Genomic DNA, 72,089 nt, shown 5'->3' with positions numbered 1-72,089 from the left:
AAGTATGATAGTACCGTTTACCATGCTGGTATAACGAAAGCACTAACACCAATTCCTTACACACTATCTCTTTACCAATGACAGAGGGACAATGCAAGTATGGGCACGAATATTGTCTTAACACCATGAATAGTGATGCGCAATAAGCAACAATCTTGACGAGACCTTACATTTGTGATAAATAACAATGTGCAGCAAGTTGTGAGTTTCGCATGAAGTGATACCTATACTGAGTTGTTACTGATAGATGTAACCGCATATATTATTTCTAAGTATTGCACTTGTATTGGTACTTTGTTAGCTGACTACACCCTTATATTGTACCAGGCTAAGTTTGACTTTCCTAACATCCATAACTGGGGAATATTTGAATTCAGCGACTTCACAAATGTATATGTTCAGATGATTCACATACTGAGTCCCCCACTGCCAACTCAACAGAACAGATAGCTGGAATATCGTGTGTGATAGCGATTTGAACTGAAGGCCATATTATTGGGATAAAACAGCTATCACCTTTACATTGGATTTGAACTTAACAGAGTTAAGATTTTATTATTAGTGTTTCTGTGTGTTTTAACTATGTTTTATTAAAAGTTATGTTTTAATCACACCTGGATTGTACGCCTTTAAGTCTAGGCATAGAGTGCTAGGTGCATTCTTTTAGTGGATAGCCTTTTATCCACTATCTTTTTGTCAATATTCTATTACAACCTGTTTGTGGTTCCCAAAAAAGAGGGAACTTTCAGACCTTTTCTAGATCTTAAATTCCTCAACAAGTTTCTCAGAGTGCCGTCATTCAAAATGGAGACTATCCGTTCCATTCTTCCTCTAGTGCAAGAGGGTCAGTTCATGATGACCATAGATCTGAAGGATGTGTACCTCTATGTTCCCATTCACAGGGATCATCACAAATTTCTGAGTTTCGCCTATCTGGACAAACACTTTCAGTTTGTGGCACTTCCATTTGGCCTTGCCACAGCTCCCAGGATTTTTTCAAAGGTCCTGGGAGCTCTGCTAGCAGTAATTCGGTCTCAGGGAATTGCAGTGGCACCTTATCTGGACGATATTCTGGTTCGGGCTCCATCTTTTCAACTAGCAAAATCTCACACGGAGACCTTGTTATCTTTTCTTCTTGCCCACGGATGGAAGGTGAATTTAGAAAAGGGTTCCCTTGTTCCAGCTACAAGGGTGGTCTTCTTAGGAACTATTATAGATTCCCTATCAATGAAAATATTTCTAATGGATGTCAGAAGAGCCAATATATTGTCCTCTTGCCTTTCTCTTCAGTCGGCTGTACGACCATCAGTGGCCCAATGTATGGAGTTAATTGGTCTGATTGTGGCTTCCATGGACATAGTTCCCTTTGCTCAATTCCATTTGAAAGCTCTGAAGTTATGTATGCTCAGCCAATGGAACAGGGATTATGCAGACCTATCTCAGAGGATAGTTCTAGATCAAGCAGCAAAAGACTCTCTTCCATGGTGGCTGTCTCAAGAACATCTGTCTCAGGGAACATGTTTTTGGAGACCCTCATGGGTGATTGTGACCACGGATGCCAGCCTGATAGGCTGGGGAGCGGTTTGGGACTCTTTGAAGGTGCAGGGACTCTGGTCTCAGGAGGCATCTGCTCTCCCCATAAACATTCTGGAATTGAGAGCAATCTTCAATGCCTTGATGGCTTGGCCTCAGCTGGCCTTAGCCTGGTTTATCAGGTTCCAGTCAGACAACATAACCTCAGTGGCTTACATCAACCACCAGGGGGGAACTCAGAGTTCCTTAGCCATGAAGGAGGTGGCTCTGATCATTCAGTGGGCGGAAGCTCATAATTGCTGTCTATTTGCCATTCATATTCCAGTAGTTGACAATTGGGAAGCAGATTTCCTAAGCAGACAGACTTTCCATCCTTGGGAGTGGGAACTCCATCCGGAGGTGTTCTCCAGGTTAACCACCAAATGGCGGCTACCGGAATTAAATCTGATGGCGTCTCGCCAGAACGCCAAGCTTCCAAAGTACGGTTTGAGGTTGAGGGATCCTCAGGCTTTCCTGATGGATGCTCTAGCAGTTCCTTGGGACTTCAAGTTGGCCATCCTTTTTCCTCCGTTTGCTCTCCTTCCATGAGTCTTTGCTCGGATCAAGCAGGAGAGAGCTTCGGTGATTCTAATAGCTCCTGCATGTCCTTGCAGGATCTGGTATGCAGACCTAGTGGAAATGTCTTCTCTAACTCTGTGGAGACTCCCTCTGAGGAAGGCCCTTTTACTTCAGGGTCCTTTTCTTCATCCAAACCTCATTTCTCTGAAACTGACTGCTTGGAGATTCAACGCTTAATTTTGTCTAAGCGTGGATTTTCCGAGTCGGTCATTGAGACCATGATTCAGGCTCGTAAGCCTGTTACTAGAAAAATTTACCATAAGATATGGCGTAAATATCTTCACATTGGTGTGAATCCAAAGGATACTCTTGGAGTAGGGTCAGGATTTCACAAATGTTGTCCTTTCTCCAGGAAGGCCTGGAGAAGGGTTTGTCTGTCAGTACTCTGAAAGGTCAGATCTTTGCCCTATCTATTTTGCTACACAAGCGTCTGGCGGATGTGCCAGATCTGCAATCCTTTTGTCAGGCCTTGGTCAGAATCAGGCCTGTGTTAAAATCTGTAGCTCCACCTTGGAGCCTTAACCTTGTTCTCAAAGTTTTGCAACAGGCTCCGTTTGAGCCAATGCATTCCATAGATATAAAGTTGTTATCTTGGAAGGTTTTGTTTCTTACTGCTATCTCTTCTGCTCGAAGAGTTTCAGAACTCTCAGCTTTGCAGTACGATTCGCCTTATCTCATATTTCATACAGATAAGGCAATTCTTCGTACCAAGTTTGGTTTTCTTCCTAAGGTTGTTTCGAATAGAAATATTTATCAGGAAATTGTTGTTCCTTCTCTCTGTCCTAATCCTTCTTCTCAAAAGGATTGTTTGTTGCACAACTTAGATGTTGTATGGGCTCTTAAATTCTATTTGCAGGGGACTTTCGTCAGTCTTCTGCATTGTTTTTTTTTGCTTTTCTGGGAAACGCTAAGGTCAGAAAGCTACTACCATTTCTCTTTATCTCTGGTTGAGAAGTGTTATTTGTTTGGCATATGAGACTGCTGGACAGCAGCCTCCTGCGAGAATCACTGGTCATTCTACCAGGGCTGTTGCTTCTTCTTGGTCTTTCAAAAATGAGGCTTCTGTGGAACAGATTTGTAAGGTTGCAACTTGGTCCTCTTTGCATACTTTTTCCAAATTTTATAAATTTTATACTTTTGCCTCGGCTGAGGCTTCTTTTGGGAGAAAGGTTCTTCAAGCGGTGGTGCCTTCTGTTTAGGCGACCTGTCTTGTCCCTCCCTAATCATCTGTGTCCTCTGGCTTGGGTATTGATTCCCAACAGTAATTGATGATCCCATGGACTCACCATATCTTAGGAAAGAAAACAAAATTTATGCTTACCTGAGAAAAAAAAAAATTTCGGGATATGGTGAGTCCACTGCCCCGCCCTTTGTTTTAAGATAGTTTTATTTACTAAACCTCAGGCACCTCTACACCTTGTGTTACTCCTTTTCTCATTTTCCTTTGGTTGAATGACTGCGGATTGTGGAAAGGGGAGTGATAGTGAACAGCTTTGCTGTGGTGCTCTTTGCCTCCTCCTGCTGGCCAGGAGTGATATTCCCAGCAGTAATTGATGATCCCGTGGACTCACCTTATCCGGAAAGAAAAAAATTGTCAGGTAAGCATAAATTTAGTTTTTTTTCCACTTTTTAAATCTATCCTACTGTCTATTACTTCAGTTTTTTTAATATCCCTTTTCATACTTCTTTATTTGTGTGTGTGTGTATATGTATTTATAATATATATTTATATATAAAATCAGACACAGAGGTATACACAAATACTCAAATCAGAGCATGTTCTAGCCTCTCAAAACACTGAAGTTTACGTGTTTATCGGTCACCATAGTAACCTGCCATGTAGTCCAATTTTCTTTTATTTTACAGGTATTCCAAATTGAATTGGGATTTAAAAAAAATGAAATTCAGCACATGGCAACGAAAGTTCCGAAAATGATAACTACAAACAAGAAGAAACTAACCGAAACATTTGATTATGTGCACAATAAAATGGAAATTCCTCACCATCTTATTGTCAAATGCCCTCAGGTATTGTTTATTTTGTATTGGAAAATATGTTTTTCTATCTACGGTGAGCGGAAGCTACCTGTAATCACAATGCATGTACACCCATAGGCTTGTTTTAATATTTTTTATTTTATTTAATCATTTTCACAAAAACAATAGTCAGCATCAAAGAAAAATAAGTTATCTAGCAATAGAATATTAATAATGATATCTTAAAGTGAATGTAAATTTTGATGCTAAAGTGCCGGTTTTTAAAAATTTGTTTAAAAACAGGGGCACTTTAATTCATCAAAATTTACATTTCACTCATTGTGAAGAAATACTTAGCTTTTAATTTTGACATCAGCTCCAGCTTCCTCCGGTCGTCGCAAGCCATTTCTGATGTCAGAAATGATGGATAGGTCATCCTCCAATCACGGCTTTCCCCGGGGGAATCAGTGTCCGATTCAACGTCGTGATTGGAGGAAGCCGGATTCTTCATTTTAGACCCAGGAAGAGGCTTTGCGACGGGCGGAGGAAGTTGGAGCTGCTGTCAAGATTAAAAGGTAAGTTTTTTTTCACAACTGGAGTGAAATGTAAATTTTGATTACTTAAAGTGCCCCTGTTTTTAATCAAATTTTTAAAAACCGTGCACTTTAGCATCAAAATTTACATTCACTTTAATAATGTTACCAACAATGAATGTGTTGTCTTGAGAGATACAAAAAAGTAAAGAAACAATTTACCCTATACTGGGGGAACATAACATATACATTATTTAAGCACTCAGGGACAAGAAGGTAAAAAAAAGAAATTGTGTGCTTAAAACTCTGATAACATTTTAACAACAAACAAAAGAGAAAGAAACTGTTTGCCCCTATTGTGGGAAAAGAAAGACAAAGAACCAGCCGATTATGAGTGTTACACAGGTCCCAAAAAGAAGGAAAAAGAAGGGAAAAAAAGGAGGGAGGATGGAAAGGTAGAGAAGAATGGAATGTTATTGGGGAGCCCCCCCCCCAGCAATCCCCATATGTTTAAATAGAGCCTTGATGTATGTATTCATCCCAGTAGAAGCCTACCATTGAAATATGCTTATTCTATTCAATTCCATAAAGGAATATTCTTTCAAAATGAAGAGCTTCGAGGTTCTAGCCAGCCAATGTCTAGCGACATGTTTTAGTTTTATGTTACATTTGCTTATTCTTTTGAGCTGTACCATTAAACCCATTTATTTCTTTCTCTTTACATAATCTGTTGGTGAATTCTCCTTAATAGATGTGATATGATTATGGTAAGCCAACATACGCTTACATTGTACTTTGTGTACTTTGCATTGTTTAGAAATACTTTAAACACCTTTATTGATATGCAAATATGACACAAACTACAAACGCATAGCTCAAATTTAATACATACATAATAAAAAATGCTAAGTAAATCATTTCAAATAAATAAATTCAGGACATTCTCTGTCTTCTCAATCTTTTGTGAAGAAAAATCAGCAATTTTAACATTTCTTAAAATGTTTTATGAAATTCCATACTGGTGTAATTTTAACCTTTTAAATGGTCCAAATAATGAAATAGGACTACAGTAGACAGTTGAAAACTCCTCTCTGGAAGTGGACAGATATACACTGCATAGCTAGTATATAGTAACTACTGCATCAATTTTACTTAAGTTGTTCTGCATATACAGGCTGTGAGATTACCATTTGTTTTATATTTTTCAAACAGGTCTTCAATACAAAGCTGATGAGGCTCAAGGAAAGGCATCTGTTTCTTACGTTTTTGGGAAGAGCAGCATATGATCCAACCCTGCCAAATTATGTCTCCTTAGAAAAGTTATCATCCATGCCTGATGATGTTTTTTGTGGTGAGGTTGCCAAAGCAACTGTGCTTGAGTTTGACCAGTTCCTAAAAACTCTTTAATTATGTTTTGCAGTAAAAATAAACTCTTTTTAACTTTCCATTTGTGCCTTATTCATAATCACTGTGTCAACTGAATACAATAATGTATACATTTTCTGAAGATTTAAGTGTATGAAATATGTTATGTATAATATGTATAGTATTATAATATAGATGTAACCATGATACTTTGTGAATGGGCTGTCCAGTTAAGATCATTAGAAGACAGCAATTCAAAGCTTGTGCAAAAGCCCTTATGGTTTATTAAAAATAAATCCGAGTACACAGGACAAAAGTACTCCCCACAAGGTGCACGGGGTCCTCTTGCATGTTTTTTATGAGAATAGACACTTCTAGAAAGCTAATAACTAACCCGTATTGGCCTTAAAAAATGGCCTTTATCAATGTCTTAAGTTATTATTGCAAACTGACAAGCCAAGTTGCTGGGTGTTCTGCTTTAAAAACTCATTGTGGAGGTTATTCTGCCTATCACGACGTACCACGTCGTAACACTCCTCCACCTATATTTCGGATCTATGATTCGTTGGTGAGAGGGCATGTGCTCTCTTATTTCTTATTGGGTTGTATATTTCTCCAGAGGTCAGACAGACTCACTTGACAACCATGCAGAAATGTGTGTGCCCCCTACATCCAATCACAACCTGTGACGACATAATGCTCCGCCTCATCTACTATTCGATAGGTTAGGTAGAGGGTGTATATATTAGAGGTACTCTCCATTGTGTATTCACGATCCGTAGACTGTTCATATTGCACACTGTTCTAATTCATATTACAGTGTGTAGGGTATAAGATCAGTATTTGCGCAGAATTGATTTCACAATATACGTGTTATATATCCATTACTATTTTAGATACGTGATTAAAATTATTCCTACATGATATGTACCCTTAAACAAAACAAGACAGGCTAGGATATGGACATTAGGGCTGCATAGTATAAATCCTATTACCTAAGGGAATGTCCAGTTTCACACTAGTCGTTCCTCGCATTGGGGTCTTATGCCAAGTCCTACTATGAAGAATGACTGTAAAATAAACATATCATTCTCTCCTGTCACCTCCCTATGCCGTGTCATTACTAATCGTATCTAGTGGATGGTATGTAATAGCATACAAACTTACTACAACCAAACACTTTACAGAAACATCCAGTAATTGTTGGATTCGTTCATGCCCTTAGACATTACACAGTCCAACCTAAAGATCCACTTTGTTTCTTGTTTAAGAAGCAACTTTTCACAATCACCTCCCCTAATACTAGGTTTTAATTTCTCCAGACCCCAGCATTTTAAGGCTTGTGTGTCACCTTTATAAAGTTGCAGAAAGTGTCTTGCAACACTGGTGATTTTTTTTTTCTTTCTCTACATCTTTTCTAGCTGTCCTGATGTTGCGCAGGTGTTCAGTAATTCTAGTACCTAGTGACCTTGTCGTCATACCAACATAGAAAATGTTTTAGTTACAGGAGATACAATAGATCACATTAGTATCTAATAATTAGTATATAATAATTAGCATATATAATTGTTGATAAACCATTTTTATTGAATCTATCATTTACTGTCTGTTTTTTTACCATATGCTGGCAAACTTTACATGTGCCACATTGAACTGAACCTTTTATAGAGAGGTTTTTATTTTCGCATTTCTATCAAATTGACTCCTTGTTAGGTAGTCACTTATATTTTTAGGTCTCCTAAAGGTTAACATAGGGTTTTCAGGAACCAAGGTTTTTACCTGTTTGCCTTTAATGTATGCCAATACTTCCCAAAGATATTTTTTAATTTGAGCACTTTCGGGAGAATATGTTGAGATGAATCTGATAGGGGTAAATTTTACTTTCTTTTTGGGTCTTAACAAGTCTTCATTGGGGTGAAACCACATCTATTAGTTATTCTTCATTTGGGAGAGCATTTTTGTCTTTATATAGCTGGTGTGCATTCACTTTTGTTTGTCTGATAAAGGAGTGAGCAGAGAACCCCGAAACCGTCACCTGAATAATACGGCACTTGTTAAATCTATAGAGTGCGGACTTCTTTGTATTTTTTATTCTGCACCATGGTACATGGTAGATTTTAAAATGAGCCAACAAATGAGAAAAATAATTTCACACATTGCTTGATTAAAGAGAAAGTCAGTGATGTGACCTTGCAGGGATTTTAAAAGTTTTTCTGTCTGCTTTGGAGTTTGCTGTGGATGTCTATCTGTAGGGATTTTAAAAGCTTTTCTGCATGCTTGGATGTCTGTAGTGATAAATATTATATGTGTGTAAATAACATTTTCTCATCACTTTACAGTCTCCTACATTTTTTAAAGTATATTTGTCAAGCCCTGCCTTGTATCTAAGCATAGGCACTCACTTTAGTCAATGAGCTAACATGTTTAAAGAAAATTTGCAGCTCATGCGTATCACTAGTAATTGTGTCTGCTTCAAATGCTGCCACTTATATTATTATGCTTAGGGAATTTTATTTTCCCCCCTCCCCCGGAAAAAATTCTGCAGATGCCCATGTGCACAGCTAACAGTATTGCGATCCACCATGATTGCTGACTAAGACACCCCCCCCCATGCTAAATTGGATAAGGATTGGTGCAGTGGTAAAGACGGTAGACATTGCGAATGTCTACCCAAAATGAGGACCTTGTAACAAAACAAAGAGAAAAAACAGCTACAAAAGGAATTGAGCCCTCTAGCAGAAAACTTAAAACAGATCACAACCAAGAGGTTAGAAATGAGTTAATTCGATACCCCTGCTTATCAGGACTGAAGGAAGGAAAAAAGAGAATGTCTTGACTTCAATAAGTCAGACAACATTGGTAACAGTTCTCAAGATTATTACATCATGCGAAAATAAGGTATAACAGTATCACATAAAGTAACTAAAATTCTAAACATATCCTGGTATTGAAATAGTCTCTGGAAAAATGGTTTCAATGAGAGACCAGATAGAAATAAAACTAAGAAGGATCCAAAAGTAAGAACCCAGGATGAAATTGTAAAACTAAGTAAATTGGGTATGGACCAAGATTGGAAAAGATTGAGATCTAAAGCCTCAGGTGTTAGAGCCCAAGCATCTTACAGAAAGACCAACATTTTTTTAATTAACTGAGATATAATCTTATTTGCAAAATGCCAACAGCAAGCGGAATATCCAAAAGGAAAAACAGATCAAGAATCGAAAAATACAAACAGTTGTAGGTTTACAACAGTGTAAACAAAACATTAAAGGGACAGTAAAGTCCAAATTAAACGTTCATGATAGGGCATGTAATTTTAAACAACTTTTTAATTTACTTTTACCATCAAATTTGCTTTGTTCTCTTGTTATTCTTAGTTGAAAGCTAAACCTAAGTAGGGTCATATGCTAACTTCTAGGCCCTTGAAAGCCGCCTCTGCATTTGACAGTTTATCAGAGCTAGAGGGAGTTAGTTCATGTATTTCATATAGATAACACTGAGCTCATGCATGTGAAGTTATTTAAGAGTCAGCACTAATTGCCTGAAATGCAAGTCTGTCAAAAGATCTGAGATAAGGAGGCAGTCAGCGGAAGCTTAGATACAAGGTAATTACAGAGGTAAAAAGTATATTTCTATAACCGTGTTGGTTATGCAAAACTGGGGTATGGTAAATAAAGGAATTATCTATCTTTCTCCAACATAGGTGTGTCCGGTCCACGGCGTCATCCTTACTTGTGGGATATTCTCTTCCCCAACAGGAAATGGCAAAGAGCCCAGCAAAGCTGGTCACATGATCCCTCCTAGGCTCCGCCTACCCCAGTCATTCTCTTTGCCGTTGTACAGGCAACATCTCCACGGAGATGGCTTAGAGTTTTTTAGTGTTTAACTGTAGTTTTTATTATTCAATCAAGAGTTTGTTATTTTAAAATAGTGCTGGTATGTACTATTTACTCAGAAACAGAAAAGAGATGAAGATTTCTGTTTGTATGAGGAAAATGATTTTAGCACCGTAACTAAAATCCATGGCTGTTCCACACAGGACTGTTGAGAGCAATTAACTTCAGTTGGGGGAACAGTGTGCAGTCTCTTACTGCTTGAGGTATGACACATTCTAACAAGACGATGTAATGCTGGAAGCTGTCATTTTCCCTATGGGATCCGGTAAGCCATGTTTATTAAGATAGTAAATAAGGGCTTCACAAGGGCTTATTAAGACTGTAGACTTTTTCTGGGCTAAATCGATTCATTATTAACACATATTTAGCCTTGAGGAATCATTTATTCTGGGTATTTTGATATGATTATATCGGCAGGCACTGTTTTAGACACCTTATTCTTTAGGGGCTTTCCCTAATCATAGTCAGAGCCTCATTTTCGCGCCGGTATGGCGCACTTGTTTTTGAGGACAGCATGGCATGCAGCTGCATGTGTGTGGAGCTCTGATACATAGAAAAGTCTTTCTGAAGGCATCATTTGGTATCGTATTCCCCTTTGGGCTTGGTTGGGTCTCAGCAAAGCAGATTCCAGGGACTGTAAAGGGGTTAAATATAAAAACGGCTCCGGTTCCGTTATTTTAAGGGTTAAAGCTTCCAAATTTGGTGTGCAATACTTTTAAGGCTTTAAGACACTGTGGTGAAATTTTGGTGAATTTTGAACAATTCCTTCATACTTTTTCGCAATTGCAGTAATAAAGTGTGTTTAGTTTAAAATTTAAAGTGACAGTAACGGTTTTATTTTAAAACGTTTTTTGTGCTTTGTTATCAAGTTTATGCCTGTTTAACATGTCTGAACTACCAGATAGATTGTGTTCTGACTGTGGGGAAACCAAGGTTCCTTCTCATTTAACTATATGTATTTTATGTCATAAAAAAATTTAGTAAAAATGATGCCCAAGATGATTCCTCAAGTGAGGGGAGTAAGCATGGTACTGCATCATCCCCTCCTTCGTCTACACCAGTCTTGCCCATACAGGAGGCCCCTAGTACATCTAGTGCGCCAATACTCCTTACTATGCAACATTTAACGGCTGTAATGGATAATTCTATCAAAAACATTTTAGCCAATATGCCCACTTATCAGCGAAAGCGCGACTGCTCTGTTTTAGAAAATTCTGTAGAGCATGAGAACGCTGATGATATGGTTTCTGAAGGGCCCCTACACCAGTCTGAGGGGGCCAGGGAGGTTTTGTCTGAGGGAGAAATTTCAGATTCAGGAAACATTTCTCAACAAGCTGAACCTGATGTGATTACTTTTAAATTTAAGTTGGAACATCTCCGCGCTCTGCTTAAGGAGGTGTTATCCAATTTGGATGATTGTGATTATCTGGTCATTCCAGAACCACTATGTAAAATGGAAAAGTTCTTAGAGGCCCCGGGGCCCCCCGAAGCTTTTCCTATATCCAAGCGGGTGGCGTACATTGTTAGTAAAGAATGGGACAGGCCCGGTATACCTTTAGTACCTCCCCCCATATTTATAAAATTGTTTTCCTATAGTCGACCCCAGAAAGGACTGATGGCAGACAGTCCCCAAGGTCGAGGGGGCGGTTTCTACTCTACACAAGCGCGCCACTATACCCATAGAAGATAGTTGTGCTTTCCAAGATCCTATGGATAAAAAATTAGAAGGTCTGCTAAAGATGTTTGTTCAGCAAGGTTCCCTTCTACAACCAATTGCATGCATTGTCCCTGTCACTGCAGCCGCGTGTTTCTAGTTTGATGAGCTAGGAAAGGCGATTATTAGTAATTCTTCTTCTTATGAGGAGATTATGGACAGAATTCGTGCTCTTAAATTGGCTAATTCTTTCACCCTAGACGCCACCTTGCAATTGGCTAGGTTAGCGGCGAAAAAATTCTGGGTTTGCTATTGTGGCGCAGAGCGCTTTGGTTAAAATCTTGGGCAGCGGATGCGTCTTCCAAGAACAAATTGCTTGACATTCCTTTCAAGGGGAAAACACTCTTTGGCCCTGACTTGAAAGAGATTATCTCTGATATCACTGGGGGCAAGGGCCACGCCCTTCCTCAGGATAGGTCTTTTCAAGACCAAAAATAAACCTAAGTTTCGTCCCTTTCGCAGAAACGGATCAGCCCCAAGGGCTACGTCCTCTAAGCAGGAAGGTAATACTTCTCAAGCCAATCCAGCCTGGAGACCTATGCAAGGCTGGAACAAAGGAAAGCAGGCCAGGAAACCTGCCACTGCTACCAAGACAACATGAAATGCGGGCCCCCGATCCGGGACCGGATCTGGTGGGGGGCAGACTCTCTCTCTTCGCTCAGGCTTGGGCAAGAGATGTTCTGGATCCTTGGGCGCTAGAAATAGTCTCCCAAGGTTATTCTCTGGAGTTCAAGGGGCTTCCTCCAAGGGGGAGGTTCCACAGGTCTCAGTTGTCAGACCACATAAGAAGACAGGCATTCTTACATTGGGTAGAAGACCTGCTAAAAATGGGAGTGATTCATCCTGTTCCATTAGGAGAACAAGGGATGGGGTTCTACTCCAATCTGTTCATAGTTCCCAAAAAAGAGGGAACGTTCAGACCAATCTTAGATCTCAAGATCTTGAACAAGTTTCTCAAGGTTCCATCGTTCAAGATGGAAACCATTCGAACACTTCTTCCTTCCATCCAGGAAGGTCAATTCATGACCAAGGTGGATTTCAAGGATGCGTATCTACATATTCCTATCCACAAGGAACATCATCGGTTCCTAAGGTTTGCATTCCTGGACAAGCATTTCCAGTTCGTGGCGTTTTCTTTCGGATTAGCCACTGCTCCTAGGATTTTCTCATAGGTACTAGGGTCCCTTCTGGCGGTGCTAAGACCAAGGGGCATTGCTGTAGTACCTTACTTGGACGACATTCTGATTCGAGCGTCGTCCCTTCCTCAAGTAAAGGCTCACACGGACATTGTCCTGGCCTTTCTCAGATCTCACGGATGGAAAGTGAACGTGGAAAAGAGTTCTCTATCTCCGTCAACGAGGGTTCCCTTCTTGGGAACTATAATAGACTCCTTAGAAATGAGGATTTTTCTGACAGAAGCCAGAAAAACAAAACTTCTAGACTCTTGTCGGATACTTCATTCCGTTCCTCTTCCTTCCATAGCGCAGTGCATGGAAGTGATAGGTTTGATGGTAGCGGCAATGGACATAGTTCCTTTTGTGCGCATTCATCTAAGACCATTACAACTGTTCATGCTCAGTCAGTGGAATGGGGACTATTCAGACTTGTCTCCGAAGATACAAGTAAATCAGAGGACCAGAGACTCATTCCGTTGGTGGCTGTCCCTGGACAACCTGTCACAAGGGATGACCTTCCGCAGACCAGAGTGGGTCATTGTCACGACCGACGCCAGTCTGATGGGCTGGGGCGCGGTCTGGGGATCCCTGAAAGCTCAGGGTCTTTGGTCTCGGGTAGAATCTCTTCTACCGATAAATATTCTGGAACTGAGAGCGATATTCAATGCTCTCAAAGCTTGGCCTCAGCTAGCGAGGGCCAAGTTCATACATCAACCATCAGGGGGGAACAAGGAGTTCCCTAGCGATGGAAGAAGTGACCAAAATCATTCTATGGGCGGAGTCTCACTCCTGCCACCTGTATGCTATCCACATCCCAGGAGTGGAAAATTGGGAAGCGGATTTTCTGAGTCATCAGACATTGCATCCGGGGGAGTGGGAACTCCATCCGGAAATCTTTGCCCAAGTCACTCAACCGTGGGGCATTCCAGACATGGATCTGATGGCCTCTCGTCAGAACTTCAGAGTTCCTTACTACGGGTACAGATCCAGGGATCCCAAGGCGGCTCTAGTGGATGCACTAGTAGCACCTTGGACCTTCAAACTAGCTTATGTGTTCCCGCCGTTTCCTCTCATCCCCAGGCTGGTAGCCAGGATCAATCAGGAGAGGGCGTCGGTGATTTTGATAGCTCCTGCGTGGCCACGCAGGACTTGGTATGCAGATCTGGTGAATATGTCATCGGCTCCACCATGGAAGCTACCTTTGAGACGAGACCTTCTTGTTCTAGGTCCGTTCGACCCACTCCAGCTGACTGCTTGGAGATTGAACGCTTGATCTTATCAAAGCGAGGGTTCTCAGATTCTGTTATTAATACTCTTGTTCAGGCCTGAAAGCCTGTAACCAGAAAAATTACCACATAATTTGGTATATCTGTTGGTGTGAATCTGCAGGATTCCCTTGGGACAAGGTTAAGATTCCTAAGAGTCTATCCTTCCTTCGAGAAGGATTGGAAAAAGGATTATCTGCAAGTTCCTTGATGGGACAGATTTCTGCCTTGTCTGTGTTACTTCACAAAAAGCTGGCAGCTGTGCCAGATGTTCTAGCCTTTGTTCAGGCTCTGGTTAGAATCAAGCCTGTTTACAAAATTTTGACTCCTCCTTGGAGTCTCAACCTAGTTCTTTCAGTTCTTCAGGGGGTTCCGTTTGAACCCTTACATTCCGTTGATATTAAGTTATTATCTTGGAAAGTTTTATTTTTGGTTGCAATTTCTTCTGCTAGAAGAGTTTCAGAATTATCTGCTCTGCAGTGTTCTTCTCCTTATCTGGTGTTCCATGCAGATAAGGTGGTTTTGCGTACTAAACCTGGTTTTCTTCCAAAAGTTGTTTCTAACAAAAACATTAACCAGGAGATAGTTGTGCCTTCTTTGTGTCCTAATCCAGTTTCAAAGAAGGAACGTTTGTTGCACAACTTGGATGTAGTTCGTGCTCTCAAATTTTACTTAGCAGCTACTAAGGATTTCAGACAAACTTTGTCTTTGTTTGTTGTTTATTCTGGTAAACGGAGAGGTCAAAAAGCAACTTCTACCTCTCTCTCCTTCTGGATTAAAAGCATTATCCGATTGGCTTATGAGACTGCCGGACGGCAGCCTCCTGAAAGAATCACAGCTCACTCCACTAGGGCTGTGGCTTCCACATGGGCCTTCAAGAACGAGGCTTCTGTTGATCAGATATGTAAGGCAGCGACTTGGTCTTCACTGCACACTTTTTCTAAATTTTACAAATTTGATACTTTTGCTTCTTCTGAGGCTATTTTTGGGAGAAAGGTTTTGCAAGCCGTGGTGCCTTCCATTTAGGTGACCTGATTTGCTCCCTCCCTTCATCCGTGTCCTAAAGCTTTGGTATTGGTTCCCACAAGTAAGGATGACGCCGTGGACCGGACACACCTATGTTGGAGAAAACAGAATTTATGTTTACCTGATAAATTACTTTCTCCAACGGTGTGTCCGGTCCACGGCCCGCCCTGGTTTTTTTTTAATCAGGTCTGATAATTTATTTTCTTTAACTACAGTCACCACGGTAACATATGGTTTCTCCTATGCAAATATTCCTCCTTAACGTCGGTCGAATGACTGGGGTAGGCGGAGCCTAGGAGGGATCATGTGACCAGCTTTGCTGGGCTCTTTGCCATTTCCTGTTGGGGAAGAGAATATCCCACAAGTAAGGATGACGCCGTGGACCGGACACACCGTTGGAGAAAGTAATTTATCAGGTAAACATAAATTCTGTTTTTTAAACAATAACATTTTTGGTGTTTACTATCCCTTTAAGGCAAAAAAGTAAACTGTAGTTAAGACACTTTCAGCAGCCAAGCCTTAACTCTAAAACTCAAAATATGAAAATATCTGAGTTTGTCGATGTTAGCACTAGGCACCAGTCCTCAGTTCGTCTCCAGGCCTCCCCAACAGAAACAGGCAAAACAGCCATGTAAAATAATCAGCTGATAATTCACCTGTGCGCCCCCCCCCCCAAAAAAAAAAATGAGGCCTACTTAGGGAAGCCAGAGAATAGGTCCAAAAATCAGTGCCCCAGAGGGAACTAAAGTCTGCATGACAAAAGAGAAGGATTACAAATAATGTTATCTTATCCTATATAATAAAAGGCCAGGTATGTTTGTCAGATGCAGTCATGCGCAGTAGAGACTGCAGAGGACAAACATACCTGGCCTTGAACAGCAGAGGAGTGCGCACAGCGGAAGCTGCCTGGTGGGGGCGTGGCCGTGCGTGCCGTGATGGGGGAGAGAGAGAGCAAAAGAGGGGGGAGAGAAAGAGAGCAAAAGAGGGGGGAAAGAGCAAAAGAGAGGGGAGAGAGAGCACAAAAGAGAGAGAGAGCTCAAAAGAGAGGGGGAGTGTCAGGATTCTCCTCCCCCTGCTCCCTCACCTTTCTAAACTCCTCCCAACTTCCCTTCATAACACCTGTTCACCCCTTACCTGATGCTTAGTATTTTGTCAATCCAGACTACTGCTGCATGATTCTAAGCTCCCTTTAACTTTAATTGTCTATGCCTTGTGAATTCATTTTCCTGCATTCCATTTGACTGTTTATCTAGTCCTACAGACTTATTTAAGTTCGGAGTTATTCTGCCACAACCAGCATTTATCATCTGGCAACTTTAGTTATCGGACAACACCGCTTCTCCAGAGCTGACAGGCAGCCACTTCCGGTATCAGACTTCAACTTTAAATCGCCACAACCAGCTTAATCATCTGGCTACTTTTGTTATCGGACAACTCCGCTCCTCCAGAGCTGACAGGCAGCAACTTCCGGTATCGGACTTTACCGACGACTTTCACACTGTCCCCAGAATTGACCTCAACCTTAGACAGTAACAAGCATTAAGGTATTTTTCAGTCAGTTCTTACCCCTGACAGATTCGGACTTTACTATCTGTGCTGCACCACAATTACAAACATCGAAGCGGGTACACACCCCTGTGACATGTACTGTCAATCAGAGCCATTACCCTCCGCTCTCTGTTAATGAAGTGCAACTAGTTGCTATTATTGTAACAAGTCTCTAATACATTTCTACTACACAGTATCCAGTGCTCTGCATCTGCCAATTACCAACTGCAGCTGTGGCTTAGCTTACTACTGGGAGAACTAACTTATAAATTGTTGCTTCCTATTGTCTTACACTTTCTTCTATGGTATGTTGAAGGTCACCTGCTCTTATATTTCTAATCCAGAGCAACCTACTTACCCATTCAAGCAAACCCACTGTCTTGCTCCGCAACTCCTGAATAATCATATGAGTTGTTTAATAGACATTGGTACAAAACAAAATTAAGCTCAGTAAACACCAGTCTGAAGCTGTGATCCAAATTAAAACTCAAGTTTCAGTATAGTTCTAACAAACGAGGTTGAACCTAACATAATACTTAGCCACGATTATGGATCAAACAGACTTGCCTCAGTTAGTCTGCAACTTGTCTCAGAGGGTGGACCAAATGGGAGAGGGTCTCAGAGAGCTTGAAATTGAGAGCCAATCCTTCAGGAGGATCATCAGGGATTCCTTGTCCCAGAGATCCCAGCATCCTGACCTTACACCTGAACCTATAGTGTCCATGCCAGAGCCATTCTCAGGAGACAGGAGAGCGTATCGCCAATTCAAAAATGCCTGCTTACTGCTTTTCAATTTAAAACCGAAGACATACAGTACCGAGAGAATCAAGGTTTTGACCATAATCTCTTTTCTTAGGGCAGAACCCAGGGTCTGGGCCGACCCCATATTAGGGTCTCTAGATGTGTTCCTGAATACTATGGATGAATTATACCTTGATACAGATGTACAGCTGACTGCAGAAGCCTCAATGCGCAATCTAAACGACCAGTCGAAGACTACATCTCCGAATTTAAGCAGTACACCACGGACTCCCAATGGAACCCTATTGCTTTACGCAATCAATTTTTAGGGTTGGCTGACAACATCAAAGATGAGCTTGCTCGCACTGATCTCCCTAAAACTTTAGATTTACTAATGAAGTTGGTGATTCAGATCGATCGCAGATTGAGAGAAAGGCGCTCAGAGCGCTATCATTCTGATCTCCATCCACGTTCATCCACTAATTTCACTCCACCACCAGCTAAGAATAAAACAGCCATAGAACCTATGGAGATAGGTCTGGAGAGGGGCCCATTAACCCCAGAAGAACAAAGTCATCGTAGAACAAACCTGTTATGTATGTATTGTGCAAACCCTTCACATACAGTAAAGGACTGCCCGATACTCCAGAGATCCAAGAAACATGAGTTAAAGAAAACTAATATGTTTCACACTATCAGAATTAACCCTTCTTACTGTGTCCTTTCTCTATCTTTACAGTGGGAACAAGCCAGTCTCACCACTGAAGCTATACTGGATTCAGGAGCCTATGGCAGTTTTATAAATAGAGCTCTTGTAATAAAAAATAAAATTCCAATTGTGTTAAAATCCACTGCTGTGTCAATTCGTGTTACTGATGGTACCACTATTTCCACTGGACCAATTACCCATCAAACAATTCCATTGTTAGTATAGACCCCTTCGGGTCATACAGAATATATTGAGTTTGATGTTTTACCTTCTCCTCTCTTCCCAGTTGTATTAGGTATCACTTGGTTGCAGAAACACCAACCCACGATAAATTGGAAAACTTCAGAGATTGAATTCAAGTCTCCGGAATGCCTTCGATCCTGTTTCCCTCCACAAATACTCTTGCAAGTCCCAGAAGAAGTACAAGCACTTCCTCTAGAACACCAAGATTTTTTTCGACGTATTCAGCAAAAAAGAGGCAGAAAGTCTACCGCCACGTCGCTTATACGACTGCCCAATAGACCTAAAACCTGAGTCAACCATACCTTATGGCCATTTGTACCCGCTGAGCCAGCCAGAGCTTGACCACCTTAAAGCATATCTGGAAGATAATCTCCGCAAAGGTTTCATCAGGCCATCCACATCATCAGCTGGAGCCGGGATGTTTTTTGTAAAAAACAAGGATGATTTCCTACGCCCGATTATAGACTATCGAGAACTTAATAAGAGGACCATTAAAAAATCGGTATCCGCTCCCACTGATACCTGAACTCATTGAACGTCTCTACGAAGCGAAAATATTTACCAAATTGGATTTGAGGGGAGCGTACAATTTGGTAAGAATTAGAGAGGGAGATGAGTAGCTGACGGCATTCAGGACCAGGTATGGCCTATACAAATACCTGGTCATGTCTTTTGGGTTGTGTAATGCCCCAGCCCACCTTCCAATTCTTCATTAATGATGTGTTCAGAGATCTTCTCGATGTATGTCTAGTTGTCTATCTTGACAACATACTCATTTATTCTAATACTTACGAGTAACATGTCAAACATGTTCGATGGGTTCTCTCCAGGCTCAGAACCCATCGATTGTACGCTAAACCGGAGAAATGCGAATTCCACACCTTTGATATCTCGTTTTTAGGCTACCACATCACTCCTACTGGCATTAGCATGCAAGATAAGAAAATAAATACCGTCAAGGACTGGCCTTACCCAACTACCAAGAAAGAACTACAATGCTTTCTTGGTTTCTCCAATTACTACAGGAAGTTTATTAAAGATTTCTCTAAGATTGCAAAACCTCTGACTCAACTCACTAGCTCAACCAACCCTTTCCGCTGGAATAATGAAGCTACAAAGGTCTTTGAGTCCCTCAAAACCAATTTCACAAGTGCTCCAATTCTGAGGTTCCCTGATCCAAAACTGCAATATACTCTCGAAGTGGACTCCTCTGATTACGCTATTGGAGCGGTGTTATCTCAGAAAACCTCTTTAACAGAACCTCTACACCCGATTGCGTTCTATTCCAAGGTACTAAGTCCCGCAGAGTTCAATTACGCAATAGGCGAAAAAGAACTATTAGCCATAAAAAGAGCTCTCGAACATTGGAGACATCTTTTAGAAGGGACTATACATCCTATTATCATTTATACTGATCACAGAAACTTAGAATTCTTACAATCCAACAAAACTCTGTCTTCTCGTCAGGTTCGTTGGAGCTTATACTTCACGAGATTTAATTTCCATATTGTCTACAGACCTTCAAGTAAGAATGGTAAAGCAGACGCACTCTCCCGTAAAGACAAAAAACCCAATTATCAGCCATCCTCATCTTCTATCATTCCCTCTGAAAAGTTTCTTGGGTTTACCTCATACTTCATCACAGAATTTAAAAAAGTCATTAATTACGGATGAACAACTTCCCTCTACCCAGGTCATAAAAAGTGGTGATGGCCTGTATTACCATGAAGACAAGTTATACATCCCGAAGGATTAAGACTTTATCTACTAAAGACTCACCATAATTCACCCCTCTCTGGTCATCCAGGGAAATTAAGAACCTTAGAACATCTGTCCAGACACTATTGGTGGCAATCTTTGAGGAATAGTATACAAAATTACGTACAATCCTGTACTATATGTGCTACCTCAAAATCTGAGAAAAGACCTCCATAAGGACGTCTGATCCCGTTACCTATACCCGAGCGACCTTGGCAACATTTGTTACTTGACTTCTTTGTTGACCTTCCACCATCTTCACACATGAACACCATTTTGGTGGTGATTGATATTCTAACAAAGATGGCCCATTTCATACCCTATAACAAACTGCCCACTGCTTCCGAGACTGCCCAACTGTTCCTTGCTAACATTGTGCGACTACACGGACTTCATACCATATTAACAACAGATAGAGGTACTCAATTTACCTCAAAGTTTTGGAAAGCATTGTGTGATCAACTAGAAATAGATCAAAGATATACTACCTCCTTTCATCCCCAGACGAACGGACAGGCAGAATGCCTAAACCAATGCTTAGAGCAATACATCCGCTGCTACTGTTCTTACCAGCAAAACAAATGTTTACATTACTTACCCATGGCAGAGTTTGCTTTCAACGATTCGCTCAACTCCTCGACAAAGATGACACCATTCCAAGCAAACTATGGATTCCATCCTACATCCTTTCCCTTATCAATGAGGGGGACTGTAAACAAATCCAATAGTCCTACAGCGAATGATTTAGCCAGTACCTTAATGAAGATTTTTAATGACTTAAAGGAAAATATACTATCATCACAACAAACTCAGAAGAAATACTACGATTTCAGAAGGCACACACCTCCTCATTATTCAGAAAGCTTGGTGGTTTGTACATCGGACCTTTTCCTGTAAAGAAAATGATCAACCCAAATGCAGTTTCTCTTGAACTACCTTCTTCATTGAAGGTTCACCCAACCTTCCACGTATCTCTCTTGAAACCCTACACAGAGATGAGATGTTCCAGGGTAGTTCTACCTCCCAAGGGTGATGTACTCGATTCTGATGAATACTAAGTTGAATCGCTACTCAATTCCAAAATTGTTAATGTAAGACTACAGTATTTAGTCAGATGGAAGGGGTACCTACCTGAGGAGGATACTTGGGAACCTGAGTACAATATAAATGCCCCAAGATTACTCTCCATTTTTCACCGGTGGAACCCAGACCGTCCTGGTCCTTGAGCTGTGGTACAGCTCGCTTGGAGAGGGGGTCATGTCAGGATTCTCCTCCCCCTGCTCCCTCACCTTTCTAAACTCCTCCCAACTTCCCTTCATATCACCTGTTCACCCCTTACCTGATACTTAGTATTTTGTCAATCCAGGCTACTGCTGCATGATTCTAAGCTCCCTTCAACTTTAATCGTCTATGCCTTGTGAATTCATTTTCCTGCATTCCATTTGACTGTTTATCTAGTCCTACAGACTTATTTAAATTCGGAGTTATTGTGCCACAAACAGCATTTATCATCTGGCAACTTTAGTTATCGGACAACACCGCTTCTCCAGAGCTGACAGGCAGCCACTTCTGGTATCAGACTTCAACTTTAAATCGCCTATGCCCTGTGAACTCATTTTCCTGCATTGCATCTGACTTAATAATTAGTCCTACAAGACTTACTTAACTTTGCAGTTATTCAGCCACAACCAGCTTAATCATCTGGCTACTTTTGTTATCGGACAACTCCGCTCCTCCAGAGCTGACAGGCAGCCACTTTTCTTTGAGAAACGAAGTCTGTCGTTGCTTATCATTACTCCTGCATTCTGACCTCCTGACTGGAACCGGTCCACAGCACGGGACATCCCGCAAATACGGCTGTGAATGTGTCTTTGAAATTTAACTCACAGTCATTGGATACAAGCCAAAAGATTTTGCAAGCTTTTCGCTGTTTTAAAAACAACGCAGAGGGAATTTTCCAAGTCATACCTGCATTCATATAAACAGCTGGATCAGACACTCTAATCACTGGCCTGATTGTGAAAGGACGGTAACATTGACTCTGTTTCAATTTTAACATTGTGTTACTTTGCAACATATTATTATTTTTATAGTTACTTATAGCACTACACACTGATGTTTTATAATTTATGCTGATTCTCATCCTATTTTAATTGTACTATTTTACTTTGCATCAGATGCCGGCATCGCTTATTGTAATATAATTATAAACAAATATAAACTTTTTTATTATACTCTTGTGTAATCCACATTCCTTATATAGTTCTTTACCTCTCATATGCTGTTTTTTACAGCGCGTTCCCATATCCCCTTGTTCTTCAGTCTAGTTCTAACAAACGAGGTTGAACCTAACAGGGAGAGAGAGCACAAAAGAGGGGGTGAGAGAGCACAAAAGAGGGGGTGAGAGAGCGCAAAAGAGAAGGGGGAGAGCGCGCGCAAAAGAGAAGGGGGAGAGAGAGAGCGCAAAAGAGAAGGGGGAGAGAGAGCGCAAAAGAGAGGGGGGAAGAGCGCAAAAGAGAAGGGGGAGAGAGAGAGCGCAAAAGAGAAGGGGGAGAGAGAGAGCGCAAAAGAGAAGGGGGAGAGAGAGAGCGCAAAAGAGAAGGGGGAGAGCGCGCGCAAAAGAGAAGGGGGAGAGAGAGAGCGCAAAAGAGAAGGGGGAGAGAGAGCGCAAAAGAGAGGGGGGAAGAGCGCAAAAGAGAAGGGGGAGAGAGCGCAAAAGAGAGGGGGGAGAGAGAGCGCAAAAGAGAGGGGGGAGAGAGAGCGCAAAAGAGAGGGGGGGGGAGAGAGCGCAAAAGAGAGGGGGAGAGAGAGCAAAAGAGAGGGGACAGAGAGCAAAAGAAAGGGGAGAGAGAGAGCAAAAGAGAGGGGGGAGAGAGAGCTCAAAAGAGAAGGGGGAGAGAGAGAGCTCAAAAGAGAAGGGGGAGAGAGAGAGCTCAAAAGAGAGGGGGAGAGAGAGCTCAAAAGAGAGGGGGAGAGAGAGCTCAAAAGAGAGGGGGAGAGAGAGAGAGCTCAAAAGAGAGGGGGGAGAGAGAGAGCTCAAAAGAGAGGGGGAGAGAGAGAGCTCAAAAGAGAGGGGGGAGAGAGCTCAAAAGAGAGGGGGGAGAGAGCGAGCAAAAGAGAAGGGGGAGAGAGAGCCCAAAAGAGGGAGAGAGAGAGAGCACAAAACAGAGGGGGAGAGAGCGCAAAAGAGAGGGGGGAGAGAACACAAAAAAGAGGGGGAGAGAACACAAAAAAGAGGGGGAGAGAGCGCAAAAGAGAGGGGGGAGAGAGCAAAAGAGGGCGAGAGAGCGCAAAAGAGAGGGACAGAGAGAGCGCAAAAGAGAGGGAGAGAGAGCGCAAAAGAGAGGGAGAGAGAGCGCAAAAGAGAGTGGGAGAGAGCGCAAAAGAGAGGGGGGAGAGAGAGCGCAAAAGAGAGGGGGGAGAGAGAGCGCAAAAGAGAAGGGGAGAGAGAGCGCAAAAGAGAAGGGGAGAGAGAGCGCAAAAGAGAAGGGGAGAGAGAGCAAAAGAGAGGGGGTGAGAGCAAAAGAGGGGGGGAGAGAGCAAAAGAGGGGAGAGAGAGAGCTCAAAAGAGAGAGAGAGAGCTCAAAAGAGAGGGGGGAGAGAGAGAGCTCAAAAGAGAGGGGGGAGAGAGAGAGCTCAAAAGAGAAGGGGGAGAGGGAGCCCAAAAGAGGGAGAGAGAGAGCGCAAAAGAGAGGGGGAGAGAGCGCAAAAGAGAGGGGGGAGAGAGAGCGCAAAAGAGAGGGGGGGAGAGAGCAAAAGAGGGCGAGAGAGAGAGAGAGCAAAAGAGGGGGAGAGAGAGCACAATAGAGGAGAGAGAGAGAGCGCAAAAGAGAAGGGGGAGAGAGCGCAAAAGAGAGGGGGAGAGAGAGCGCAAAAGAGAGGGGGGAGAGAGAGCGCAAAAGAGAGGGGGAGAGAGAGGAAGCAAGGGTTGGAACCGCAGTACTTAAAAAATTGGTCCGTGTACACGGGCTTTAGGACTAGTCCTTAATAATAGAGAAAACGCATATCAGAGTGAACTACCCAAACAGAGTATCCAATTCTAGGGCTTGACATCTGCAAAAAAATAGATACAGTATATTGTGAAATTGACAAAAGAAACTAGAAGCCATTGATTCATATATGGAAGATTCCATTTGTCCACAATCCTTACAAAAACTAAATTGTAGACTTAGCAATCTGTTGGAAAGACATGCTTCCTGCAAAGGAAGTCTGTGCTAAAATACATAAAACCAGAAATAGAAATGGCTATCAGAAACTTGCATTGAGCCCGCAAAAATATATAATAAAGTTCTCCTTCAGGACTAACTGACTTCTTGTTATGTCATTGCAAAATGAACCAATTTGGCTCTAACATGATAGACTTCTGACAGATTATACATTCTGAATTTACAAAAGAAGAGCTTCTTTAATACAACTGAAAAGGGAGAATGCAGTGAAAGAAAAGCCAGCTGTTTCTAGAAATAACAGATACTGGAAAATATAACCCCCAGTTATTCCAAACTTCTTATGAACAGAAATTTAGCGTTTTATTTCAAAGATTCTCAGGAAGTGGAAATATACCAGAGTAAAAATGAAAATCTAGTTCAAAATGTCTCCAAGTTAGAAAGTTGCTTGCAAGCAGAGGCAAGTGAGCAAATAAATAGGATTTAAAAAAAAAACATGAAGATCTGCAAAGGAAAACCACCCATCTTGCCCCTAGTTTGGGACTGAGTATCTTAACCTTGAAAATGAAGAGAAAAATAGACCCTTACCGTATACAGGCAATGTTGCAATTGAAACATGCACCCGCCTATAGTGACAGGTCTGCAAATAATATTACTAGAAAAGAATGCCCTGTACCAAAAATTACAATAGGATTAAAGAAAAATTCTGTACTCTGGAACAGACCACAGACCAGCCTGCTATCTTCAAAATGTTCTCACAAAGTAATTATGTAGAAAGAATCTAAATTCAGATTTTCTTCCTAATGGGAAAGAGTCCACAGCCTCATTCAGTACTTGTGGGAAATAAGAACCTGGCCACCAGGAGGAGGCAAAGACACACCAGCCAAAGGCTCAAACATTCCTCCCACTTCTCCTATACCCAGTCATTCTTTGCCTTTCGTCCCAGGAGGTTGGCAGAGAAGTGACAGAAGTTTTATTTTTTAAAGAAAATACTTTTATTAATTTTTACGTGTCTCTCTCATGGAGGGTAGTACTCCGCAATGGGACAGGATTTTAAGTAGTCCAGTTAGTCTCTCAGTGAGGGCCTGGGCGAATGTTAGAGTCCGGAGATGCAGTGGGAGTTTTCTCTGCGACACCATGCCGATTTGTATTAATAGCTCCTCTAGCACTTGGAGTTGCCGACCCTTCGCTTCGCTACCTGCTGTCTTCTCTCAAGTCCATGACGGAGGCGACGCTACTATCCGTCACACTTGAAGGGTCGTGTTCCTGTTCCACGGCGTAGATTCCAGCAAGATTGGTTCATTTTATCAATATGAATGTTATGTTGTTATGTGACAGATAGGTATGGGTCTCAGTGAGACTCCTCTGTTCGGATCTGGGAATTATGGGATAATTCCTTCCTTAGGGGGGGATTTGTGAACAGGGTGGGGTTCTTTAATCATGTTTCTTATGTGATTTTCCTGCTTTGTGTATTGGGTATTGGCTCTGGGGCTGAGACGGGAGAATGGCTTGTAGGATTTTAGTGGGGCCTAGTTGCCGCCTTTCACCTTATGACCGTGCGTTGTTACGCTGGGTTTGTTTCGCTTCCGCATTCCTAACCGTGTGGCGACAAAGATTTTGTGCTTTGTTTGGATCTGGTCAGAGGAGGTGGTGAGTGCCCCAGCCATTGTGGGTGTCAGATGCCGTTCGTTTTTTTATATTGTCCTAAATTTCTCTTTGGTTTTAACCATGGAGGATTCTGAAGCTGAGACTGTCGTTTCTAATTCCGATTCTTCCTCTTGTGAGGAAGGTGCTTCGGCCCCACTGACACAGGTTTATCAGTCCTGTCTCTTGTGCCTTCTTAGATCGCCTGGTTCCTCGGGCTCGGGGAGCCAGGGGCCTACTGAGCCATCAGCCTCTGGGGGCTCTGTTCCTCACACGGCGGATTCCCAACAGCACCCTTCCTCTACATTTGCGGGTAACCCTGTTAATTCTCCCTCCGCACAGGGTGGTTTGTTTCCCCTGGAGATGGCAGGTTATTTCCGTTTCAATATCTTGATGGTGCTGGTTCGCCGGCAGGAGCCGGAGGTTTATGCGCGGTTGTGTTCTTGACCGTTTATCCCGGGTGTCCAGACTTCGGGTGGGTCTATTCAGTTACCTCCGGGGGTGAATATTCCTCCATGTTGCACCTTTCGTTATCAGGCTGTGCATTCTACTCCGTCGTCTTTACGACTTATTGGGGGATCCTCTCCTCTATCAGTCGGAGACTGTGTCATCGAATGGTGCTTCGAGCTAGACTATTTGGGATGTTGATCTTCTCCTGTCGGTCGCTAGTGTCCTTTCCCAGAGTTTTTTTTGGCGGATGCCTTCGGGCTGCCTTCTTTTCTTTTAGCCGGTTAGGATACCTTTTTATTTGATTGTTCCCTCGGGAATTTCTGGGATGGACTTGCTTTCTGTTACTTTCTTGGAAGTTGTTCGTGGACTTTTGGTTCCGGAATTTGTGTGCACTTTTTTGTATTGTCAGTGACAACTGTTGCAGCTGGCGGGACCTTGTGTGTTTTGTTTTATTGTTTGTTTTCACAAACTACTCTATACATCTATATCCGGGCCTTTGGGTCTGCATTCCTGGAGAAATCGGGCATGCCACTCCCGGGGCCTGGGTCGGTGGCTTCCGCTGCATCACTTTGGTTCTCCTTCAGGGGGGGGCGGGCTTTTGGGCCTTGGTCTTCCTGCAACCCTTTGGGTGGTTTTAGACTCCTAGGGTCTCTGGACCTCGTTTCGTTCCGCTTTTAATGGATCCTCTTCGTGGATCAGCGGTGGAGTGCTTGTCGGTATGCTAGACATAGCGAGATCTTGCCTGCATTTTTGGTGATCCGGCAGTGGTGTTGTGGGGTGACTTGCCACATGGGGGCCTTTTTCGCTGCTGGAGGCTTCTTCTAGCTGGAACCTGGTTTTATTGGGGTCGCCTTGTTCGCTTCAGTTCTGGGTTTTTCCAGAATTTTCTCCACCCTCTTAGGGTCGGGCGCCGATGTGGGACCCTAGTTTTCTGGATGTCGCAGAGTTTTGCTCTGTGTCATGGGTTCTATCGTCTTGAGATCGGTTCTACGTTTTTTTCCGAGGACCTCTCTTAGGTTTTGCTAAATTTCCCGTTGGTTTTTCGGGTTCCTTCCTCGGGTGAGGAGTGTCTGATCGGAATTTTGGTTGGGGTCGTTTTCTTCAGGTGGATCTGGGATTGGGCTGGGGTTCCGGGTGGTGTTGGTATAGTTCTGTCTATGCTTGTCCCGGTTTTTTCCCGCTGGTGTTCGGGTTGTGTTTGTCCCCTCCTTATGGCTGCTCGGGGCCTTTGTTTTTCTGTGCGGGAATGTGTTCTAGACTTCCTTTAGGGGTCTGTTGTTCTGGTGCTCTAACCTTGCATCAGCATCCTGTGTAGTGCCTTAGTAGGGTCATGTTGTCTTCAGATCTTCCCCACCGGTATCTGCTGTGGGGCCACGAGATTGCTACCTCGGTTAGTCTATGCTCCTTTGGGGGCCGGCTCGTTTTGGGTTAGTTTTGACCCCTGTGTCGAGTTTGTGTCCGGAGGGGACAAGGTTTACATTATCCTCTGTCTTCCCTTGGAAGACTTTTTTCTCAGGGGGTTTGTTCCTTTTGTCCCTGCTTCAGGGAAGGAGATGCCCTTGGGAATGGACTTCTGGTTTCGGTGTTCCTCTGATGGTGGGACTATGCCCGTGTTCTGGTGTTTCCTCCCTCTCGTTCAAGGGAGGGGGGACTTTTCACTGTCGTTGACAGGTTGGTCTTTCCATGTGTGGGCGGACCTCGTGGCGGCGGTTCTGCAGTTGTGGAGGTCGTCCCTGTTTATCTCAGGATCCTAAGCTGTGATTATGGTCATCTTTTGACTTTTCAGCTGCCTCTGTTTCTTTTGGACAGTGGCTCCCTGTTGAGGTGCTCTCTGAGCTCTTTGGGGGGTTTGGATCTCTGAATTTTCCCTCCATGGGGGGGGGTTGTCTAGGAACTTGGTTTTTGCTGGTTCCTTTTCTCCCGAGCTGCAGGGTTCTCGTAGGGAGGCGCCTCTGTCTCTTTTCCGGTTTAAGGCAAACTCCTTGGTTCCCTAGAGCTGGGGAACTGTACAAGGGTTTGTTTTTTCTTTTATCTGTGGCTGCACTATAGCGTGCTACTTAGTCGTCTGTGTGGTTTTCTGTTCTCGAGAACTTTTTGTTCGGCTGATGATGCTCCTTTTTCTGGCATCTAGTGAGGCTTTCCAGAGTCTCCCAAGCTAGTTTGATCTGCCTTTTGGAAGACAGGGCTCTGGATCGTTATCCCTCTACCTTGCTTCTTCCTTTGGGGAGTTGTTGGTCAGGGTTTCCTTATGGGGGTGTGTGTATGGGATCTGCCTTTGGGCAATAGTATGCTTCGAGTCCTATGGGATGTGGTTCAGTCCTGTTGCCCTCAGATTGGACCGCCTCTTACCCTCCCGTTCTTGCCATTCAGTGTCCTCTTTGGCTTGGGTATAATTTTCCCAAAAGTAATAAATGTTGGTGTGGACTCTTTCCCATTAGGAAGAAAAACATAAATTATGCTGACCTAATAATTTCATTTTCTTCTGTGGGAAAGAGTCCACAGTCCCCCACCCATTTTTTTTGTTAAGCGTTTATCGTGTATAGTCTTCTGGCATCCTTTCACCTTGATATTTCTTCCACTGGTCCTTGTTCCTGGGCAGAATGACTGGGGGATAGGGGAAGTGGGAGGAGTGTTTGAGCCTTTGGCTGGTGTGTCTTTGCCTTCTCCTGGTGGCCAGGTTCTTATTCCCACAAGTAATGAATGCGGCTGTGGACTCTTTCCCACTGAAGAAAATGAAATTATCAGGTAAGCATAATTTGTTTTTTCTTGCCTGTAACGAAAAGTAGTTTTATTTTATATATTTTTTAAATTAAATAATCATAATACATTAAAAAAACACTAGTTTTGTGCAATAAACATTTTTTCAGTGGTGTTACAAACACTTAAACCATATTTATGTCAAGTATAACCATTTGTGTTTTTCAAAAAGCAAGGATTAAGTTAACTTCTGAGACATAATCAGATTAAAAATAGTGGAGCCTTAAAGTGAAGGTAAACTTTGATGAATAAAAGACCGGTTTCTAAAAATACTATTAAAAACAGGGGCACTTTCATTCATCAAAGTTTAGAAAGCGGCCGTTTCGTTTAAAAACTTAACTTTTTTCTCTTCACAGCCGGAGCAGCGCGCCCCCCCCCCCCCATCCCCATCATAAATTTTCTTTTAAATCAAGTACAAACAGGAGAAAATCAATCAGGGTGTGTCTTCTAAATGCTCCTTAGATAATTAAAGGCAGGTGATTAAAAAGGGGCATGGGTGAAAAATTAGACCAAGGAAAAAACACCTGCAGCAATAAAACAGAGAAACAAAAAGGTTTTTTTAACAAAAGTCTTGAAAAAAAGAAAACAATGTTTCCACCAAAAAAAGATGAAATACATTTTACATTTTTGTAATTGTCCTTAAAGGGACAGTCTACACCAGAATTTTTATTGTTTTAAAAGATAGATAATCCCTTTATTACCCATTCCCCAGTTTTGCATAACCAACACAGTTATAATAATATACTTTTAACCTCTGTGATTATCTTGTATCTTAGCCTCTGCAAACTGCCCCTTTATTTCAGTTCTTTTGACAGACTTGCAGTTTAGCCAATCAGGGCCTGCTCCCAGATAACTTCACGTGCATGAGCACAGTGTTATCTATATGAAATACATGAACTAACACATTCTAGTGGTGAAAAACTGTTAAAATGCATTCTGAAAAGGTGGCTTTCAAGGTCTAAGAAATTTGCATATGAGCCTCCTAGGTTAAGCTTTCAACTAAGAATACCAAGAGAACAAAGCAAAATTGGTGATAAAGGTAAATTGGAAAATTGTTTAAAATTACATGCTCTATGTTTATTTTGGCCTAGACTGTCCCTTTAAACTTCATATCACACAATGAATATTATACAACTTGCAGATAGTCCTGCTTATATTATCACACAATGAATACTGTAGATACTAGAATATAACGTGAGAATTTTGAGACATAAAAGAAGATACAAATTGGAGGGGTCACGGTATATTAATCTGATTTGATGCTGCCTTTAAGATGTGCACTAAACATGTCCCAAACATTATCAAGCCAGAATTTCACTCTGTCTTTGTCCATCCAGCCTTTTGGTTAAACTCAAACAATGAGAGAAGGGATTTTTGCAGCAGAGTTTTTCACTTAAAAATAACCAGTGTTTTCAGTTTTGTGTCATCAGCCATGCAGTACAGAACAACTGTGAAGTGATTTTTCTCATGACCGGTTTCCTGCTGAAGCTACAAAATTTAAATTAACACCAACCTCACCAGACTTCTTGAGTTTCAATGCATGGAGACGTATAGTATATATCATATAAAGTTTATTCCAGTTTTGGATATTACGGTACAGAGATTACCATACTGTACACAGACTGCTTAAATTTTCTTTAATGACCATAAACCTTTAAAAATGAATTTGAAAAGACAACGCTCTTCATATGATGTCATTTAAGCTAAATGTTATCAAAGTTGCCGAATCAAGCAATAATTCTGCTACTGCGCGTCAGTTTGGTATAGCAGAGAGTACAGTTCGTGACTGGCGTAAAAAGAAAATAGAACTAGAAATGACGCCGCAGACTAAGAAGGGCTGCAGAGGGTTATATGGATATCCAAAACTGGAACCAACTTTATGATTATGTCATGAAGCACAGAAATAACGACTATGCCATTTCACAAACAGCTATACGTCTCCAAGCATTGACATTCAAGAAGTCTGGTGAGGTTGGTGTTAATATGAATTTTGTAGCTTCAGCAGGATGGTGTACACGCTTTATGGAACGGCATAATTTAACGTTACGCCAAAGAACAAAGCTATCTCAGAAACTGCCAAAGGATCTCGAGGCAAAAGTTGACAGCTTTCACAGATTTGTTCTTAAACTTTGTTGGCAGCACAACTATGAGCTTGGTCACATTGGCAACATGGATGAAACACCATCAATTGTTCTGTTCATACCAAAGGAGAGAAGACTGTTCTCGTGAAGACAACCGGTCACGAGAAAACTCACTTCAGTCGTTCTATCCTGCATGGCTGATAGCACAAAACTGAAGCCACTGATTATTTTTAAGTGAAAAAAACTGCTGAAAAATGCACAATTCCCATCTGGTATCATCTTTAGAGCTCAACCAAAAGGCTGGATGGATAAAGACGGAGTGAAATTCTGGCTTGATGTTTGGTGCTGTCAACCTGGCAGTCTGCGGGGCAAAAGAGCATTACTGGTGTGGGACATGTTCAGTGCACATCTTAAAGACAGCATCAAATCAGCTGTCAGCAATATGTTCACTGACATTGCCGTTATTCCAGGTGGATTGACATCACAACTTCAACCGCTTGACGTTTGTCTAAACAAGCCATTTAAAGACAGACTTCGCCAGATGTGGGCTGACTGGATATTCTCTGATGCGGTAACAACCACCAAGTCTGGCCTGCCTCAGAGACCAGATATCACGGTTTGTTGTTAGGTTAAAGATGCCTGGGAATCAATGCCACCAGAAATGATCCATTAATCCTTCTGTAAATGTATCATAAGCAATTTCATGGATGGGACCGAAGATGATGCCATCTACGAAGATGATGAAAATTAGGATGATACTGTTGAGCCTTATCTGGATACTGCAGAATCTCAAGATGACATAATTGCACTGTTTGCAGAAGATTTGGAGACCGACTTCGAAGGATTTTAATATTCAGTACTAGTACTCCGTAGTTTACTATATTCTTTTGTTACCGTATGCTACAATTACGGTATGTACCGTAAAATTGTGTTTTCATTCTTTGATATTAAAATGTATAACTTTTTTTACTCCGTAAAATTGTTTTCCCATTCTTTGATTTATACTTTTTTGCTCCTTGCGTTATACTCGCGTCTTGAACTTTTCTCCCATTTCCAGATTATAGCTATAGATACTCTAGTATAACAAGTGGCTTTATACTCCAGTATCTACGGTAGTATACAGCCTGTAGATAGATAGCTCTGCCTATAATGAAATAAGACTCCCTGATGGAGAGAAATTCCTTTCAAGTTATGCTCCATTCTTTTATACATTACATCTTTAAAAGATCCAGCATCATAAACATAGGAAAAACCATCTTTTGATAATCTAGAGATTGCAGCATCAACTATGGTTGGTATGGTAGAGTAGCAAATTGGTTATTTAATTTTTTCCCCTGGAAAAGCCTTCTTATATATTTTTTCAGATATCCCAAGCTGCGTTACAGATCTTGCAAAAATATTTGAATATATATAAACTTTAAAGTGTCAGAAACAGGGGAATACTGGTCTGGTGAAAAACTTGAACTAAACCAATCAGATGATACTTGAGACAGTTCATCTTCAATGCCCAGGGAACTCTTAAACCCTTTAATAAACTTAGAAATATTTGCAATGTCAAACACCATAGGTAAGTCAGATTCAAAATCTTCACCATCAGAGGCACAGTCAAGATTTTGCAAATTATCCATAGCGCCCGCAGGCGATTCAGAAAAGCTTCCACCATAAATCTGCCCAATACACACTTTACAAAGTTTTTCTTGCCAGCAAGGGTTAGCACAAAGGGAACAGGTGGACATAGGCTGGGCTGCATTGCTAAGAAAGAGGCAGAACCAGCCATAAATAAATAGTATGTATTATTAAATAGGAAAAAAAAAAAAAAATCATACCTTATAGTTAGTTGCCCCTGATTCCTCCTGGGCTGTAATGGGTTAAGGCTGAAGCTGAGGTTGATCACTCTAATAATCCATGATAATGCTGGATATACATAACATACATATATATTAAGATCCTTTTTTCCAAAAGCCGAAGTGCTATAAACAAGCACTCACCCAAATGCAGAGATGCTTAACACCAAATGCAGCTTTGAAGTGCAGAAATGGGAAGAAAAACAGGAAAGATTCAAATCAAAGAACTTGCGCGCAAAAATGACAGCCCCCGCAAGGTCCCTTACCAATGACGTCACGGTAACATGGCGGCCCACACAAGGAAACCGCAGGGAACGGTTTTCCACCGCCTATCGCCACAACAGTGAACATGGTCACAGGAATAATGGCGTCGGACAGCTAGAAAGATCACCAGCTCTAGTATGCAGCCAAGGTAAGCCATCCAAGGAAGGGATTATTTCATAGCCCAGAAGGAAAGCACTGAGGGACTCCTAGCCCTGTCCACCTAGCATGCTGGACAGAACCAGAAGGCGGAAGGGGTGGTGTCTCACTAGAGGCTTTATGTGGTAAATGAGGGGAGTGGATAGTTCTATCCACGCTCCTCTGGAGAGGGGGTCTCACTGGTAAGTATTACCAGGAGGGCTAAGATATATGTATTGGTTTACGGAAATTGTTTAGTGAAACAAATGCCCGAAATTACTATTGTCTGCAGCATATGGCTATTTTTGGAGCTTGATTTATTACAGAAAAAGTGCAATACACAAAAGGTGGATTTGAACGGATACACATTTAAAAAATTAGCTCTAAAACAAGACAAATCTGCAGACAGCACATACCAAGTCTACAGGATAGCTTGGGATGTGTGCAACATATAAAACAGCAGTCTTGGAGAACAAGTAAAGTTAATATATCATTAGTTCCTACTGTGCATTCTCGGCCCACATCCAAGTGGATGACCAGATTGGGCAAAAATATGAAGAAAAAAAAAAAATGCTGTATGCAAATGCTTAAAGTGATTGTAAGCTTTCCTATTTAACTGAATAGTATATACAATTAATCTGCAAAACAGGAGACTCTCATTTATGAAATTTTAGCAAGACTTATTTTGTAAAATAATTTACCATCTAGTGATGGTAAACATTGTGCTGTTCCTCTTCCCAAATATCATACTTCTTTTAGCTGTGTGATTACCAATCCGGCTTCATCCAATCATTGCGTGCCCAACGAGCTGGGCATCATGTGGGGCACGCAACGTTTGGTTGATGCCGGATTTGTCATCGCACAGGAAAAAGTAGTATGAGATGTGGGCGGAGGAACGGCGCAATGCTTACCATCACTAAATGATAAATATTTTACAAATAAAGCATAAAGTTAGTTTGATGGAGCTTTTCATTTGTGTAATGTCCCTTTGATATAAATCATCAGTGATTTCTACGGTGGTGGACTAAGGTTAGTCGTATATGTTATAACACCGGGAATGGTGAGATTTCTTCACCTTAGAGGAACTTTTTCCACTATTAAATCAACTCAATGGTGCTATACAGAACAAAAGTGTCTACATTTTAAGACTGTCTTATTGTTAAGAGAAAATGACAAAATGCAATGCAGAAGTTTTGAAAGCTGTTTTGTGAGTGACAGTATCCCTTAAATTATCGGCTCAAGGTAAAACTAGCTTTGAGCAAGAATATAGAATAAAAACAAAATCAACATCCCAAAGAAAAAAAATGATCACTTATAATGTTTATTTGCTTATAAAGTCCAGAAGTATTAGAATGTGGTTTCTCAAACAATTTATTGAGAAGACTGAAGTGGCACAGATATCACTGCTGATAAATACAAATATATTTTGGTATAATAGTCTATTTCTTATCCCATTCTTCTCTCTCTTTTCTTTCACGGACAACTTCTTTCAGATATGGTTCCAAGTAGCGTACATCCTAGAAAGAAGGAAGAATTTAGTTGAGCAGCATTGTATACTTTAAAAGAATAAAAACAAAACAATGCATTTTCTTAACCCTTTCCCGCCTGTAGGATGTTCCATGCCATCCTAAACTGCGCTGGGTTTTAGCGCCGTTAGGATGGCATGGAACGTCCTAGCTGTTTGGCTGCACTGAAGCCACATCCGCTTCCTAAATGGGTTCGCGGACTGGAGGAAGTTCCTAGCGTCATAGGCATTCCCCCCCCTGACCCCATCATTGAAATCAATTTTTACTTATTAGTTTACATCAGAACTTTGTTCCGATGTAGACAAATAAGTCCCGGCAGGAAAGGGTTAACAGCTTCAAGCAAAATTGGTTCAAAAACAATATTATCTATAAATATTTAATTCACTCACAACTAGATGAACATTTCCCAATTTTTCTTCTTATAGATAATTGAGAGCTGTAAAGGACTGTAGATTATGCAAAAAATATAAACTGGCATAATGATATAATATGCGCCACCCTTAAAGGGACATTAAACTGCTGGGCACAACTACAGTAGCATGGTTACTACTAATCATTCTATTGTTTTTCCTCATGTGCCTGCAGCTCTCTTCAAAACTATTCTCTTACTTTAACCCTTATGAAATTGCTGTTTAGTGAAGCTCTGTATCCTTACACTGGACACTGCCATTTTAGAATCCAAGTTTTTATGTACCCTGTGGCAGAAGTGGTGCACATGCATAGATCAGCAACATTGTCTTCTTGACAAGCTGTATAATGCACTTCAATTTACGGAAGGGAACTGCACTCTCATACCGGACCGGGTACACATCCCATGACCCTGCAACATGCTCAGCCCTGGGTGCCACCGGCACTCACAGAAAGCTGTGCTGACCCCAGAGTCACAGGCAGTTAACCCCAGTCAGGTCTGGGTGCCTGTGACTCTGGGGTCAGCACAGCTTTCTGTGAGTGCCGGTGGCACCCAGGGCTGAGCATGTTGCAGGGTCATGGGATGTGTACCCGGTCCGGTATGAGAGTGCAGTTCCCTTCCGTGTTTTGTATATGTCTAGAGTGATTACATATGCCTGTGCACCCTTTCCTTGTTCCCAGTTTGTTTGGATTTGAAAGCTTGCATTGTGTGGCTGTTTTAGGGTCCCAGGTATAGGAAAGGATCTTGACGTGGTACCTGAGCTTGTCCCATTTGGCCAGATGCGGTAACTAACCTTTCCATTTTTGCTTTTAAATCTTAGCGGAGAGCTTGTAAGTGAGTGCTGGGTTTTCTCTGTGTTACATATTTTTTTGTAACGTTTCAATTGTGGGAAAAACCATTTTTTAACTCTGCTTTCTAATATACAAGTCAATCTAAAATGCAAGGTACAGATGTCAAAAAAACAGCACTATCACTGATCTGTGAAAATGCAATGCTTCTGTCACAATATGTGCATCCCAAAATGGCGGCTCTCAGTATAAAAAGATGAAGAACTTACTAATTGGCTTCTGTAACAGGTTAAAATAAATACCAGAACCGCTTTAAAAAGAGCTGCAGGTACAGGAGGAAAAACAATAGCATGTTTAATATCCCAAACATAACATGGAATTTATTCGGATTAAAATCTTTAGAATACAACAGAAGCTACATCATGTATTATTAAAAGGACACTGACCACTTATTCTTATAAAATTGAGTTAATTAAAATGTCACTTGCCTCTTCATACTTTGTCCATTGTTCTTTTGGAAGAATCTGCTGCCTTGAGGTTACGTCTAAAGCTCTCTTAATACGAAACGCTCTGTCATCATACACCTTTGGTGGCAACCTCTTTAAAGCCTCAGACACATCTGCATCTTCATATAATGTATCATCTCGCATCAAGCCTACAAAAACAAAATTCAGTTATCAGATAATGAACTTTTATCTAAAATCAATGCATCACTGAAATATTTACATGGAAAACATAAATCCCTGGAATGTTTCACCAACAAGGGTAAATTATTAAATCAAGTTTCAGCATTTAAAGGGTCACTGTACTGTATTTTCCCCCTTAAAGGGATAGAAAAGTAAAAAAAGAAATGTGCATGAGTGAATCTGAATATACTGCCATAAGCAAAAACACTTCTAGTAAAAGTTATTAGTTTTTTTTCAGTGGCGTACGCACATATCCTGTGATGGCCCGTGCACCAGTATTCAAATAATACACCCTCTGAGAGACTCAGCAGTAGCTTGTATGACACAAATTATGTCCTCAGAACCAATACACTCCATCGAAGATAAGTATCTCACAGCGCCCTCCCTATAAAAAATCCTTATAGCTTCTTAGAGTAAGGATACCTAGTATATCCTGAAAAAATATGTTTTAGGAGTAAAGAATATAAGGAGCGCCTCAGGGTGGGCAAAGGATTCAATTTATAGTATAAGTGTACACTAAAACATTTATTATGCAATAAAACTATTTAAAATACTATTATTCGCTAATCATAAAATCAATCATGGATCCATGCGATGTATAACCGGTCATGTAAGACAAAAAACAAATATAAGAGTAAATTCAGTCAGGTCTTGACTAAATAGAATATATCCTGCCGTATGCAAAAGATATCCATATAGTTGTCTCAGTCCAAAATAATGTTTCTGATGATTGTATGCAGATCCTCAAAAATAAAGTAAAACCTTACTTAAATAGTGCAAAAAGGTGTCAATAGTGATAGTCCAAAGCCCTGTGAAGTGGCCAAATCCAAATGTCAAAGATAAAATGTCAAATAAATCTCAAAAATTACCTCCAAAAATCCAAATGTGAGTGTGAATGAAAAAAACAGAATTTATGCTTACCTGATAAATTACTTTCTCCAACGGTGTGTCCGGTCCACGGCGTCATCCTTACTTGTGGGATATTCTCTTCCCCAACAGGAAATGGCAAAGAGTCCCAGCAAAGCTGGCCATATAGTCCCTCCTAGGCTCCGTCTACCCCAGTCATTCGACCGACGGACAGGAGGAAATATATATAGGAGAAACCATATGGTACCGTGGTGACTGTAGTTAGAGAAAATAATTCATCAGACCGGATTAAAAAACCAGGGCGGGCCGTGGACCGGACACACCGTTGGAGAAAGTAATTTATCAGGTAAGCATAAATTCTGTTTTCTCCAACATTGGTGTGTCCGGTCCATGGCGTCATCCTTACTTGTGGGAACCAATACCAAAGCTTTAGGACACGGATGAAGGGAGGGAGCAAATCAGGTTACCTAAACGGAAGGCACCACAGCTTGCAAAACCTTTCTCCCAAAAATAGCCTCCGAAGAAGCAAAAGTATCAAATTTGTAAAATTTAGCAAAAGTGTGCAGTGAAGACCAAGTCGCTGCCTTACATATCTGGTCAACAGAAGCCTCGTTCTTGAAGGCCCATGTGGAAGCCACAGCTCTAGTGGAGTGAGCTGCAATTCTTTCAGGAGGCTGCCGTCCGGCAGTCTCGTAAGCCAATCGAATAATGCTTTAAAGCCAAAAGGAAAGAGGTAGAAGTCGCTTTTTGACCTCTCCTTTTACCAGAATAAACGACGAACAAGGAGGATGTTTGTCTGAAATCTTTAGTAGCCTCTAAATAGAACTTTAGAGCACGGACAACGTCCAAATTGTGTAACAAACGTTCCTTCTTTGAAACTGGATTCGGACACAAAGGTACAACTATCTCCTGGTTAATATTTTTGTTAGAAACAACTTTAGGAAGAAAACCAGGCTTAGTACGCAAAACCACCTTATCTGCATGGAACACCAGATAGGGCGGAGAACACTGCAGAGCAGATAACTCTGAAACTCTTCTAGCAGAAGAAATTGCAACCAAAAACAAAACTTTCCAAGATAGTAACTTAATATCTATGGAATGTAAAGGTTCAAACGGAACCCCTTGAAGAACTGAAAGAACTAGATTTAGACTCCAGGGAGGAGTCAAAGGTCTGTAAACAGGCTTAATCCGAACCAAAGCCTGAACAAATGCTTGAACATCTGGCACAGCTGCCAGTCTTTTGTGTAGTAAGACAGATAAAGCAGAGATCTGCCCCTTTAGAGAACTTGCAGATAATCCTTTCTCCAAACCTTCTTGCAGAAAGGAGAGAATCTTAGGAATTTTTATCTTATTCCATGGAAATCCTTTGGATTCACACCAACAGATATATTTTTTCCATATCTTATGGTAAATTTTTCTAGTTACAGGTTTTCTGGCCTGAACCAGAGTATCTATAACAGAATCTGAAAACCCACGCTTTGATAAAATCAAGCGTTCAATCTCCAAGCCGTCAGCTGGAGGGAGACGAGATTTGGATGTTCGAACGGACCCTGAACAAGAAGGTCCTGTCTCAAAGGTAGCTTCCATGGTGGAGCCGATGACATATTCACCAGGTCTGCATACCAAGTCCTGCGTGGCCACGCAGGAGCTATCAAGATCACCGAGGCCCTCTCCTGATTGATCCTGGCTACTAGCCTGGGAATGAGAGGAAACGGTGGGAATACATAAGCTAGGTTGAAGGTCCAAGGTGCTACTAGTGCATCTACTAGAGTCGCCTTGGGATCCCTGGATCTGGACCCGTAGCAAGGGACCTTGAAGTTCTGATGAGACGCCATCAGATCCATGTCTGGAATGTCCCATAATCGAGTTATTTGGGCAAAGATTTCCGGATGGAGTTCCCACTCCCCCGGATGGAATGTCCGACGACTCAGAAAATCCGCTTCCCAATTTTCCACTCCTGGGATGTGGATCGCAGACAAGTGGCAGGAGTGATCCTCCGCCCATTGAATTATTTTGGTCACTTCTTTCATCGCCAGGGAACTCTTTGTTCCCCCCTGATGATTGATATATGCAACAGTCGTCATGTTGTCTGATTGAAACCTTATGAATTTGGCCTTTGCTAGTTGAGGCCAAGCTCTGAGAGCATTGAATATCGCTCTCAGTTCCAGAATGTTTATCGGGAGAAGAGACTCTTCCCGAGACCATAGTCCCTGAGCTTTCAGGGATTCCCAGACCGTGCCCCAGCCCACCAGACTGGCGTCGGTCGTGACAATGACCCACTCTGGTCTGCGGAAGCTCATTCCCTGGGATAGATTGTCCAGGGTCAGCCACCAACGGAGTGAATCTCTGGTCTTTTGATCTACTTGAATCATTGGAGACAAGTCTGTATAATCCCCATTCCACTGTTTGAGCATGCACAGTTGTAATGGTCTTAGATGAATTCGTGCAAAAGGAACTATGTCCATTGTTGCAACCATCAATCCTATTACTTCCATGCACTGCGCTATGGAAGGACGAGGAACAGAATGAAGCACTTGACAAGAGCTTAGAAGTTTTGATTTTCTGACCTCTGTCAGAAAAATCCTCATTTCTAAGGAATCTATTATTGTTCCCAAGAAGGGAACTCTTGTTGACGGGGACAGAGAACTTTTTTCTTTGTTCACCTTCCATCCGTGAGATCTGAGAAAGGCTAGAACGATCTCCGTATGAGCCTTTGCTTTTGACAGAGACGACGCTTGTATTAGAATGTCGTCCAAGTAAGGTACTACTGCAATGCCCCTTGGTCTTAGAACCGCTAGAAGGGACCCTAGCACCTTTGTGAAAATCCTTGGAGCAGTGGCCAACCCGAATGGGAGGGCCACAAACTGGTAATGCTTGTCCAGAAAAGCGAACCTTAGGAACTGATGATGTTCCTTGTGGATAGGAATGTGTAGGTACGCATCCTTTAGATCCACGGTAGTCATAAATTGACTTTCCTGGATGGTGGGTAGAATCGTTCGAATAGTTTCCATTTTGAACGATGGTACCCTGAGAAATTTGTTTAGGATCTTCAAATCCAAAATTGGTCTGAACGTTCCCTCCTTTTTGGGAACTACGAACAGATTGGAATAAAATCCCATTCCTTGTTCCTTTATTGGAACTGGGTGTATCACTCCCATTTTTAACAGGTCTTCTACACAATGTAAGAATGCCTGTCTCTTTATTTGGTTTGAGGATAAGTGAGACCTGTGGAACCTTCCCCTTGGGGGTAGTTCCTTGAATTCCAGGAGATAACCTTGAGAAACTATTTCTAGCGCCCAAGGATCCTGAACATCTCTTACCCAAGCCTGAGCAAAGAGAGAGAGAGTCTGCCCCCCACTAGATCCGGTCCCGGATCGGGGGCTACTCCTTCATGCTGTTTTGTTAGCAGTGGCAGGCTTCTTGGCCTGCTTACCCTTGTTCCAGCCTTGCATCGGTTTCCAGGCTGGTTTGGGTTGTGAGGTATTACCCTCTTGCTTAGAGGATGCAGAATTAGAGGCTGGTCCGTTTATGCGAAAAGGACGAAAATTAGGCTTATTTTTAGCCTTAAAAGACCTATCCTGTGGAAGAGCGTGGCCCTTTCCCCCAGTGATGTCTGAAATAATCTCTTTCAATTCTGGTCCAAATAAAGTTTTACCCTTGAAAGGGATGTTAAGCAATTTTGTCTTGGATGACACATCCGCTGACCAAGACTTTAGCCAAAACGCTCTGCGCGCCACGATAGCAAACCCTGAATTTTTCGCCGCTAGTCTAGCTAATTGCAAAGCGGCATCTAAAATAAAAGAGTTAGCCAATTTAAGTGCGTTAACTCTGTCCATAACCTCCTCATATGGAGTTTCTCTACTGAGCGACTTTTCTAGTTCCTCGAACCAGAACCACGCTGCCGTAGTGACAGGAACAATGCATGAAATTGGTTGTAGAAGGTAGCCTTGCTGTACAAAAATCTTTTTAAGCAAACCTAATTTTTTATCCATAGGATCTTTGAAAGCACAACTATCTTCAATAGGAATAGTAGTGCGTTTGTTTAGAGTAGAAACTGCCCCCTCGACCTTGGGGACTGTCTGCCATAAGTCCTTTCTAGGGTCGACCATAGGAAATAATTTCTTAAATATAGGGGGGGGGAACAAAAGGCATGCCGGGCTTTTCCCACTCCTTATTTACTATGTCCGCCACCCGCTTGGGTATAGGAAAAGCGTCGGGGGGCACCGGAACCTCTAGGAACTTGTTCATCTTGCATAATTTTTCTGGAATGACCAAGTTGTCACAATCATCCAGAGTAGATAACACCTCCTTAAGCAGTGCGCGGAGATGTTCTAATTTAAATTTAAATGTCACAACATCAGGTTCAGCTTGATGAGAAATTTTTCCAGAATCTGAGATTTCTCCATCAGATAAAACCTCCCTCATTGCCCCTTCAGATTGGTGTGAGGGTATGACAGAACAATTATCATCAGCGCCTTCCTGCTCTTCAGTGTTTAAAACAGAGCAATCGCGCTCTCTCTGATAAGTAGGCATTTTGGATAAAAGATTTGCTATGGAGTTATCCATTACAGCCGTTAATTGTTGCATGGTAATAAGTATTGGCGCACTAGATGTACTAGGGGCCTCCTGCGTGGGCAAAACTGGTGTAGACACAGAAGGAGATGATGTAGTATTATGTTTACTCCCCTCATCTGAGGAATCATCTTGGGCAATATCATTATCTGTGGCAGTACTGTCCTTACTTTGTTTGGACGCTATGGCACAATTATCACATAAATTTAAATGGGGAGACACATTGGCTTTCATACATATAGAACATAGCTTATCTGAAGGTACAGACATGTTAAACAGGCTTAAACTAGTCAACAAAGCACAAAAAACGTTTTAAAATAAAACCGTTACTGTCTCTTTAAATTTCAAACAGAAAACACTTTATTACTGAATATGTGAAAAAGTATGAAGGAATTGTTCAAAAATTACCAAAATTTCACCACAGTGTCTTAAAGCATTAAAAGTATTGCACACCAAATTTCAGAGCTTTAACCCTTAAAATAACGGAACCGCAGCCGTTTTAAAATTTAACCCCTATACAGTCCCAGCTATAGTCTTTGCTGAGACCCAACCAAGCCCAGAGGGGAACACGATACCAAATGACGCCTTCTAGAAGCTTTTTTAGTGATTCTTAGATCCTCACACATGCATCTGCATGCCCTGCTCTCCAAAAACAACTGCGCAGTAATGGCGCGAAAATGAGGCTCAGTCTATAACTAGAAAGGCCCCCTGACTAAAAAAGGTGTCCAACACAGTGCCTGCCGTTTTATAAACGTTCCCCAAGATTATAAATGCCAATTGTTAGCCTAAATCTGAATAATATGCCCAAATAAAGCAATCGATTTAGCCCATAAAAATGTCTACCAGTTTTTTAGCCCTTATTAAGCCCTTTATTCTTTTATGTTTGACTAAGAAAATGGCTTACCGGTCCCCATGAGGGGAAATGACAGCCTTCCAGCATTACTCAGTCTTGTTAGAAATATGGCTAGTCATACCTTAAGCAGAAAAGTCTGCTAACTGTTTCCCCCAACTGAAGTTACTTCATCTCAACAGTCCTATGTGGAAACAGCAATCGATTTTAGTTACTGTCTGCTAAAATCATCTTCCTCTTACAAACAGAAATCTTCATCCTTTTCTGTTTCAGAGTAAATAGTAAATACCAGCACTATTTTAAAATAACAAACACTTGATAGAAGAATAAAAACTACATTTAAACACCAAAAAACTCTTAACCATCTCCGTGGAGATGTTGCCTGTGCAACGGCAAAGAGAATGACTGGGGTGGGCGGAGCCTAGGAGGGACTATATGGCCAGCTTTGCTGGGACTCTTTGCCATTTCCTGTTGGGGAAGAGAATATCCCACAAGTAAGGATGACGCCGTGGACCGGACACACCAATGTTGGAGAAAATGTGTTTGCAAACTTCAAAAAATACCAAAAATATGAAAAATAGAAAAATAGAAAAAATATATATATGCATTGTCATACAATACAGGAAATACTTATGTAAGAAGAACCATACAGAATACCTACAACTGGGACTGTCAATTAAATAATCTAACTCAGATACAGCTGTATAAGAACACAGAATAGAGTATTAGAATTGACATTTGTTCAATAGAAATATTGTAACCCATTGTTGTCTGCATAATGTATTTCTTGAAAATTTCAATAAAGAAAAAAATATAAAAAAAAAAATATATATAATGCAAAATAAAAAATATATGAAAAATAAACTATATGGTGCTCCTGATTGGGTGAGTTCTAGTGGAATATGTGATCCTTAAAGAAGGTAGCAATAATCCAAAGTTCTTGATTATTCAAAAATAGATAAAGTTTTTCACAGTCAAATCCTGTGAAATGAAAAACACAACATAGTGCAAAATTGCTAAATGATAAAAGAATGTAATTGAAATGAGGCTTACCATAAATTGCCAACGCGTTTCGGCCCTTCCTTAGGCCTTTATCAAGACTGATCAGTGGTGTTTGAAGACTGATGCACAAATCCTGTGAGGGCAGTGCATGTGTTGTAGAAAAGCAGTAATTATGGTTACTAGAAGCATTTTTCACCGATTAAAGTATATTGCGAAAAATGCTTATATTTCAAATTGAAATGCACCCATTAACATTTCATTTTGACCTCTCTGTTCCTTTAATGTGTTCCTAATGCCTTGTTATACCAGTTACATAGTATTAAATGTATTGGAAATTGCTCGTTTAAATTTATTCTTGTATTTAAAGTAGATGGTTGTGCAGAATTAAACCATCATCCATAATGTTCATTATTGGTCTTTGCGTGTAGCAAGAGATAAAGGGTCCTGAGCTTCCTGGAAACTCAGCCCTTTTGAATTGACATGTTTCTGAGAACAAAGGATAGTGGCAAAAATAGTTATTTAAATTACAAAATAGACATCAAGGATCAATTTCCCATACATTTAATACGCTGTAGCAGGTAAAAAGTAATTGGAAATCAAATTTTACAGTGTCCCTTTAACCCCTTAAGGATCGAGAATTTTAGACAAAAAAAAAACAAAAACAAAAAAAAAAAAACAAAAAAAAACACATTACTCAAAAGAACAGAGCATTTTTAGCATTTTTTGCTATCACTCCATTTAAACAGATGAAGCCTTTTTTTTTTTATTTACTTATCTATCAAAACGAGAGAGATAGAGAGATAGAGAGAGCGTTTAGTAGACAACCCAAGGTATTGATCTAGGCCAATTTTGTTATATTTCATGCCACCATTTCACTGCCAAATGCACTGAAATTTAAATACCACGTATGCAGTCATAACAAAAATGGTTGTAAAAGCTTCTTTGGGATTCTCTGTTTAGAAATAGCAGACATGCATGGCTTTGCCGTTGCCTTTTGGTAATTAGAAGGCTGCTAATTGCAGCTGTGCACCACACTTCTGAAATTCTTAGCAGTGAAGGAGTTAATCAGGTAACTTGTAAGGTTTAGCTATAGTGTAGATTGCCATCTTAGGTACTGAAAGAGTCTGCTAATGTGAAGTTGTAGGGCATTGTTTTTAATTATTATTTGCAGTGTAGGATTCACCCCTAACACTCAAATAAGGTTTCACATTTTATATATAAAAAAAAAAAAACATTTTTCTGTGGGGTAGTGGCTCCCCCTCCCCACCTCCAAGATTTTCTGTAGGTAATCTATCCCTTCTCCCCCTATGAAAATCTTTCTGCAGTGTAGCAGTCCCAGATATACTGTATGTATGTACTATACTGAAATCTCTTGGGAGATTATCTGGAATGTGATGCAGACTACTAGTAAAAGCAATACATATAATGCCACCATTATTAAAGGGCACTAATACAAAAATACATAACCTAAATTGTTAGAATATGGCAGTTTAACACTAGTGACATCCAAACTGTGTGTGTGTGTGTGTGTTTGGGGTTAAACACTTAGTACCATTGAGGTGCCGCAGAGCACTGCTGTACTCAAGCAGACATTTGCACTGACCCAAAAGGCAGAAGTAGTCAGACAACCCAGCTGTGCAATATCATTGCTAATTTGGCAAGTGGTAGTTTCTGCTTGTGACCAGCAGTGCTCTGAGACTTCTAAGCGGGGGTTAAACACAGAGCTGGGCTGTCCCTAGTGTTAAAATTACATGCTCTTATAAATTTGAGCATGTGTTTTTTTCATTATTATGACCTTTTAAACATAATGTATCTTGATATGACCTCTATGCAGCAAGTCACAACACTAATTATGCCATATTATCAAAGTTCCGTTAAGAAAGGGTAATATTTACTCACCAAGCTTGTTGAACCCTGCAATATTATAATACCACTTGCGTAATCCATCAAGGAAGCGACCTGATGCTGCAACTGAAAAGAATGGATAACAAAAAAATTGCTTAAAAAGTATCAGTCATGTTGTCTAATAGGTCATACGATGTCTAATAACATTTGCAATGACATTTTACAATTTACATTTAATTTTAAATATAACCCAAATATAAAAATTGCACTGGATTATGCAAAACAGCAATGGTTTACAAAGGTAGAAAGGTGTTGATAAATACTAGGTTATCAGATAAAAATACAGCCTCTGGGAATTAAGTCTTACTTTCCAAGGGCAGGTTTTGGTATAACAGTTGAATGTTTTATGGAAAACAATATATTGATGGTTTAACCACATAGATACTAGGGGCATTACAGCCAATGTGGTTAAAAGATCAATAGACTACGATGGGGGGGGGGGGGGGGGGGGGGGGCTGCTTACTAGATCATATTATGTTTTGCGTTAATACATCTATACATTGTATGTCGTGTGATAGTTAATCATCTTGTGTATAAAATGTCAGTTTTACATAAGCTGAAGGTCAGTCCTAACATTATTTAATACGCCACTTCACTACAGATTTAAAAAAAAATCCACATGATTTTGCAGAGCGAATGAAACATATTTATAAAGGGCAACTTTTTTTTTTATTATTATTTAACAAGGCAAATATGAAAATGCACCGGCTTACGTACAATGGTACAGTATAAACGAGGCCTCGGAGCTAGGTCACCGGGAGGACATGAAGCCTCTCCTCACACCCTGCTTATCAAACCCACCAAACGGAACGGTCCTGCCTACGTGCAGTCACCGAGGCTTTAATACCCCATTCACCACCATCCAAACATCTCCCGCTTACCCTGAATGGGACATGATTTACTTGTCCTTACCAGGTGCCCTAGCCGCCATCTTCAGCGTCAGTAGAAAGAACAGCGGTTCTGACTTCAGACGTCTAATGTCACATGAGCTACGGCTGCACCAATAAGGAAGAAGAGCAAAAAAGGACGCGGAAGTAATATGCGAAGGGAGAATGTTAACGAGGGATATGTTAATAAAGTTTTTTTAAATTAAATAAAAAAAAAAAATGTGATCATTGAGGATTAAAAATTGTTAGGTATTAAAAATTGCTATCATGAATAAACTTTTTGATAAACACATTTCAACATATTTTACAAATAATAATAATTTGTTAAAATGTGAAATAAACAAGTACAAGACTTATAGCCTAGGCCTAGCTCCTCACTCAAAATGTAAAAACCTCAAATTATATGATGTACAGTACCTACCACGTGAGACAGGTCAAAGTGGAGTTTTATTCAGGTAAGGCTTACAGGGAGGGACAACCCAACATTTTTCTTTCATGATTCAGACAGAGCTTACAATGTTAAACACTTTTCTAATTTACTTCTATTATCTAATTTGCTATCTTGATATCTAATGTTGAAAATAATACCTAGGTAAGCTCAAGAGCTAGCTGCTGATTGGTGGCTGCAGATATATGCCTCTTGTCATTGGCTTACCTATGTGTTGAGCTATCTCCCAGTAGTGCATTGTTGTTCCTTCAATAAAGGATACCAAGAGACTGAAGCACAATTGATAATAGAAGTAAACTGGAAAGATGTTTAAAATGTATGCTCTATCTGAATCATAAAAGAAAAAAAGTGGGTTTCATGTCCCTTTAAAATAAATAAATGCAATCCAAATCATGGGGAAAGTGTCTTCTGATAGATAGAAATATAATTGTTGCAAAAATATGTACAAAACAGTATATAAATGTTTAATGACAGAACTCAAAGGGAACCAACCAAATAATTATTATGATGATTGAACTAGAGAGGAGTGAACTCCCCTCAGAAAGAATACACGAATAGCACTCCTGAGTTCTATCTCATAAATGTTACCTAAAGGTATGATGAATTACAAAAAACTACTGTCCACTGTGGTGGATTTTACTTGCAAATGGGTCAAGATAGAAGTGAAAAAAATGCAAAAATGCACATTAAAATTTAACTTTTATTTGTACTATATTAAAATGTACATAAACATATACAAAACACACAATTAAAACTACGAATAGGGGGGATATAGATCAGCGTGTTAGTTGGACTAAATAATAGTAGTAATAGTACATGATACAGGTAATATAGCAAGCTAAGTATCCAAATCTCTTCAGAGATATTTGTTAAGGATGCTGCTATATATGCAACTAAACAGTTATTACTCCTAGGTACTTATCAGTATGATTCAACAGCTCAGAGTGAAATAGGGATATTAGTGAGCATAAAATTTAGGATTGAGTATTACTCTATATATATATATATTTAAGGATCTGTATAAGTTACATTGGTAACCTAATGCAGTTAGTCACCACATTAATTAGATTCGGCGGGTATGCTGTCTAACTTCACAGGCTATTATTGGGGTTACACCAAATGTCAGTTGGATACAAATGGTCTATTCAAGCCCTTTAATATTAGCAATTCACATCCATGCACTGCCATTCGGTGTCTTCTGGTTGGTTATATATACCAAATATCAGTTGGATACGAGTGGTCTATTCACGCCCTTTGATATTAGTAATTCACATTAGTATTAGCAATTCACATTCATGCACTGCCATTCGTTGTCTTATGATTGGTTATATGTACCAAATATCAGTTGGATACGAGTGGTCTGTTCACGCCCTTTGATATTAATAATTCACATTTATATGCTGCCGCTCAGTATCTATACTTGGTTATATAGCTACAATTGTTACCAACTTAAAAATGAGATTGGTTGCCCATAGCCACTATGTGTATATATGTGTACTTTATCCCACTGGATCAATAGTAGCCACATAGGTTAAATATTGGAGGTTATGGATTCAAATATCAGCAAATATCGCACTTACAATTTGTGTGCTTAATCTACTCATAGTATTTGCAGTCAGTGTGCTGCATAGTCTGAGATAGTTACAAATTGTAATTGAAGCCGGTTCTAAATGTACATTCTGCAACCAGCCTTCTGCACAATATGAGAACCTCCATATAATTGGAGTAGCTTATAATTATTTTAAGTGGGGTGATAGAATTACTAGCTTACCATTTGTAATACCCATACAATTGATTAAATGCTAGCTTAGTACGAAGTGGTTGGGGTAGATCCTTTATTATGTTTGTGATTCACATATGTATGTTGCAGCTGTGTGTCTCTGATTCACTTTGTAACTGAGTTGTTGCCACCGTTAGTAATGATTGTACATAAACACTGTGTATATATACTAGTGTTTAATTAACTTACTGAATCACAGGTAGCACATTTGTTGAAGTAATAAAGATTTGAAAATTAAATACCGGTAAAGATTATCACATCACAAGTAAACTGATGTCTGCAGTCAACACGCTGCATGAAATATCTTAGGGGTTAATGATTCAAAGTATACTCTGGATCAGAACCAGTAATGTGAATAAAGTTTATTTAAAGTATCTATAATCAGAGTGCTGCATGTTATCGGTACCTCAATATAACGCAATATGCATAGATGTGCTGCACACTAAATAACTGGATTACACGTTCACTGCCATAACCAAACTGTTGAGAGTATAGCGGTAATATGCGGAGTATAAGCTGCTGGGACACGCTGGTCGTTCCCCTCTAAAACGCTTCCTAAAACACAGGAGCTCACTGGGCCCCTCACCAATTCCCTAACATGTTTCGCCGCTTGTCGGCTTTTTCAAAGGGTGCGCGTGCGGCGCGCGAGACTGGCTTTAAATAATGTTGGTTCCATAGTATACCGCCTCCTGGGTGACGTCATACGGACCCATATCTAAGAACTCTCTGGGTCCTAAACATTGTCATGTATGCTCATCTTAAACAGGTACTTGTGTCCTGCATCCATATCGCAATTAGTATTGTTTACATAAAACGAAAAGGGAATATTATGTGTTGATAATAAATACTGGGTGTTAAAGATACAAAAATAAATATTGTAGGAATACACAGCTGCTCGTTAGCTGCATGAAGTGCTAGTGAAAGTGATGTTAATTTACCAAACAACTGTTGACATATTTAGTGTAAAACAGAGGTGAAATTCAACATTAGGATTTTGTAAGTGTAATATACACATGATAATAATAGTGGCACTTGATACTGTGCATTGTGCAAAAAATACATTGGTGCACTTAGTGAGGTGCTGTAATGACATTATTGAATAAAATGAAAAATATAGAAATTGTGTACATGGAATAATAATAATAAAAATTATGACAAATTAAAAAAATTTGATAATACTAGGGAATTTTTTTTTTTAAATTTTGAGAACATTGTTCTCTTGTGTTTTTATCTCAGTTCTAAATACTGGTGTGTAATAATAGTGGGTATTAAAGAAACATTATTAAAAACAAATTTTATACCAAATTAGCTTATGTGCATGCTTCTGTGTTGGGAAGGCACTAGTTATTCTGTGCTTCTTCTTATTAAATACAAGCAGTTAGCAGATAAGCTGAGATTACCAAAGTGAGTGTGTTTATGCACATATATACATGTACATAGCACACACATGTATGTAAATGTATACATATAAATATTTATACATATACAAATATACACACATTTGGATCTTAAATATCCCATGGTTTTAGGCATTGGGATTAATATATTAACACATAGATTTAATATTTTATGGATGTCAGGAACACAAAAAGACAAAACAAAGGAAGTTAATGTTAACCAGGTAGCTGTATGTGGAACTAAAGTATGGAAATTAAAGGAATGCCACAAAGTTATTATTTTCATTAAGTCCATGCGGTTGGATGGTATTCAATAAATAAATCCATCTACTTCCAGCTTTCAAAAGGGCCTGTTCAGTATTGCCCCCCCGTATACCAAGGTCAATCTTCTGTATCCCCCAACATTGGAGGTCTGATTGCCTGGATTTGTGCCTTTTAAGAAAATGTCTTGCAACTGAGGTGATAGTTTTCCCTGCTTTGCTGTCATTGGCTGCATTTTTGATATTTCTAAGATGTTCCTGCAGTCGGGTTCTGATTTTCCTAGTCGTCATACCAACATAGTATTTTAAACATGTACATTGGAGTACATAAATCACTCCTTCTGTAGTACAATTGATGTGGGATTTAATTTGATGGATTTTACCAAAACGGTCTCCTATTTGATTTGTTTTCTTCATGAAGCTACATGTGCTGCACGTTCCACATTTATAGGAACCATGTCTAAGTGGAGTTCTGGTTCTGTTGCCTTTTAAGTGGCTTGGGCTAATCATTTCTTTTAGATTTGGTGCTCTCCGGTACCCTACTTGTACTTTATCTCCCACTATTTCACTCAAAGATTGGTCAGATTGTAAAATATACCAAGATTCCTCTGATGCAACATTTTGCAGCATTTCATACAGTCAGCCTGTGTAGTGAAGCATGACCCTCCATGCATTCCTGACAGGGTTGTCAGGTATTGAACTGGACAGTCCAATATTTTAGCCAGCTATCCAGTAAAATCTTTAAAAAGAAAATAGACCCTAAAATGCCCAATTTGTATTTCCCCTGAATGGTTGCTATATTTTTAAAGTGTGTCTATGCCCCAAGCATTAAACTGGTGCCAACAAGTGCAACTCCTCGAGCTTTTCATTTTTGTATATACACAGCTTTACTTTTTCTGGAGGTGGTCATATTTATAAAATAATTGCATTGTTTGTTACTGGCAGCAAAGGGTATTAATCTCTGAAAAATATATTTATGACAGGGCTTAGGACAGGTTTGAGTAGGTTGTAGGGTGGTGTGATTTTCCTATAAGTTATTATTATTATCGGTTATTTGTAGAGCGCCAACAGATTCGGCAGCGCTAAGTGTTGTTCTTTGAATCAAACTGGTCAGAAGAACTTTGATGTTGCGACAAAAAAAATGCAAGTTTCTAGCACTATATCTATTATTAACAAATGTATCATGAAAGCATCATTTATAATTTATTTACCCCAAAATACATGTATAGTTTGTGAGAGGGATTTAGCCTATTTCTGCAGGTTCAGGGAAACAACGTAGTATTCTTGATAGTGAGAAAGAAACGTTAATACCATTATGTAGCAGACTCAGCAGGCAACCAACAGATTATAGTATCCCTGAGGCCTAGATTATAACAGGATCCTGCACCTAATGTGATACCAACTATAAACTCTGGTGCAATAAAGTAGTATACTAACTAGCTCAACAGACGTAAAAGAAGATAGGTCACACTTATTATTTCTTAATTAGGTAACATCAGCAATACAAAAGAAATACCAACCAGACAGTACATATGTCCTGGGGCACTTATTTAAATTTCTCTTTTGCCAGCCTGGGTCAAAAAGAGATCTCTTATTGATAGATTCTGCTTATATAATACTCATGCTTCACAGGAACCTTATTTTTTCATGCTATTATAAAGTTACTGATAACATCATCATCAATTAAAGGGACTTGAAAACCAAAATGTTTAATTTATTATTCATATAGAGAATGCAATTTTAAACAACTTTCCAATTTACTTCTATCTAATTTGCTTCATTTTCTTGGCATCTTTTGTTGAAGTAGCAGCAAAGCACTACTGGGAGCTTGGTGAACACACAGGGTGAATTGCATTTATGTCCAATCAGTATCTCCTAAGCCTACCTCGGTATCCTTTTTGACAATGAATACCAAGAAAACAACACAAATTAGCTAATAGAAGTGCACTGGAAAGTTTTTAAAAATCACATGCTCTATCTGAATCAAAGACAACATTTGGTTTTCATGTTCCTTTAAACATTTTTCGTTGTATACACACACACAAAACAATAAATGAAAAACTGTAATAGTTATTAGAAGCAAAAATTAAAGTGCAAAAGTAAAACATGTCAGCTAATGAATTCTATATTATCCATGAGTGTTTGATTCCTCATGTTATTTATTTTTATTAATATAAATTTTTAAAATGTGAGCAAATAATAATTAAAGGGACATGCCACCCACATTTTTTCTTTTATGATTTAGAAAGAGAATGCAATGTTAAACATCTTTCTAATTTACTTATATTATCTAATTTGTTTTATTCTCTTGATATTCTTTGATGAAAAGCATATCTAGATATGCTCACTAGCTGCTGATTGGTTGCTGCACATAGAAGCATCATGTGATTGGCTCACCATGTACATTGCTTTTTCTTCAAATAAGGATATTTAAAAAATGAAGCAAAATAAATTATGGAAGTAAATTGTAATGTTGTTTAAATTTCTATTCTCTAGCTGAATCATGAAAGAAAGATTTTGGGTTTAGTGGCCCAAAAAAAACCCACACTTTTTCTAACTTTGACCCCCAAAATCTGTTACACATCTACAATCACCAAAAACACCCATGCTAAATAGTTTCTAAATTTTGTCCTGAGTTTAGAAATACCCAATGTTTACATGTTCTTTGCTTTTTTTGCAAGTTATAGGGCAATAAATGCAACTAGCACTTTGCTATTTCCAAACCACTTTTTTTTCAAAATTAGCGCTAGTTACATTGGAACCCTGATACTTGTCAGGAATACCTGAATATCCCTTGACGCATATATAATTTTTTTTTTTTTTTTTTTTTTTAAGAAGACAACCCAAAGTATTGATCTAGGCCCATTTTGGTATATTTCATGCCCCCATATCACCGCCAAATGCGATCAAATAAAAAAAAAAGTTCACTTTTTCACAAATTTTGTCACAAACTTTAGGTTTCCCACTGAAATTATTTACAAACAGCTTCTGCAATTGTGACACAAATGGTTGTAAATGCTTCTCTGGGATCCCCTTTGTTCAGAAATAGCAGACTTATATGGCTTTGGGGTTGCTTTTTGGTAATTAGAAGGCCGCTAAATGCCGCTGCGCACCACACGTGTTTTATGCCCAGCAGTGAAGGGGTTAATTAGGGAGCTTGTAGGGAGCTTGTAGGGTTAATTTTAGCTTTAGCGTAGTGTAGTAGACAACCCCAAGTATTGATCTAGGCCCATTTTGGTATATTTCATGCCACCATTTCACCGCCAAATGCGAGCAAATAATAAAAAAAAACTTTACATTTCTCCTGTTAAGTGTAGTCAGTCCACGGGTCATCCATTACTTATGGGATTATATCTCCTCCCTAACAGGAAGTGCAAGAGGATCACCCAAGCAGAGCTGCTATATAGCTCCTCCCCTCTACGTCATACCCAGTCATTCTCTTGCACCTAACTAATAGATAGGACGTGTGAGAGGACTGTGGTTGTTAAACTTAGTTTTTATTTCTTCAATCAAAAGTTTGTTATTTTAAACAGCACCGGAGTGTGTTGTTCTTTCTCAGGCAGCATTAGAAGAAGAATCTACCTGAGTTTGTGTATGATCTTAGCGGTCGTAACTAAGATCCATTTGCTGTTCTCGGCCATTCTGAGGAGTGAGGTAACTTCAGAACAGGGGACAGCGGGCAGGGTTCACCTGCAAGGAGGTATGTTGCAGTATATTATTTTCTAAGGAATGGAATTGACTGAGAAAATACTGCTGATACCGATGTAATGTAAGTGCAGCCTTAAATGCAGTAGTAGTGACTGGTATCAGGCTGATATGTATGTATGTTTACACTGAGGTATTTCTGGGGAATGGAACTTCACTAAGAAAATACTGTATACATTTAACTTATATTTGAGCCTCCACTGCAGTGAAAGCGACTAGCAGCAGGCTTATTAATAACATTTCATAATTTTATATTTAAACGTTTACTGGCATGTTAATCGTTTTTCTCTGAGGTACTTGGTGATAAAACTTTATGGGCATTATTTTTCCACATGGCTGTCGTTTGTTTATGAATAAAATCAGTTTACTGAGCTTCCCCACTGTTGTATTATGAGTGGGAGGGGCCTATTTTGGCGCTTTATTGCGCAGTAAAAATTCAGTCACAGTCTTCCTATTTCTTCCTCCATGATCCAGGACGTCTCTACAGAGCCCAGGGGTCTCCAAAACTAGTTTTGAGGGAGGTAATCACTCACAGCAGACCTGTGAGACTGTGTTTTGACTGTGATAAAAACGCTTATATTAAATTGTTATCCGTTTTTGGGTACTAAGGGGTTAATCATCCATTTGCTGGTGGGTGCAATCCTTTGCTAACTTAATGCATTTACTGTTAAAATTTGGTTGCTATAACTAATTTGGTTCATTGTTATTTCAACTGTGACAGTTTTTTGTGCTTCTTAAAGGCACAGTAACGTTTTTTATATTGCTTGTAAATTTATTTGAAAAGTATTTTCCAAGCTTGCTAGTCTAATTGCTAGTTTGTTTAAACATGTCTGACACAGAGGAATCTCTTTGTGCAATATGTTTAAAGGCCAATGTGGAGCCCAATAGAAATTTGTGTACTAATTGCATTGATGCTACTTTAAATAAAAGCCAATCTGTACATGTAAAGAAAATTTCACCAGACAACGAGGGGGAAGTTATGCCGACTAACTCTCCTCACGTGTCAGTACCTTCGTCTCCCGCTCAGGAGGTGCGTGATATTGTGGCGCCAAGTACATCAGGGCGACCCATACAAATCACTTTGCAAGACATGGCTAATGTTATGACTGAAGTATTATCTAAATTGCCAGAATTTAGGGGTAAACGCGACCACTCTGGGGTGAGAACAGAGTGCGCTGATAATAATAGAGCCATGTCTGATACTGCGTCACAATTTGCAGAACATGAGGACGGAGAGCTTCATTCTGTGGGTGACGGATCTGATCCAAGTAAACTGGACTAAGACATTTCAAATTTTAAATTTAAGCTTGAGAACCTCCGTGTTTTACTAGGGGAGGTTTTAGCGGCTCTGAATGATTGTAACACGGTTGCAATTCCAGAGAAATTATGTAGGCTGGATAGATACTATGCGGTACCGGTGTGTACTGATGTATTTCCTATACCTAAGAGGCTTACAGAAATTATTAACAAGGAGTGGGATAGACCCGGTGTGCCTTTTTCACCCCCTCCTATATTTAGAAAAATGTTTCCAATAGACGCCACCACACGGGACTTATGGCAGACGGTCCCTAAGGTGGAGGGAGCAGTTTCTACTCTGGCTAAGCGCACCACTATCCCGGTGGAGGATAGCTGTGCTTTTTCAGATCCAATGGATAAAAAGTTAGAGGGTTACCTTAAGAAAATGTTTGTTCAACAAGGTTTTATATTACAACCCCTTGCATGCATTGCGCCTGTCACGGCTGCGGCGGCATTCTGGTTTGAGTCTCTGGAAGAGACCATTAGCTCAGCTCCATTGGATGAGATTATAGACAAGCTTAAAGTCCTTAAGCTAGCTAATTCATTTATTTCTGATGCCGTAGTACATATAACTAAGCTTACGGCTAAGAACTCCGGATTCGCCATTCAAGCGCGTAGAGCGCTGTGGCTTAAATCCTGGTCAGCCGATGTGACTTCTAAATCTAAATTGCTTAACATACCTTTCAAAGGGCAGACATTATTCGGGCCCGGTTTGAAAGAAATTATCGCTGACATTACTGGAGGTAAGGGCCATGCCCTGCCTCAAGACAGGGCCAAACCAAGGGCTAAACAGTCTAATTTTCGTGCCTTTCGTAACTTCAAGGCAGGAGCAGCATCAACTTCCTCCGCTCCAAAACAGGAAGGAATTGTTGCTCGCTACAGACAGGGCTGGAAACCTAACCAGTCCTGGAACAAGGGCAAGCAGGCCAGAAAGCCTGCTGCTGCCTCTAAGACAGCATGAAGTGAGGGCCCCCGATCCGGAAACGGATCTAGTGGGGGGCAGACTTTCTCTCTTCGCCCAGGCTTGGGCAAGAGATGTCCAGGATCCCTGGGCGTTAGAGATCATATCTCAGGGATATCTTCTGGACTTCAAAGCTTCTCCTCCAAAAGGGAGATTTCATCTTTCAAGGTTGTCAGCAAACCAGATAAAGAAAGAGGCGTTTCTACGCTGTGTACAAGACCTTTTACTAATGGGAGTGATCCACCCAGTTCCGCGGTCGGAACACGGACAAGGGTTTTACTCAAATCTGTTTGTGGTTCCCAAAAAAGAGGGAACCTTCAGACCAATTTTGGACTTAAAGATCCTAAACAAATTCCTAAGAGTTCCATCGTTCAAAATGGAAACTATTCGGACAATCTTACCTATGATCCAAAAGGGTCAGTACATGACCACAGTGGATTTAAAGGATGCCTACCTTCACATACCGATTCACAAGGATCATTATCGGTACCTAAGGTTTGCCTTCCTAAACAGGCATTACCAGTTTGTAGCTCTTCCCTTCGGGTTAGCTACGGCCCCAAGAATCTTTACAAAGGTTCTGGGCTCTCTTCTGGCGGTACTAAGCCCGCAAGGAATATCGGTAGCTCCGTACCTAGACGACATTCTGATACAAGCGTCAAGTTTCCAAACTGCCAAGTCTCATACAGAGTTAGTTCTGGCATTTCTAAGGTCGCATGGGTGGAAGGTGAACGTAGAAAAGAGTTCTCTATTGCCACTCACAAGAGTTCCCTTCTTGGGGACTCTTATAGATTCTGTAGAAATGAAAATTTACCTGACAGAGGACAGGTTAACAAAACTTCTAAATGCTTGCCGTGTCCTTCATTCCATTCAACACCCGTCAGTGGCTCAATGCATGGAGGTAATCGGCTTAATGGTAGCGGCAATGGACATAGTACCTTTTGCACGCCTGCATCTCAGACCACTGCAATTGTGCATGCTAAGTCAGTGGAATGGGGATTACTCAGATTTGTCCCCTATGCTGAATCTGGATCAAGAGACCAGAGATTCAATTCTATGGTGGCTTTCTCGGCCACATCTGTCCAGGGGGATGCCCTTCAGCAGGCCAGATTGGACGATTGTAACAACAGACGCCAGCCTGCTAGGTTGGGGCGCTGTCTGGAATTCCCTGAAGGCTCAGGGATCATGGACTCAGGAGGAGAGACTCCTTCCAATAAACATTCTGGAATTAAGAGCAGTTTTCAATGCCCTTCTGGCTTGGCCTCAGTTAGCAACTCTGAGGTTCATCAGGTTTCAGTCGGACAACATCACGACTGTGGCTTACATCAACCATCAGGGAGGGACAAGGAGTTCCCTAGCGATGATGGAAGTCTCAAAGATAATTCGCTGGGCAGAGTCTCACTCTTGCCACCTGTCAGCGATCCACATCCCAGGCGTGGAGAACTGGGAGGCGGATTTCCTAAGTCGTCAGACTTTTCATCCGGGGGAGTGGGAACTTCATCCGGAGGTATTTGCCCAACTGCTTCGGCGTTGGGGCAAACCAGATCTGGATCTCATGGCGTCTCGCCATAACGCCAAGCTTCCTTGTTACGGATCCAGGTCCAGGGACCCGGGAGCGGTACTGATAGATGCTCTGACAGCACCTTGGGTCTTCAACATGGCTTATGTGTTTCCACCCTTCCCGATACTTCCTCGATTGATTGCCAGAATCAAACAGGAGAGAGCATCAGTGATTCTAATAGCGCCTGCGTGGCCACGCAGGACCTGGTATGCAGATCTAGTGGACATGTCGTCCTGTCCACCATGGTCTCTGCCTCTGAGACAGGACCTTCTGATTCAGGGTCCTTTCAAACATCCAAATCTAATTTCTCTGAGGCTGACTGCATGGAGATTGAACGCTTGATTCTATCAAAGCGTGGATTCTCGGAGTCAGTGATTGATACCTTAATACAGGCTAGGAAACCTGTTACCAGGAAAATTTACCATAAAATATGGCGTAAATACTTGCATTGGTGCGAATCCAAGAGTTACTCATGGAGTAAGGTTAGGATTCCTAGGATATTGTCTTTTCTACAAGAAGGTTTAGAAAAGGGTTTATCTGCTAGTTCGTTAAAGGGACAGATCTCAGCTCTGTCCATCCTTTTACACAAACGTCTGTCAGAAGTTCCAGACGTTCAGGCTTTTTGTCAGGCTTTGGCCAGGATTAAGCCTGTGTTTAAAACTGTTGCTCCGCTGTGGAGCTTAAACTTAGTTCTTAACGTTTTACAGGGTGTTCCGTTTGAACCCCTTCATTCCATTGATATCAAGCTGTTATCTTGGAAAGTTCTGTTTTTGATGGCTATTTCCTCGGCTCGAAGAGTCTCTGAGTTATCGGCCTTACATTGTGATTCTCCTTATCTGATTTTTCATTCAGACAAGGTAGTTCTGCGTACTAAACCTGGGTTCTTACCTAAGGTAGTCACTAACAGGAATATCAATCAAGAGATTGTTGTTCCATCATTGTGTCCTAACCCTTCTTCAAAGAAGGAACGACTTCTGCACAATCTGGACGTCGTCCGTGCCCTGAAATTTTATTTGCAGGCAACTAAAGATTTTCGCCAAACTTCTTCCCTGTTTGTCGTTTATTCTGGACAGAGGAGAGGTCAAAAAGCTTCGGCTACCTCTCTCTCTTTCTGGCTTCGTAGCATAATACGTTTAGCCTATGAGACTGCTGGACAGCAGCCTCCTGAAAGAATTACAGCTCATTCTACTAGAGCTGTGGCTTCCACTTGGGCCTTTAAAAATGAGGCCTCTGTTGAACAGATTTGCAAGGCTGCAACTTGGTCTTCACTTCACACCTTTTCGAAATTTTACAAATTTTACACTTTTGCTTCTTCAGAGGCTGTTTTTGGGAGAAAGGTTCTTCAGGCAGTGGTTCCTTCCGTGTAAAGATCCTGCCTGTCCCTCCCGTCATCCGTGTACTTTTAGCTTTGGTATTGGTATCCCATAAGTAATGGATGACCCGTGGACTGACTACACTTAACAGGAGAAAACATAATTTATGCTTACCTGATAAATTCCTTTCTCCTGTAGTGTAGTCAGTCCACGGCCCGCCCTGTTTTTACGGCAGGTCTAAATTTTAAATTAAACTCCAGTCACCGCTGCACCCTATAGTTTCTCCTTTCTCGTTGGTTTCGGTCGAATGACTGGGTATGATGTAGAGGGGAGGAGCTATATAGCAGCTCTGCTTGGGTGATCCTCTTGCACTTCCTGTTAGGGAGGAGATATAATCCCATAAGTAATGGATGACCCGTGGACTGACTACACTACAGGAGAAGGGAATTTATCAGGTAAGCATAAATTATGTTTTTTCACAATTTTAGGTTTCTCACTGAAATTATTTTATTATTATTACTGAATATCCCTTGACATGTATATATTATTATTTTTTTTATTTTTTTTAAGAAGACAACCCAAAGTATTGATCTAGGCCCATTTTGGTATATTTCATGCCACCATATCACCGCCAAATGCGATCAAATAAAAAAAAAAGTTCACTTTTTCACAAATTTTGTCAAAAACTTTAGGTTTCCCACTGAAATTATTTACAAACAGCTTGTGCTATTATGGCACAAATTGTTGTAAAAGCTTCTCTGGGATCCCCTTTGTTCAGAAATAGCAGACTTATATGGCTTTGTCGTTGCTTTTTTGGTAATTAGAAGGCCGCTAAATGCTGCTATGCACCACACGTGAATTATGCCCAGCAGTGAAGGGGTTAATTAGGTAGCTTGTAGGGAGCTTGCAGGGTTAATTTTAGCTTTAGTGTAGATATCAGCCTCCCACCTGACACATCCCACCCCCTGATCTTTCCCAAACAGCTCTCTTCCCTCCCCCACCCCACAATTGTCCCCGCCATCTTAAGTACTGGCAGAAAGTCTGCCAGTACTAAATAAAAACAGAATTTATGCTTACCTGATAAATTTCTTTCTCCTACGGTGTGTCCGGTCCACAGCTTTATCCTTTCTTGTGGGAATATTCTCTTCCCTAACAGGAAATGGCAAAGAGAGCACAGCAAAAGCTGCCCATATAGCCCTTCCCCCTCTGGCTCCGCCCCCCAGTCATTCGACCGACGGTTAGGAGAAAAAGGAGAAAACCATAGGGTGCCGTGGTGACTGTAGTGTATAGAAAAAAACAATTTGAAACCTGACTAAAAGCCAGGGCGGGCCGTGGACCGGACACACCGTAGGAGAAAGAAATTTATCAGGTAAGCATAAATTCTGTTTTCTCCTACATTGGTGTGTCCGGTCCACGGCTTCATCCTTACTTGTGGGAACCAATACCAAAGCTTTAGGACACTGATGAAGGGAGGGAACAAGTCAGGTTACCTAAACGGAAGGCACCACGGCTTGCAAAACCTTTCTCCCAAAAATAGCCTCCGAAGAAGCATAAGTATCGAATTTGTAAAATTTGGCAAAAGTGTGCAGAGAAGACCAAGTCGCTGCCTTACATATCTGATCAACAGAAGCCTCGTTCTTGAAGGCCCATGTGGAAGCCACAGCTCTAGTAGAGTGAGCTGTAATTCGTTCAGGAGGCTGCCGTCCGGCAGTCTCATAAGCCAATCGGATGATGCTCTTCAGCCAAAAAGAAAGAGAGGTAGCAGTAGCTTTCTGTCCTCTCCTCTTACCAGAATAAACGACAAATAAAGATGAAGTCTGTCTGAAATCCTTTGTTGCATCTAAATAGAATTTTAAAGCACGGACCACATCTAGATTGTGTAACAAACGTTCCTTCTTCGAAACTGGATTCGGACACAGAGAAGGAACAACTATTTCCTGGTAAATATTCCTGTTGGAAACCACTTTTGGAAGAAAACCAGGTTTGGTACGCAAAACAACCTTATCTGCATGGAATACCAGATAGGGTGGATCACACTGCAAAGCAGACAATTCAGAAACTCTTCTAGCAGAAGAAATAGCAACCAAAAACAGAACTTTCCAAGATAGTAACTTAATATCTATGGAATGTAGAGGTTCAAACGGAACCCCTTGAAGAACTTAAAGAACTAAATTTAGACTCCATGGAGGAGTCATGGGTCTGTAAACAGGCTTGATTCTGACTAAGGCCTGTACAAAAGCTTGTACATCTGGCACAGCTGCCAGGCGTTTGTATAACAAAACAGACAAAGCAGATATTTGTCCTTTTAGAGAACTCGCTGACAACCCTTTATCCAAATCCTCTTGGAGAAAGGAAAGAATCTTAGGAATTTTAATTTTACTCCAAGAGAATCCCTTGGATTCACACCAACAGATATATATTTTTCCATATTTTATGGTAAATTTTCCTAGTCACAGGTTTTCTGGCTTTGACCAGAGTATCTATAACTGAATCTGAAAACCCACGCTTAGATAAAATCAAGCGTTCAATTTCCAAGCAGTCAGCTGCAGAGAGACTAGATTTGGATGTTCGAATGGACCTTGTACTATAAGATCCTGTCTCAAAGGTAGCTTCCATGGTGGAGCCGATGACATATTAACCAGGTCTGCATACCAAGTCCTGCGTGGCCACGCAGGAGCTATCAGAATCACTGAGGCCTTCTCCTGTTTGATCCTGGCTACAAGCCTGGGAAGGAGAAGAAACAGTGGAAACACATAAGCTAGGTTGAACGACCAAGGCGCCACTAATGCATCCACCAGTGTCGCCTTGGGATCCCTGGATCTGGACCCGTAGCGAGGAACCTCGAAGTTCTGACGAGACGCCATCAGATCCATGTCTGGAATGCCCCATAATTGAGTTAACTGGGCAAAGACCTCCGGGTGGAGTTCCCACTCCCCCGGATGGAAAGTCTGACGACTCAAATAATCCGCCTCCCAGTTGTCTACTCCTGGGATGTGAATTGCAGATAGATGGCAGGAGTGATCCTCCGCCCATTTGATGATCTTGGATACCTCTCTCATCGCCAAGGAACTCTTTGTTCCTCCCTGATGATTGATGTAAGCTACAGTCGTCATGTTGTCCGACTGAAATCTTATGAATCCGGCCTTCGCTAGTTGAGGCCAAGCCCGGAGCGCATTGAATATCGCTCTCAGTTCCAGAATGTTTATCGGGAGAAGAGACTCTTCCCGAGACCATAGACCCTGAGCTTTCAGGGAGTTCCAGACCGCACCCCAGCCTAATAGACTGGCGTCGGTCGTGACAATGACCCACTCTGGTCTGCGGAAACTCATTCCCTGAGACAGGTGATCCTGAGTCAACCACCAACGGAGTGAGTCTCTGGTAAACTGGTCTACTTGAATCTGGGGAGACAAGTCTGCATAATCCCCATTCCACTGTTTGAGCATGCACAGTTGCAATGGTCTTAGATGAATTCGAGCAAAAGGAACCACGTCCATTGCTGCAACCATTAGACCTATTACTTCCATGCACTGAGCTATGGAAGGCTGAGGAATAGATTGAAGAACTTGACAAGCATTTAGAAGCTTTAATTTTCTGACCTCTGTCAGAAAAATCTTCATTTCTACAGAATCTATTATTGTTCCCAGAAAAGGAACTCTTGTAGACGGGGACAGGGAACTCTTTTCCATGTTCACCTTCCACCCGTGAGACCTGAGAAAAGCTAATACAATGTCTGTATGAGCCCTTGATCTGGAAAGGGACGACGCTTGGATTAGGATGTCATCTAGGTAAGGTGCCACTGCAATGCCCCTCGGTTTTAGAACCGCTAGAAGGGACCCTAGCACCTTTGTGAAAATTCTGGGAGCAGTGGCTAAACCGAATGGAAGAGCCACGAACTGGTAATGTTTGTCCAGAAAGGCGAACCTTAGGAACTGATGATGATCTTTGTGGATAGGGATATGTAGGTACGCATCCTTTAAATCCACAGTAGTCATGTATTGACCCTCCTGGATTGTTGGTAAAATCGTTCGAATGGTTTCCATTTTGAACGATGGAACTCTGAGGAATTTGTTTAGAATTTTTAAATCCAGAATTGGTCTGAAAGTTCCCTCTTTTTTGGGAACTACAAACAGGTTTGAGTAAAACCCCTGACCTTGTTCCACTGTTGGAACTGGGTGTATCACTCCCATCTTTAATAGATTTCCTATGCAATTTAAGAATGCCTGTCTCTTTATCTGGTCTGAAGATAAGCGAGACATGTGGAACTTTCCCCTTGGAGGAAGTTCCTTAAATTCTAGAAGATAACCCTGAGAGACTATTTCTAGTGCCCAGGGATCCTGAACATCTTTTGCCCAAGCCTGAGCAAAGAGAGAAAGTCTGCCCCCTACTAGATCCGGTCCCGGATCGGGGGCTACCCCTTCATGCTGTCTTGGTAGCAGCAGCAGGCTTCTTGGCCTGTTTACCCTTGTTCCAGCCTTGCATTGGTTTCCATGCTGGCTTAGCCTGGGAAGCATTACCCTCTTTTCTAGAGGCTGCAGAGTTAGGAGACGGTCCGTTCCTGAAGTTGCGAAAGGAACGAAAATTAGATTTGTTCTTAGCCTTGAAAGGCCTATCCTGTGGGAGGGCATGGCCCTTTCCCCAAGTGATGTCTGAAATAATCTCCTTCAATTCTGGCCCAAAAAGGGTCTTACCTTTGAAAGGAATATTAAGCAATTTTGTCTTGGATGACACATTCGCCGACCAAGATTTTAGCCAAAGCGCTCTGCGCGCCACAATTGCAAAACCTGAATTTTTCGATGCTAATTTCGCCAATTGCAAAGCGGCATCTAAAATAAAGGAATTAGCCAACTTTAGTGCGTGAATTCTGTCCATGACTTCCTCATATGGAGTCTCCTTATTGAGCAAATTTTCTAGTTCCTCGAACCAAAAAGACGCCGCCGTGGTGACAGGAATAATGCACGAAATTGGCTGAAGAAGGAAACCTTGCTGAACAAATATATTTTTAAGCAATCCTTCCAATTTTTTATCCATAGGATCTTTGAAAGCACAACTGTCCTCAATGGGAATAGTCGTGCGCTTGGCCAACGTAGAAACTGCTCCTTCAACCTTAGGGACTGTTTGCCATGCGTCCCTTCTGGGGTCGACAATGGGGAACATTTTCTTAAATATAGGAGGTGGGACAAAAGGTATACCTGGCTTCTCCCACTCCTTGTTCACTATGTCCGCCACCCTCTTGGGAATTTGTCCATTTTGCACAATTTCTCTGTAATTACCAAAGAGTCGCAATCGTCAAGAGTAGTTAGCACCTCCTTAAGCAGGGCGCGGAGATGTTCTAACTTAAATTTAAACGTCACTATATCAGGTTCTGCCTGCTGAGAAACTTTTCCTGAATCAGAAATTTCTCCCTCAGAGAGCCCCTCCCTCACTGCAAATTCAGACTGGTGTGAGGGTATTACAGATAAACTATCATCAGCGCCCACTTGCTCATCCTCTGTATTCAAAACTGAGCAATCACGCTTTCTGGGAAGTGTTGGCAGCTTGGATAAAAGATTTGCTATAGAATTATCCATTACTGCAGTTAATTGTTGCATAGTAACAAGCATTGGCGCGCTAGATGTACTAGGTGTCGCCAGCGCGGGCATAACTGGTGTTGACACAGAAGGAGAGGAAGATGAACTATCCCCACTACCTTCATTTGAAGAATCATATTGGGCAACCTTATTAAATGTGACATTACTGTCCTTACTTTGTTTGGACGCCATGGCACAATTTTCACATACATTTAAAGGGGGAATCACCTTGGCCTCCATACACACAGAACATAATCTATCTGAAGGTACAGACATGTTAGACAGACTTACGGCTAGATTTAGAGTTTTGTCGGTAAGGACCCGCGTAGCTAACGCTGGCTTTTTTCTGGCCGCACCATAAAAATAACTCTGGTATTGAGAGTCCACATAAAGGCTGCGTTAGGCTCCAAAAAAGGAGCGTAGAGCATATTTAACGGAGCTTCAACTCTCGATACCAGAGTTGCTTACGGAGGCGGCCAGCCTCAAAAACGTGCTCGTGCACGATTCCCCCATAGGAAACAATGGGGCTGTTTGAGCTGAAAAAAAACCCAACACCTGCAAAAAAGCAGCGTTCAGCTCCTAACGCAGCCCCATTGTTTGCTATGGGGAAACACTTCCTACGTCTGCACCTAACACCCTAACATGTACCCCGAGTCTAAACACCCCTAGCCTTACACTTATTAACCCCTAATCTGCTGCCCCCGCTATCGCTGACCCCTGCATATTATTTTTAATCCCTAATCTGCCGCTCCGTAAACCGCTGCTACTTACATTATCCTTATGTACCCCTAATCTGCTGCCCCTAACACCGCCGACCCCTATATTATATTTATTAACCCCTAATCTGCCCCCCACAATGTCGCCTCCACCTGCCTACACTTATTAACCCCTAATCTGCCGAGCGGACCGCACCGCTATCATAATAAAGTTATTAACCCCTAATTCGCCTCACTAACCCTATAATAAATAGTATTAACCCCTAATCTACCCTCCCTAACATCGCCGACACCTAACTTCAATTATTAACCCCTAATCTGCCGACTGGAGCTCACCGCTATTCTAATAAATGTATTAACCCCTAAAGCTAAGTCTAACCCTAACACTAACACCCCCCTAACTTAAATATAATTTAAATCTAACGAAATTAATTAACTCTTATTAAATAAATTATTCCTATTTAAAGCTAAATACTTACCTGTAAAATAAATCCTAATATAGCTACAATATAAATTATAATTATATTATAGCTATTTTAGAATTAATATTTATTTTACAGGTAACTTTGTATTTATTTTAACCAGGTACAATAGCTATTAAATAGTTAAGAACTATTTAATAGCTAAAATAGTTAAAATAATTACAAAATTACCTGTAAAATAAATCCTAACCTAAGTTACAATTAAACCTAACACTATACTATCATTAAATTAATTAAATAAAATACCTACAATTACCTACAATTAAACCTAACACTACACTATCAATACATTAATTAAATACAATACCTACAAATAACTACAATGAAATAAACTAACTAAAGTACAAAAAATAAAAAAGAACTAAGTTACAAAAAATAAAAAAATATTTACAAACATAAGAAAAATATTACAACAATTTTAAACTAATTACATACACCTACTCTAAGCCCCCTAATAAAATAACAAAGACCCCCAAAATAAAAAATGCCCTACCCTATTCTAAATTACTAAAGTTCAAAGCTCTTTTACCTTACCAGCCCTGAACAGGGCCCTTTGCGGGGCATGCCCCAAGAAGTTCAGCTCTTTTGCCTGTAAAAAAAAACACATACAATACCCCCCCCCAACATTACAAGCCACCACCCACATACCCCTAATCTAACCCAAACCCCTCTTAAATAAACCTAACACTAAGCCCCTGAAGATCATCCTACCTTGTCTTCACCTCACCGGGTATCACCGATCGGTCCTGGCTCCAAAATCTTCATCCAACCCAAGCGGGGGCTGGCGATCCATCATCCAGTGGCTGAAGAGGTCCAGAAGAGGCTCCAAAGTCTTCATCCTATCCGGGAAGAAGAGTAGATCCGGACCGGCAACCATCATCTTCCAAGCGGCATCTTCTATCTTCGGACCGGCTCCATCCTGAAGACCTTCACCGCGGACCCATCTTCATCCGGCGACGTCCAACTGAAGAATGACGGTTCCTTTAAGGGACGTCATCCAATATGGCGTCCCTCGAATTCCGATTGGCTGATAGGATTCTATCAGCCAATCGGAATTAAGGTAGGAATATTCTGATTGGCTGATGGAATCAGCCAATCAGAATCAAGATCAATCCGATTGGCTGATCCAATCAGCCAATCAGATTGAGCTTGCATTCTATTGGCTGATTGGAACAGCCAATAGAATGCGAGCTCAATCTGATTGGCTGATTGGATCAGCCAATCGGATTGAACTTGATTCTGATTGGCTGATTCCATTAGCCAATCAGAATATTCCTACCTTAATTCCGATTGGCTGATAGAATCCTATCAGCCAATCGGAATTCAAGGGACGCCATCTTGGATGACGTCCCTTAAAGGAACCGTCATTCTTCAGTTGGACGTCGCCGGATGAAGATGGGTCCGCGGTGGAGGTCTTCAGGATGGAGCCGGTCCTCATCGGATGAAGATACTTAGAAGATGCCGCTTGGAAGATGATGGTTGCCGGTCCGGATCTACTCTTCTTCCCGGATAGGATGAAGACTTTGGAGCCTCTTCTGGACCTCTTCAGCCACCGGATGATGGATCGCCAGCCCCCGCTTGGGTTGGATGAAGATTTTGGAGCCAGGACCGATCGGTGATACCCGCCGGTGAGGTGAAGACAAGGTAGGATGATCTTCAGGGGCTTAGTGTTAGGTTTATTTAAGGGGGGTTTGGGTTAGATTAGGGGTATGTGGGTGGTGGGTTGTAATGTTGGGGGGGGTATTGTATGTTTTTTTTTTACAGGCAAAAGAGCTGAACTTCTTGGGGCATGCCCCGCAAAGGGCCCTGTTCAGGGCTGGTAAGGTAAAAGAGCTTTGAACATTAGTAATTTAGAATAGGGTAGGGCATTTTTTTATTTTGGGCGTCTTTGTTATTTTATTAGGGGGCTTAGAGTAGGTGTAATTAGTTTAAAATTGTTGTAATATTTTTCTTATGTTTGTAAATATTTTTTTATTTTTTGTAACTTAGTTCTTTTTTATTTTTTGTACTTTAGTTAGTTTATTTCATTGTAGTTATTTGTAGGTATTGTATTTAATTAATGTATTGATAGTGTAGTGTTAGGTTTAATTGTAGGTAATTGTAGGTATTTTATTTAATTAATTTAATGATAGTATAGTGTTAGGTTTAATTGTAACTTAGGTTAGGATTTATTTTACAGGTAATTTTGTAATTATTTTAACTATTTTAGCTATTAAATAGTTCTTAACTATTTAATAGCTATTGTACCTGGTTAAAATAAATACAAAGTTACCTGTAAAATAAATATTAATCCTAAAATAGCTATAATATAATTATAATTTATATTGTAGCTATATTAGGATTTATTTTACAGGTAAGTATTTAGCTTTAAATAGGAATAATTTATTTAATAAGAGTTAATTAATTTCGTTAGATTTAAATTATATTTAAGTTAGGGGGGTGTTAGTGTTAGGGTTAGACTTAGCTTTAGGGGTTAATACATTTATTAGAATAGCGGTGAGCTCCAGTCGGCAGATTAGGGGTTAATAATTGAAGTTAGGTGTCGGCGATGTTAGGGAGGGCAGATTAGGGGTTAATACTATTTATTATAGGGTTAGTGAGGCGGATTAGGGGTTAATAACTTTATTATAGTAGCGGTGCGGTTCGCTCGGCAGATTAGGGGTTAATAAGTGTAGGCAGGTGGAGGCGATGTTAAGGGGGGCAGATTAGCGGTTAATAAATATAATATAGGGATTGGCGGTGTTAGGGGCAGCAGATTAGGGGTACATAAGGATAACTTAAGTAGCGGCGCTTTGCGGTCGGCAGATTAGGGGTTAATTATTGTAGGTAGCTGGCTGCAACGTTGTGGGGGGCAGGTTAGGGGTTAATAAATATAATATAGGGGTCGGCGGTGTTAGGGGCAGCAGATTAGGGGTACATAAGGATAACGTAGGTGGCGGTCGGCAGATTAGGGGTTAAAAAAATTTAATCGAGTGGTGGCGATGTGGGGGGGGCCTCGGTTTAGGGGTACATAGGTAGTTTATGGGTGTTAGTGTACTTTAGAGTACAGTAGTTAAGAGCTTTATGTACCGGCGTTAGCCCAGAAAGCTCTTAACTACTGACTTTTTTCTGCGGCTGGAGTTTTGTCGTTAGAATTCTAACGCTCACTTCAGACACGACTCTAAATACCAGAGTTAGAAAAATCCCATTGAAAAGATAGGATACGCAATTGACGTAAGGGGATCTGCGGTATGGAAAAGTCGCGGCTGAAAAGTGAGCGTTAGACCCTTTTTTGAGTGACTCCAAATAACCTCTACCGCCAAACTCTAAATCTAGGCCTTAGTCAGGCTATTAATGCAAAAAAAAGTTTTTAAACAAAACCGTTACTGTCTCTTTAAATAATAAACAGAGTACACTTTATTTCTGAATGTTTGAAAAACTATGAAGGAATTATCCGATCTTATCCGATCTTTACGAAATTTGCACCCTAGTGTCTTAATGCTTTGAGAGTATTGCACACCAAATTTCAAGTCTTTAACCCCTTAATTGAGCAAACCGGAGATAATTGTTCAATTTAGCAGTTTAAACCCACTACAGTCCCTGCCACAGCCTTTTGCTGCGGCTTTACCTTCCTTGGGGGTTATTCACCACAGAAATAAGCCTCTTAGAATCGTTTTTGTGGCCACAGGACCCTCTCACATGAAGCTGCATGCACTGCTTCCAGAAGTAACTGCGCAATTAAGGCGCAAAAATGAGGCTTCCTCCCTCTGCATACCAGAGTGAAGGGGCATTCCTGACTAGATTAGGTGTCTAACACACTGCCAGGCGTAATAAAACGTTCCCAAAAGTGTTTCCAAGTCTCAAAACACTCCAAAAATCATATAAATATTATATAAATCAATCGATTTAGCCCACAAAAGTGTCAACCAGTATATAGCCATTTATAAGCCTTCATTCTGTTATGAGTCTAAGAAAATGGCTTACCGATCCCAAAAGGGAAATGACAGTCTTCTAGCATTACTATGTCTTGTTAGAAAAGAGACTAGTCATACCTGGAGCAGAAAAGTCTGCAAACTGTTCCCCCCAACTGAAGTTCTCTGGGCTCAATAGTCCTGCGTGGGAACAGCAATAGATTTTAGTTACTGTTACTAAAATCATACTCCTCTTTTAACAGAACTCTTCATCACTTTCTGTTGTAGAGTAAGTAGTACAAACCGGCACTATTTTAAAATAACAAACTCTTGATAGAAGAAATAAAACTACAACTAACACCACATACTCTTTACCATCCCCGTGGAGATGCTACTTGTTCAGAGCGGCAAAGAGAATGACTGGGGGGCGGAGCCAAAGGGGGGCTATATGGGCAGCTTTTGCTGTGCTCTCTTTGCCATTTCCTGTTAGGGAAGAGAATATTCCCCAAGTAAGGATGAAGCCGTGGACCGGACACACCAATGTAGGAGAAATTAGGTTTTTTAAAAAAATTAAAAAAAATAAAATATTTTAGCTGATCGACCCCTAACTAGCCCCCAACCTCCCTGATTCCCCCCCCCCCAGCTCTCTAACCCTCTCCCCTACCTAATTGCCGCCATCTTGGGTACTGGCAGCTGTCTACCAGTACCCAGTTTGCCCCCCAAAACAAAAGTATTTATTTTTCTTTTTAACTTTAAACTCTTTCTGTAGTGTAGCAGCCCCCCCACAATACCCCCACCCCCCTCCCTCTCCCAGATCCTTTTATATTTAATTTTTTTAAACTTTTTCCCCCGTCTCCCTCCTTATTGGTGTCAGTGTGGCTAATGCGCGCACGCTCCCAGCACCCGGCGTGCACATTGCACTTACAGGAACCGGATGCCGGGTAGCGATGGGCCGCCCACCCGCCTCCCTGCTACGTTCCCACCCACCAACGAAAGGCACCATCGCTTCCGGTGCAGAGACGGCCACAGAGTGGCTCTCTCTGCATCGGAGTCTTGTAAATAGGTATTGCAGGATGCCTCCATATCGAGGCATCACTGCAATACCCTGAGAGCTGCTGGAAGCGATTCAGCACTCTGTTAGACAACTGACGTACCAGGTCACTGTTTGTTTTTGCATGACGTATCTGGTACGTCAGTTGTCATTAAGGGGTTAATTAGCAGAAACATCTATTTCATATACAAAAATAAATATAAATAAGTAATTTCTCATACATTTTATAATCTGCAGCTGATATAACAACTCAATAGAAACATTGAAGTGAAAACTATTTTTCAATATACTGTCTCTTTAACATGTTTAAAATGTCCAATCATAAATAACAATCATCAAGCAAGAGAAGTTATTAGTCCAGAGGGAAAAGTAATTAGACCACTTAATGTTGAAGACAGGAAAAAAAGCAAATGTCTTTTTTGCCCACTGCAATTTCTTAATTGTCCATGACTAGTTGAAAATTCCTGACCTGTATACACACAGACACACACATATATATATATATATATATATATATATATATATATACAGTATATATATATATATATATATATATATATATACAGTATATATATATATATATATATGTGTAAAAAAAAAGTTTAAAATTTGCTTGAAAAAGTATTTGTTTTCTAATGATCTGCAATACCGGCATCCGTTTAAACACCGCTGCAATAAATAAGATAGGTTATTGTGCCACAAATACATTTCAGAATGTTACAATAAGCAAGTTT

The 72,089-nt window shown here is 40.9% G+C and overlaps 2 protein-coding genes across 3 annotated transcripts in view; one reads left to right on the top strand and one right to left on the bottom strand.

Annotated features, from left to right (window-relative positions):
- The window catches only part of MTERF3 (mitochondrial transcription termination factor 3), a 141,442-nt gene extending 135,336 nt beyond the window's left edge, over positions 1 to 6,106 (top strand). Inside the window, exons 7-8 of the mRNA XM_053715227.1 lie at positions 4,018 to 4,179; positions 5,874 to 6,106. Of these exons, the coding sequence (XP_053571202.1) occupies positions 4,018 to 4,179; positions 5,874 to 6,068 (357 nt within the window). The 3' untranslated portion in view covers positions 6,069 to 6,106. The remainder of the gene's footprint in view (positions 1 to 4,017; positions 4,180 to 5,873) is intronic.
- A 28,638-nt stretch (positions 6,107 to 34,744) lies between these two features.
- Positions 34,745 to 47,041, bottom strand: LOC128661066 (cytochrome b-c1 complex subunit 7). 2 transcript variants are annotated; one of them, XM_053715224.1, is made up of 4 exons: positions 46,957 to 47,041; positions 46,039 to 46,110; positions 36,651 to 36,817; positions 34,745 to 34,956 (listed from the first exon to the last, which is right to left on the bottom strand). In XM_053715224.1, the coding sequence occupies exons 1-4, from the start codon at positions 46,973 to 46,975 to the stop codon at positions 34,879 to 34,881; spliced, it is 336 nt and encodes a 111-aa protein (XP_053571199.1). In that variant the 5' UTR covers positions 46,976 to 47,041; the 3' UTR covers positions 34,745 to 34,878. The 2 variants fall into 2 exon arrangements, with proteins under 2 accessions (XP_053571199.1, XP_053571200.1); XM_053715225.1 differs by lacking the exon at positions 46,957 to 47,041 and adding an exon at positions 46,926 to 46,947.
- Between the last annotated feature and the right edge of the window lie 25,048 nt (positions 47,042 to 72,089).

This window comes from Bombina bombina, chromosome 5, assembly GCF_027579735.1.
Source record: "Bombina bombina isolate aBomBom1 chromosome 5, aBomBom1.pri, whole genome shotgun sequence".
Taxonomy (NCBI): domain Eukaryota; kingdom Metazoa; phylum Chordata; class Amphibia; order Anura; family Bombinatoridae; genus Bombina; species Bombina bombina.
Note: the sequence above shows the minus strand (reverse complement) of the source record. Positions and strands in the feature narration are given on the sequence as shown.

What these genes read in the sequence shown, in the direction of transcription:
- LOC128661066 (XM_053715224.1), bottom strand. An exon ending in TGCAGGGTTCAACAAGCTTG is followed by an intron (nt 36,818 to 46,038) that starts GTGAGTAAATAT and finishes TTGTTTTTGTAG; the next exon opens with GCTTGATGCGAGATGATACA. An exon ending in AATGGACAAAGTATGAAGAG is followed by an intron (nt 34,957 to 36,650) that starts GCAAGTGACATT and finishes CCTTCTTTCTAG; the next exon opens with GATGTACGCTACTTGGAACC.